Source organism: Brienomyrus brachyistius, chromosome 2, assembly GCF_023856365.1.
Source record: "Brienomyrus brachyistius isolate T26 chromosome 2, BBRACH_0.4, whole genome shotgun sequence".
NCBI classification, from domain to species: domain Eukaryota; kingdom Metazoa; phylum Chordata; class Actinopteri; order Osteoglossiformes; family Mormyridae; genus Brienomyrus; species Brienomyrus brachyistius.
The window spans coordinates 22,588,025-22,656,546 of NC_064534.1; the positions used below are offsets into that span (position 1 = coordinate 22,588,025).

The window sequence follows — 68,522 nt, forward strand, 5'->3', positions numbered from 1 at the left end:
AGCGGTTGTATCCGTATCAGTGACAGACTTGGGCACGGGCAGGTGAACACCGCGGTTTGGGGATGATTGTACGGGGGGGGGGGGTATAGAGAGTCCAGACCTCCATTAGTAACCGTTTCAGTACCAGCTTTATTTTTACGGAAGTTATAAAATGTGCTTGTGTGCTGTTGCTACTATGGGGATATGTAATCAGGTTGCTATTTTTACCAAACCTCACTGTTCAACAGTAAAATTTCCCTCAGACTTAAGTTGAATGACCAGTCAGTCATTGAGTAAATACTGTGCCAGTCAGTACGAAATCTAAAAAGCCATAACCAGACCAGGCAGAAGGCTGCAGGTACGAGAGCGTGAGCCAATCAGCGGCTGTCATAGCAGATGACGTAATGTTTACAGCCGGGTTCGGGGGCAACATAGCAGTACTTGTCTGTGCTGAGCGGTCGGATTCACCGCGTTTATAAAAACGGGACGTTTCAAGTGAAAACACAATGCAGGAAAATCAGAAGCGCTAAGTAACATTTTTATGGTGTTAAATATTAAAGCAACGAAATGACCCAGTTAGTCAGAACTGCGTGGGCTACGACCATAGGATACGATCAAGAAAAAGATACACATTTGTATTAAGAATATTTTCCGTATGAATTTATTTACCAACTTGTAGATGATTTCAGGCCCACCCACCTCGGCGGTGACATTTATTTCGGAAAAAACAGCATGAGTTAAAGTAAAATGAGAGGCGTCTTTCCGTGAACTTTATTTGCCTTAAATTCACCTGAATTAATTTTAATTTACAACCAGGAGACAGCGACCACCCGCCTGATCCTCCGCAAAGGGGGCGAACGGGCTGTCAGTGACGTATTCGGTGGGTGTTTATAAGGGCGTGGCTATGCCTATAAGGGGGCGGGATTGTGCGAAATGAATAGGTGACGTCAGATCCCAGCTCGCAGAGAGTGTGACAAACATGGCGACAGGCCGGATTGCTCAGGGGTATATTCTAACTTTATTGGTGTTTTTCTGGACTGTGGCAGCGGGACTGGCCGAGACGGCACCAGCCAGAGTTAGCGGCAGCCGGATCCTTGGTATGCGCCTGCAGTGGAGCAACAAGCCGGCGCTGACTACCGACGACGGGGTCATCCAGGTAACCGAGGAGAGCAATGTCACGCTCAGGTTTTACGGGGTGCATATGAACTCCGACACCTGGGAGCAGATTAAGTTTACGGAGCGCGGAGACGGCAGAGAGCTGGAGCGCGACTCCGACAGGAACTGTACCGACTTCACCAAGGACTTCAGCATCGAGAAGTTTATGAACGTTAGCAATCTGGACACCTCGGGGGTGCTGAACATGGTCATCAAGCCGCTCCGCAAAAGCGAGCCGCGGAAGGAGTATGCTTTGTGCGTCAAGCAGGGTACGGAGGACAGGTGGTCCCTGCTGGGTGAGAACGACGGCAAGCTGCTGGTGGTGGAGGAGAAGAAGTCACTGCTGCCTTTGTGGTTCCAGGTGATCCTCATCGCCTTCCTCCTGGTGCTGTCTGGCATGTTCAGTGGTCTCAACCTGGGGCTCATGGCCCTAGACCCGATGGAGCTCCGCATCGTGCAGAACTGCGGTACAGAAAAGGAGAAGAAATATGCTCGTAAAATCGAACCAATCCGCAGGAAAGGAAACTACCTGCTCTGCTCCCTTCTGCTGGGGAATGTGCTGGTGAACACTACACTCACCATCCTACTGGATGACCTGATTGGGTCGGGCTTGGGCGCTGTGGTGGCCTCCACTATTGGCATTGTCATCTTCGGCGAGATCGTGCCCCAGGCCCTCTGCTCTCGCCATGGCCTGGCTGTGGGCGCCAACACCATCTTGGTTACGAAACTGTTCATGCTGCTCACTTTCCCGCTCTCCTATCCCGTCAGCAAACTGCTGGATTATGCTCTGGGCCAGGAGATCGGGACCGTGTACAACCGGGAGAAGCTGGTGGAGATGCTGAAAGTGACGGAGCCTTACAACGACTTGGTGAAAGAGGAACTTAACATGATCCAGGGCGCTCTGGAGCTGCGGACCAAGACTGTGGAGGACATTATGACGCCGCTAAGCAACTGCTTCATGATCCACAGTGATGCCGTTCTGGACTTCAACACCATGTCTGAGATCATGGAGAGCGGCTACACCCGCATCCCAGTATTCGAGGACGAGCGGTCCAACATCGTGGACATCCTCTTTGTCAAGGACCTGGCCTTCGTTGACCCAGATGACTGCACGACCCTGAAGACCATAACCAAGTTCTACAATCACCCGGTCCACTTTGTTTTTCATGATACTAAACTAGACGCCATGTTGGAGGAGTTCAAGAAAGGTTAGTGTCCTGTTTGGTTCATGGTGGGAAGGGGGGAGTTGAAGAGGGGGCAGTCCTGTTTGTTCAGTGCTGTTTGTGCACATCCTGCGTACCTGAAATGAGCAGATCCTTCCATGGGGCTACATCGCCCCTGGGTGACCTACTCAGAACCATCGGTACCTCATTTTCTGGCTTCCTCTGAAACCAGAGAAGGCAGCATTTTTCCAGGTCATCTCCTCCTGCACTTCTCACACCCATGGCCTGTTGCTTTAAAGGTCATTGTAAATACCACATTTTTTCCGGTGGACCTCGTTGTCCTTTCTCTGAAGCAGCCCTGTTCTCAAAGTCTCTCAATCTATGTGTTGAGCATGTCACACATTTCTGAAGCTTCATGGTTTGAGGTTTTTTTTGTGGACTGTCATTCTTTTTTTTGTTTATTCTGTGGGTGTGAGATCTTGTGCTTGAATACAGTAGGCAGGGTGATGCTGCAATGTGTGGCTCTGTGGGTTAGGAATCTATGCCTTCTGTGTGGGTGGTTGTTGGTTTGAATCCCATCTCTGACAGAGTGATGTCACCGGCTGGGCCTTTGAGTGTGGACTGGCTGACCCTGTAAATACCACTACATAAACAAATGTATGTTTGGGTGCCGTGCTTTTTTTAGGCCGGTTGTCAGTCAGATCTCCGCAGAGGACAGCTGGTCTCTCTGTGTGAGCCCCTCCCAGCCTGGCTCGGTTCCTCACAGCCAGTTTGACCAGCATGTGGAGATCCACGGGCCTTTCTTCCAGCCCTGTAGACGACCCTCCCCACCACCACTCACACTCAGGAGCTGGCAGGTGTCGGTGAAAAGTTACCCCACTCACCGCTGGAATCTGAACCCCCACTCTCTTCAGCTGATCTGCTCTCCCTTTCCCTCCTTAACTAATTATTTACCGTGTGGCACTGTTGCTTGAGGGACTTTGTGCATTTCCTCTCTGAGGTCAAAGGGCATGTGACCGAGGCTTGTGGCTCCACCCTGGGCTGCTCTGAAGCGTCACACCCATGTGTTGTGACTGGCTGCGTTTGTCTACATGGAAGGATTCCCTGGGGCATGGCAGTCCCGGTTTCCACGTGACACGGACACCTCGTATCCGCCGGCACTGCTACACACTCATAAATAACGCGGTTTGGGCGGTTAGCCGGTGCGGTTTGACGCTGCTTCACACACTGGTGTTTGTTTGTTTGCACAAACTACATTTTGCCCATAATTCAATCTGTGTGTCTGGGACGGTGGTACGAATCTGTGCTTGAGCCCATTCGTCATTCATTAATAGTGCAGCAGTTGCCAGCAGTTTGGTAAAGTAAGCAGTTAAATAATTCATTATTACTATTTAGGATCGGGAAGTGGCCTGGATGCCATTAGAGTGCCCTCCATGTCTCGGCTGGGCCTGATTGGCTAATTAAGCAGTGCTGGCTGCGGTGGTCGCTGCTTCGCCTCATTTATGAGCAGTTTGGTCTGGTGACATGTGAGGCGTCCTGCCTTACAGTGATCCACACAAACCACCCCAGCCCCGCCTCCTCGCCTCCCTCCTTACCCACTTCCTGCTTTGTCTGTGTTAGTGCAGAGTGACTCTCTCTCGCTCTCTCTCTCTCTCTCTCTCTCCCTCCTTAGTCTGTTCCTCATGAGTCGGAGCAGTCTGTTGGGCGTTTACTTCGACCTCTCGAAGGGAGGAGGGGATCATTCCATTGTAACGCGACAAATTTCCAAAAGCACTTTACATTTTCCATTTTTGATTTTGATGGAATGTGGCACCTGATTTACAGGGGGCAGCGTGTGGCTCTGTGGGCTAAGCCTGCGTGCCAGTAATCAGCAGGTCACCGCTTCTAACCCAGCCTCAGCACGTCTGCGGGTCTTAACCCCCAACTTCCTGGGCAGGTGGCTACCCTTGGCAGGCAACTTACTCTACAAAGAGCAAGTTGAGGGAGGCGTAAAGACAATTTCCCTGTTATTATTTTAGTTATTTTTATTATTATTACATTCCCTTTGAGATATAGTACACTATTGTACACTACAGGTAGCAAAAAAGTTATTAAAAATTAGTGTTTTCTTAAGAGTTATGTCTTCACAATACAGCTACATGGTTCAGCTGTGGGTCCTATGAAACCTCAGAGTACTTTCTCATATTGGGGTCAATTTCATGGCAATAGTCAAATTCAGTTTTGTCTCGTTTTACTAAGTTTGTTTCTATAAAAATCGAAGGACTTGGAGTAACTGATTTTTTTATAATGAAATATATGTTCATCGGTGTACTACTCGTATATAAAACCTGTTCTATGATCCTCTTCATGAGAACTATAAATTCTTGTTATGCAAAGCGGGGTAGGAGTTTGGAGCCTCTGAATTTATAAAACAATCACTGAATCTACACACTAATCTCACTCTTTTTTAATCCACGTATATCATAAAAATTGCCCAACATGTACCTGAAGTGTAGCTGCAGTGTAGCTAGGAGTGTAGAAAGTGTTTTGGGAGATTTTTCAGAGAATTTCACCTTAGTCTTGTAGGATAAAGCCCTAACATTCCACTGATCAGGGTGGTATGTCTCAAGCTGTAGAAGGTATCTGTGATTCACATGAAAAATTTAATCGAAACCGGAAATGATTATGCAAAGGCCAGTTGTTGAATTAAAATGTAATTACCCAAGAATAATATCTTCCAAGCTGGACTGGGCCAGATTGGAATATAGTTACTGTGTGTGAGAGATTACCCCACAGAGCTGAGTACAGTTACTGTGTGTGAGAGATTACCCCACAGAGCTGAGTACAGTTACTGCGTGTGAGAGATTGTCCCACAGAGCTGAGTGTAGTCACTGCGTGTGTAAGAAAGAACCACCGTTTAACACAGCAAACTCTGAGTAGTTACTCAGCTGTGAGTTAGATAGGTGACAATGAACAGTCTGTCTGTCTGCCTGCTCGTGTGTCCTGCCTCAGCATGTGCCTGTATTGGTGTGTTTCGTGTGCTTATCTCTCTCTATCAGTGAGCATGTTTGTGTCCGTTTTCCTGCCACTATGTATTTTATCCTTCTATCTCTCCCCCCAGCCTCATTAATCTTTGACCTTCTCTCCCATCATGCCTTAGACACACCCACCCTGAGAATCCTGCTCCCTATGAGGTGATGCTGGAGCCACACCCCAGTTTATCACCTGGCAGAGGTTCTCCTATGGTTCCCATCAGGCTTCCGGTTCTAATGTTGCAGATGCTGTTTACAGAGAAGGGGGACGTGGCCTGATTTGGCCCGTGACGGTTTATGTGTTTGTGTCAATGCCTGCGGCTGGTGGTGCACAGTGTCCCTCCTGCTGACTCTGCCTTCTTTTCCACTAATCTTCCACTTTCCCTTCCCAATTTCAGTTTATTTCAGTCTATGAGGGAGGGGGGATCCAGACAGAGCTGGCTACCGGTGAGGTGGTCACATGACCCCTCCTGAACATGTCAGCGATTGCGTAATGTATGAAGTTGTGGCGTTTGGTCTGATAGGTTTGCGGTGTGCTGTGACCCCACCCTGAGCCCAGTTGGGTGGCAGCCCTGGATGTTCTGCACCACTTGTCTTAAGCTCGATACCCGTGTGATTTGCCGGGTCCAGGGAGCCCCGGGGCCAGACAGGGGACCTCCAGCTCTCGCCTCTCGTTTCCATCTGTGCAGCTCGGTTGTTGCCCGTGTGTCATGGGAAGTGAAGGGCTCACATGTTTAGTCTCTCACCTGCAAGGACGTGGCCCCTGAGGAAAGCGGGAGAGAGGTGGTAGGCGGGGGAGGCCATGTCCGTATTGTTTGGGCCACGATGCAGGTGACTAAGCAGAACTGGTTTGCTGAAATTCACCACAGTCATGCGAGATTGAGAGGCTTCCCCCTGATCATGTTTCTGTGTGTGTTTATGATTCTGTGTCTGAGATTGTGTGTTTATGACTTGTGTGGCTTAGTGCCCATCATTGTGTTTGTGACTCGGTGTCTGTTATCATTTCTCATGCGATTCTTCAGAAATAGCCATCTTTAGGTTGCCACGTGAGATGAAAATCAATTTTTAAATATCAGTTTAAACATAGGTTACTGTAACTATGCTGGTCACATTTGCTACTGCTGATATATTTGCCCAGTTGCTTTATGGCCTGACTGACACGCAGAAGTCTGGTATGGAGCTGTCATGAATGAGCAAGCATGCAGAGATCTTTCAAACACTGCCTCAATTTAAATTTTCTATGAAGTAGGAACAAGAACTCAAGCGCTTACGTACCTGAAAGTGTACTTCAATATTTGAAAGTGCTTGAAGTTGAAGACAGAGATGTATTTGTATATTGGTAGATCGAAATTTTAATCCCTTTTAATACATGCCAAAACCAGCATGCAGCTGAATACAGTGTGTTTTGTGCAGCATGCGGTACATTTTTTAATGGGCAAATCACAATGTAGTTATATTGCCGCCCAGTTGTATGTACTTGTTTTTCTGATTGGGTAAGAAATTTGGGGGTGGGTACCCAGTGTTCCCAGATTAGCTGCACATTACCCGAGTACTTGATTTTTTCCATGTCGGCTACTCGAGCACTAAAAATGACTGTCACATCTTTACTATAACGTGAACAGACAGCTGCACATGAATAAGGCAAGATTTACTGCGGTAAGACCACTAACATTCACGCTCATATTTTCTGACACCACGAGTTGAACGACCACACTCGCAGTAACATATGCAAGACAAAATCCCTTGACACGACGTTAAATAGTAGCTCAGTAAAGCCTCTGTAATGTAAGAAGATGCAGTCTTTGCTAGAGGTGTAATAATTCAGTGCATTTTCAGTACTGTGGTGAAACAATTTGTTTTGAAATTGTGTATTATTATTTAAACTGCAAATACAATAATGAACAGCTGCAACTAAATATAAAGCAATGTATCTGAAAAATGTCATTTGCACACTAAAAATAAATATGTAAAATTAAAAAATGAAAAGTAAGACTGCATTATAACATATAACAATTATAAAAAATCTCTGGTTCCCTACTTCCAAGTATTTTCGCATCAGAGGTGGATGGCTCAAGTTCAGTAAGTAAAAATCTAGACCAGGATTTTGTTTCATCCAAACAGTTGATTATAAAGAGTAACAGTCACATGGTTGTTTCAACTGGTTGGTTGAAACAAAATCTTGGTCTGGATTTTTGTTTTCTGAACTTGAGCCATCCACCTAGCCGTCGATATTTTTTAGCCCGGTCTGAATATCCTGACAAAAGCACCTTAAATGGCTCCGAGAGACTAATCTTCGGGTTCTGCCATGCTCCGGTCGTGTACACACTCAGACGATCTCGTCTCAAATGAGTTAGCATGTTGGGTGTGTTTCCAGCAACAAATCCGAGTGCGTTATGGCAGAGCCGACAAAATTCTTGGTCTTACTAACTGCTCTCCGTCCAATGTTGGTATAATTTATAGCGAAACCAAAATGTTCCCAAACCACTGACTATGACTGACTGTAACCATCTTTAGCCATAACCAGCTCCCACTGCCAGCATAATAGTTTTTTAGGTTGAACATCCACTTGTGAATTTAGATTCCATGTGTTAAGAAATGTATTTATTAGTTTCATTGTGAAACTCTCACCTGAAAAAGATGAATATGTGTACCATCATTTCCCTTATCCTCAGTAGATCTGCCGATAGATATCGAATCAGCAAATAAAAATTGATATAATATCAAACTGGGAGGTCTTTACCAATTCCCACTACTATCAATTAATTGGTGTGTGTGTGTGTGTGTGTGTGTGTGCGCGTGTGCATCTCAGGTAAATCACACCTGGCCATCGTGCAGAAGGTTAACAACGAGGGTGAGGGCGACCCCTTCTACGAGGTGCTGGGCCTGGTCACGCTGGAGGACGTCATCGAGGAGATCATCAAGTCTGAGATCCTGGACGAGTCTGACCTCTACAGTGAGCACCCCGTCTCCCTCCCCCACGCACGGGTCGCCCTGCTGCTTGCTCTGCATGCTGCTCCCTCCTCCAGGACCCCCCAGGTGGTCACTGCTCCTCAGTGGTCTCCTCAGGGACCTGGGTGCTCGTTTAACTACGCAAAACTCAGCTTTGTGATATAATGGGGCGGGAGTTTGGGGGGGGTGGGGGTCTGCAGTAGATTCTTACCGGCGGGGGGCGATCCAGGAGCGACATTCCCCAGCTTTTCCCCGGCAGATATTCCTGCTATTCCCACGCGAGTTGCAAGGTTGTCGTTTAATTGCCACAATGTCCCTCGTTCAGCCGATAACCGTAACAGGAAGAAGGTGACTCACAACAAAAACAAGCGCGACTTTTCGGCGTTCAAACACGAGAGCGAGTCCAAGGTGAAGATCTCCCCCCAGCTGCTTCTGGCCGCCCATCGCTTCCTGGCCACAGGTGGGGGGCCGTGTGCCAGCCGCTCCTGTTATGTACATCTATGTCTCAGTGTCTCATTTGACCCATTCATTCATCTCCTGGCCTCACTTCGCTGTCCTTAACCCCAACCCTCTGCAGAGGTGATCCTCTTCAGTCCGTCACAGATCACCGAGAAAGTCCTGCTGCGTATCCTGAAGCACCCCGACGTCATCCAGGAGATTAAGTTCAACGACAGCAACAAGCGCTCCCCCCACCACTACTTATACCAGCGGGGGAAGCCTGTGGACTACTTCACCCTCATCCTGCAGGTACTTTGACCCCCCCCAGGCTGGGTCGGATAGCAGAGAGTCAAGGCATATGCAAGGCATGATGGGACTTAAGGTCAAAGGTTAATGAGGTTAGGGGCAGAGATGGACAAAACCCATAGCAGCAGGTTTGGTGCGGAATCACCCAGCCATTCCCACAGTGCCTGGTGTTTATTGCACCTGCCTGCTTGCTGGGTGGTGTGAGACACTAATGTGTGAGGTCACTCCTGCTGCAGATCGTGTCTTAGGAACAGTTCTCCTGGTTACTGTTTCCATAGTTGCAGCCTGGACTCAAGGGTCCAACATCTTTGCCCTGTTGGGATCCTGTAATCGGTGGATTGGTTATAAAATATCCTGCTTTGCTGCATGCACACATGCACACGCACACACACACACACACACACACACACACACACACACGGGATCCCCCACCAGTCCTCCCTCTACGCTTCCTGTTGTCCCCCAAAATGCTCCTGTGTTTAGGAGGATGCCTGTGTGCAGTGCAGTCACTGCCCATGGCTGCGTTTGCATGGGCCTATTCTGTCATTTCTGTCCCTAAACAATATTTTGAGTGGTAGGGGGGGTCCCTAAAGCCCCCCCCATACTCCTCCACATGAGGCCCCCAGCCATATATGGACAGCCATGTCAGTCTGTGGGCACAGATTCCCCAGAGCCCTTGTGGAAGGCTGAGTTTCAGCTAATTGCATCATTTTCTTAAATGTCATAAATGTGGATGTTACTGTGTGCGAGACCTATCAGGTTGTAGGTCTGTGTGTGGGTCTGTGTTTATGTATGCGCATGTGTGCGTATGTGTTTGTGTATCTGTCTGTGCGCACTTTGTGTGTGTGTGTGTGTGTGTGTGTGTGTGTGTGTGTGTGTGTGTGTGTGTGTGTGTGTGTGTGTGTGTGTGCGCCTGTCTGTCTGTTTGTGTATCTGCGTGTGTGTATGTGTGTGTGTGTGTGTGTGTGTGTGTGTGTGTGTGTGTGTATGTGTGTGTGTGTTCGTGCTCGCGAGCATGTGCTGCGGTCGGATCCACAGGGATTGGGAAGGGATGACGGTTTATCCCGATGATGCACTGTCTGCTCTCCTTGTCCTTGTCCAATTATGGCCACATGCACTGACTTCCTACTAATTGCCGTTATTGTTAGACTTTATTTATTTTTTCGTCTTACTTACTGAGACAAAAATGTGGGGTAATGATGATGCGTTTGGGTTAAACATTAGAATGAATGTTAACTGTAATTTTCCCAAGCCAAAACACTGTCATCATCACACAAATATTTGTCCTTCCCTTGGGCGGGGGAGTGGGAATAGGGAGTGGGGGCTTGGGGGTATGGGGGGGGGGGGGGGGCATGATTGTAATCAGATGGCTTCCTCATGCTGGTAGCCCAAACCTGAGGTTGCATGTTAAACGGTCACTGGCATAACGCTTGTGTTATGCTGCATCACACTGTTATAAGGCTGTGTCGCACTGCAGCAGTCTGTGTTATGGCATATTACGCCGTGCCGCACGTCACGCCATGTTCTGCTGCGTCACGCAGTGTCAGGCCGTGTCGTGCCGCGTCACGCAGTGTCAGGCCGTGTCGTGCCGCGTCACGCAGTGTCAGGCCGTGTCGTGCCGCGTCACGCAGTGTCAGGCCGTGTCGTGCCGCGTCACGCAGTGTCAGGCCGTGTCGTGCTGCGTCACGCAGTGTCACGCTGTCACTCTTTCTCATGCTGTGTTACACCGCATTATACTGCATTTTAGATTTTCAGAGGGGAAGCAAAAATAATTTTTTTTTAAAAAAACTGTGTGAATTCGATAGCATTACCCATGCCATTTTTAACAGAATCCGCTTCCCTCTTGCTCTTGACAAACATGGTTTGTCTAATTACAAAACAAGACAGAAAAAGATAATGTATGTCCTCTATGAATTTCCAAGCGATGCAGAGATGTAGTGAAAAGATCCGAAGAGAGTGACTGTGTGAATGGGGACCCTCATTGGGCTGATCACTCTGTTCCTGTTTTAGATCCCCTCATTGGGCTGATCACTCTGTTCCTCTTTTAGATCCCCTCATTGGGCTGATCACTCTGTTCCTCTTTTAGATCCCCTCATTGGGCTGATCACTCTGTTCCTGTTTTAGATCCCCTCATTGGGCTGATCACTCTGTTCCTGTTTTAGATCCCCTCATTGGGCTGATCACTCTGCTCCTGTTTTAGATCCCCTCGGTGGGCTGATCACTCTGTTCCTGTTTTAGATCCCCTCATTGGACTGATCACTCTGTTCCTGTTTTAGATCCCCTCGGTTGGCTGATCACTCTGTTCCTGTTTTAGATCCCCTCATTGGGCTGATCACTCTGTTCCTGTTTTAGATCCCCCTCGGTGGGCTGATCACTCTGTTCCTGTTTTAGATCCCCTCGGTTGGCTGATCACTCTGTTCCTGTTTTAGATCCCCTCATTGGGCTGATCACTCTGTTCCTGTTTTAGATCCCCCTCGGTGGGCTGATCACTCTGTTCCTGTTTTAGATCCCCCTCGGTGGGCTGATCACTCTGTTCCTGTTTTAGATCCCCTCGGTGGGCTGACCTGATTAGCACTTCCCTGTGTTGTGTCAGTAATCTTACTCTGTTACACTGTTTCATTGTTGTCTTTTAAACTTTGTGGACTTAGCGGAAACTTTTGATGATGCTGGAACTGAGGTCGCAAAGGACAAATCTTTAGAACTTCACATGTATCTGAATTTTACCACAGGAACTGAACAGGAATGGCAGGATTTGACCCCCCCCCCCCCCCCCCCCCGGTGTCTTGTTATCTAGATCTCAAATGTTTATTTTATGTTTTATCTGTCACTGAAAACAATCCACTTTTTACTTCAACAATCCAACTTTGTTTCAGCTGTGTTTGTTGTGTAAAACCAGTTTCTGTACAGCTGAGATGTACACAGTACTCCAGTGTGCGTGCGCAGACAGAGCATAATACAAGGCTTTCATCATAAAGAAGGCAGAGGTTCTAAAGACAGTGAGCTTGTGAAGGAGGCCCTTTCTGACAGCTGTATGTACCATGGTGTACTGCCACCTGCTGGCAGGGCTTCAGGCTGCATGGAGGTGAGTGTGTTTCCTCTTTGTGAAACTGTGCTCTCTGTCACCAGGGCCGAGTCGAGGTGGAGGCTGGTAATGAAAACATGAAGTTTGAAACGGGTCCCTTCTCTTATTATGGAGTCATGGCTCTGAGCACTCCAGCTTTGGGTGAGTCTGTTCATCTGCCCCCCCCTCCTGAAACGAGTCTTTCTGAGCCGCACGAACCTACATGGCCATAGTAACCTCAGGCTCTGAAGCCCATTTGTGTACGTGTATGAGTTTGGTTTGTGCGCCCTCTGGTTAGGCAGAGCTTTGATTTCAGTGGGCAGAACGTAAGGAGTTTCAGTTGTGGTATCTGCAGGAATCCGTCACAGACCCACTCTCACCCATCCTGGGCCAGAGGCACTGAGTCACTTGGAACCCTCTGATTTCCTTTTGGGGAAGTTATTGTGCTTCACTGCTGGCATCTAGTGGCTAGACCTCAGTGTAGACTTTAAATGCCAATATTGTTGTGGTCTGCCAGACTAGTGCCCTGTCCCCTTCTCCCTGTTGCACACACACACACACACACACACACACACACACACACACACACACACACACACACACACACAGGCACTTGACTCCCTAATTGTGTGTCATGTCTGGTCCCTCATGCTGGTTTGTGCCTATCTGTGTTTGAGGTTGGACACGGGGTCTGCGGGGGGGTCAGGTGCAGGTTGGGGGAGGGTTTACTGTACGGTATGCTCCTCCTGTGATCTGAATTTCTCTCACTTTTACTCACACCATTCTTCACCACACTCTTTCTCTCTCAGGTCACACACAGACAGAACACGGCCCTTTCTTCTTCCTCCTCCTCCTCCTCCTCCTCGCTTTCTCCCCTTCTGTTTCGTTCTGACGACTTGCTCTCGCTGACCTTTCGTCCTCTAACTGACCTCATGAACACGTGTGTGAGTGATCTCACCCTATATGAGCACGTCTGTGTGAGTGTGTAACGCCCTCTTGGCTCTTGTAGCTGCCTGTCTGTATGTTTGCGCCGCCAAACTCCGCAGCCGTTTCACCCGCTCATGGGACGGCAGGAGCTCCTTTATCCTCAGTCCTCCACGTGAATCCTGCCCCCCTTTTCCTCAAAAGTAGAATCTGTTACTTTGCTTTTTCGTCTGCTTGTTTATTTATCTGTCTTCTCGTTTGTCTGTGGGTTTGCTCATCTGCGTTTTTGTTCATCTTCTTGTTTGTGTCATTGTTCATTTTTTACTTTTGTTTGTTTGTTAATTTGTTTGCTTGTTTGTTACTCAAGTCAATCACTCCTTATCATTAGAGACGACACAACATGTTTTTTTGTTTTTTTTAAACTGGGTTGTAATAGGTTTTTTTTATTTGTTCACAATATGTATGGATACATATTTTTTTTTAGAATTGTTTTATTAGAATTGATAAAATTAATTTATTCAATAAATCTGTTTGGATGTTAACAAGGAAGTAAAAATGAATGTGATGCTGATTGTGCAACCAGTAGAAATGCTGCTGGTCTTGGTGTGCGTGTGTGTGCGTGCACGTGTGCGTGTGTGTGTGCGTGCACGTGTGCGTGTGTGTGTGCGTGTGCACTTGGATGGTTTTGGTGAACCTGTTTAAATCGGTGCTTGGCTCTTTCCTCCCCTCTTTTTCTCTCCCCTTTGCTCCCTTATCCCTCATTCAATCCTCTCCAGTCATGGCCCTTTCAGATCTGTCTATCTATCTGTCTATCTGTATATCTGGCTCTGTATCTATCTATCTATCTCTATCTGTCTATCTCTCTGTCTCTGTCTATCTATCTATCTATCTATCTATCTATCTATCTATCTATCTATCTATCTATCTATCGATCTATCGATCTATCTATTTATCTATCTATCTCTCTATCTATCTATCTCTCTATCTCTCTATCTATCTCCCTTACCCCCTCACTCACTCCTCCCCAGTCCTGACTTTTCCCCTTTTGATCTTCCCCCTCCCCTCTCCCTCTCTCTCCCTCTCCCCCTCTCAGTGGCATCGCTCCATCCTCGTCACCTCTCTTTAAAGAGGTATTCTCTGTTCTCTCGGTTTCCAGGTAAATTCCGGCATGTCTGGGGCCCAGGGAGCCTAACTGGGGTTGGGAGGGCCGTAGCGGTAGCTAACCTTCACTAGGGGGTAGAATGACAGCTGCCTGTCTCCTGCCCGGGTTCCAAAGAGCCCCGATCCAGCACACTGTTCCCTGCAAGGGAGGCCTTCATGTGAAAACATATGGGATGGGGTGTGGGGGTGGAATCTTCTGGATCTGGGCTCAGGCAACCAACAGGCACTGCTGTTGAATGGGTGAACTGGTCTAACTGTAGCAGGCGCTGTGTCTCATAGCATTATCACCCTTAGCATTGTGTAATCAAACTGACAGTACTAACTGCCACCCTATCCTAAGCAGGCCCATCCCCTCCTCTGGGAACTCCGCCCTCTCTGGATGAGTCCCTCCCCTGGGAGCCACGCCCAGTCCCAAGCAGGCCCGCCCCCTGCTCTGGGAACCTTGTCGTGAGGGCCCCCCTCCGTTCAGGTCTCTGCCCTTCCCTGTACAGGTCTGGTTGGAGCTCCATCCACTCCTACACCGGCCTATCCCTTCCTGAGTCAGCTTCCTCACCCAAGCAGAAGGTCACCCTAGGGCATCTTGGGGACCGGGGGGGGGGAAATCATTGCTTCTTTCACCTTATTGAGGGTGTCTGCTTGACATGTGCACCCCGGACTGCTCACACAAGCACTGCATTTCCCTGGTAACAGGTCACAGACAGATATGATCTGGAGATGTATGTGCATTTTGTCGTGTTTAGTGCGCTCTACCTGGCCCTTTGTGCCCCCCCGTCCCCCCACCAAGTCCTGGTTTGTATCTTCTCAATCTCTGGCTCTAACTTATCAGTAGTTATTAATCTGAAAAAATTCCCCACACTAGCTGTTCCGCGTATTCCAGCACCGGTGATCTTCTCCCTCTCGCCCCCCTTGTGACGGTGTCTCCATGTGTTTCAGAGTTTCGCTCTCCCTCCCACCTCAGCGGCCTCAATCGCTCCGCCTCCCTCAGCTGCACAGATCGCTCCGAGTCACAGTCAGTCAGCGGCAGCAACAACCAGCTCAACTGCATCTCCTCGCCGCAGTACATCCCCGACTTCAATGTGCGAGCGCTGAGCGACCTGCAGTTTGTCAAGGTGAAGCTCTATCCTCCTCCTCTCCTGCACTTCTCCTGCTTACCATGAGGATCTCCTTCTCTCATCTTTTGCTCTCCTTTGAGGGTCTGCTCTCCTCTCTCCTACTCCTCCTTCTCTGCAGCTTTCCTCTTCTGCCCCTCTTTTGTCCTCCTGTAAGATTGTGATCTTTTCTCCTCCTCAACTCCTCTCCTGCTCTCCTCATGTACTCCTCTCCCACTCTCCTCCTTCTTTCCAGCTCCCCTCCCCCCTCGCTCTCCCCTCCTCTGCAATGCCCCATCCACATCCTGCTTCACCTGTCTGTCTGACAGTTGTCCTGTGGGACCTGATCATTGGCCCCCGGGATGTTCTGATCCCCTGCCTGTTCTCCATTTGCCCTGTGTGTCAGGTTACCCGCTGTCAGTACCAGAATGGGTTGATGACCTCGCGTCTGGACAGCACCCCCCAGTCCCCTGAGAGCTACCACACACGACTGGAGCCAGTCGCAGCCATGCTGCAGGAGAGCACCGACGGCGGGCCGGACGAGACCACGTCGCTTCTGAATGAGCAGAACTGCCAGCCCTGCCGGCAAGGCAACCTCAGCCCACACCGCGAAAACAACATCTGACTAGGGTCACGTACGTGTGCCGGTGGGCGTGCAGGTGGCCCCCCCGCCTTCTATACAACCCCAGCATCCTGTCCTGCAGTCCCAGATGTCTCAGGAAGAGGAGACAGGGCATGGATCCTTCTAGAATCCTCCATCCACTCCCAGTAGGATGAGACCAGTGGGGCATCGGCTGGGCAGGATGCGCTGGTGTCACGAGGACTGGCTCCGTGGCAGGATGGGGCGGGGGGGGTGACCTCGGGGGCTGGACCCGCATGCTTTACCGCAACTGTACAACAGACTGCACAAAGTTTTTATATAAACCATCATAGAGGTATATTTTCTGTTATAAAGGTTTATTTTTTTATTTTTATTTTTGCACTCGAATCCATTCTGGTGTGTTTGGCCCAACTCCTCGCCACGGAAGCCTTGTCCTGCCACCCATGCTGCCCCCCCCCCCCCGAACTCCTGACACTCGTCATGCTAAACAGAAGCACAGCCCCTGTTCTTCCCGGACCACTGAATGACCTGGAAGGGTTTAACCTTCATTCAAAGTGGAGTATCTGTGCGTTAGTGGAGAGCGCCCCCTAGTGTGCACACTGGTGACCAGAGAGCAAGCTCGGCCTTCCCACACAGCAACCAGCCGCTGCTCTCTGGGGGTTTGTGGGGCTTATTTGGATAATTACAGCCTCGCGTGTGAGACTGGAGTTCGGGGTGGTCGGATGGGTCTGAACAGGGCCTGTACGTTTAAGACACACGTGTGTATATGTACTTAGCATATTTATTTTGCCTGGGACATAAATTGTATATTTTGCTGACAATCTTGCATTGTGCATATCTGTAAATAAGCTGCTGCTTTCACTTTGACATGAATTCCCCCCCCTGCCTGTAGGACAGTGTTGCTTTATGGCCTTTTGGGTATTAAATGCTGATCTCATGCCTTTTTAGAGGGAGGGTGTTCTGAGAGGCTGGGGTCTCTGTCTGAAATGGCTGTTGTCGTCCCCCAGTGCAGTATGGGGGAGTAAAGCTTTGTGTTTATATGGATTTTAAAGCTTCTCTCACACTGTTACTTTCTGGAAAGGAAATTGAGAAATGCATTGTGATATAACGGTAAGTGGCTGTTAGGGGGGGGGGGGGGGGCGGGGTGACACTGCAGGGTTTCGCTTTGCCTGACCTGCTCTCCTCTAAATACTGTGGTTTTAAGTTTTTTGTCGTTTTTTTTTTACACTTAGACACCCTGTCCACACAGCAGCTCCGTGGAACCAGGCCCGGGTTGGTCTGTGCATCCCAGGTGGGAGTTGGCTGAGTCCTTGCTGGTGGTGAAATGCTAATTATTTATGACTGTGTTTGTGTCGTGGTGGGTGTAGAACATCCACGGTGTCTCCGCATTGCTGCTGGGTGCAGGGCGATCCCGTCTGCGCTGTGGAGTAGGACCGATGGTAAAAGGAGACCCAATGACCTCACATAAACGGTTACCTGTGGATGATGCAGAGGGGGAGATGCCGTGAGAAGGAATTTCCTCAGGAGCCCAACACGTGAAGAAGCCCTTTCCTGCTCATCTGGCAGCTTTTAACTGGCAGGGAGGTGGCAGGATTGGGACCCCTGGCTGACCACTGTCTCTCCCACCCCCCATGTCCTTCACAGGGCCTGTGCTTTACTTAAAAAAACAAAAAAAAAAAAAAACTAATTTTCAAGCCAGTTCAATCCACTCCACTCTTGTTTTTATATCCACTTAAAAAAAATCTTTAAAAACATGGAATTCTTCTTCAAAAAGCAGCAGCTTTTTTTGTATCATAAAGAGATTATTTAAGGTTTTGGGGGCCCATAGTGGGGCCAGGAGATAAGTTTGGCTCCCTTTTTACCTAAAAACACTGTCAGAAATTGTGCAAAGCTGTCTCTATATTCGTTGGTGTTTAGAGAATGGGGGGGCGCCGTGGACAGGCGCTCTGCTCATCTGCTGTCCCGTGCTTTACCTGAGAACATGTACATATGCTTTTATAATCACTGTCTAAAGTTTCGAAGGGAAGTTCTAAATAAATCTGATATATTTCTGTATTTTACCGTGTTATTGTCTTGACGATTTAATGTGGGCTGTATCTTTATCACCAAGTAAAGCACCCTAAGCCCCCCCCCCACAGGAAGGTGAACATGTGCCTGTGAGTTAGGAGGCTCGGATGTCATGCTGATTTTCCTAAACTGCTTTCTGGTTTGAGGGCTTTCCAGACACGTCTTTCACACATCTGCAAATGATCTACTTCTTCATATCTTCTAGTGTGGGGATGAGGCTGCACTTTTACAAACATGGTGAATAATGATGTTTGCACAATATGTTATGTTTCTGTTATCCATGCAACTGTAAAAGGGCCGTTTCCCGCCACCCGCCCTCTTCCGGGTGCGGCACGCGCGTACAGATGTGGTTTTTCCGCTGGAGGCTGTGACCATATGCTTGCTTCACCCGTGCCTTCCCAGTGTGTCCTCAGACTCCATTAGCACCCAGAAAACAAAAGATGTAAGCTGCACAAACCACCCCCCCCCCCAACGAAAACCCAAACCTGCACATGGGTTACTCTATAAACAGAGTTAGGCAAAGAGAGGGGCTGGTGTGACGGTAGCACCACACTTGCCTGGAGAATCCACTGTCTCCCATTATGAGATTATGTCATCCTGCTGGCCTTGTCTCAGTACACGATTTGGAAAGAGGAATTTTGTTAGGGAAGACGCCGACATGACATACACTACAGAAATGGAAGGCTAAAGTTCTCCAGAAAGTTATGAAATTTGGATATTCATTAATATAAACTATCCAGCGGTGGTGCTGTTCATGCGTCTGGCAGCCCGCATGCTCTTCTCTCCCTGCACGAAATTCTCATGCGCTTCAGACGGCAAACGCAATGTGATGCGTTCCGGAACCAAATGAATGGAACCAAAGGCCGTGTTGTATTTCCAAGAGCGACTGGCTGCAGAACTCCCCCAGGAGGATCTCCACTGTGTGGCCGGAAACTCCACTCCTGGCCCAGACATGACGCTTCTGAAGAGGACTCAGTGGGCTGGATTATTAAAGCTAGTTCCCTATGTGGCACTAACATCATATCTGCACGATTGTGGAGGTCGTGTGATTTCAAGCCTGCTGCTGGTGGTATATCCTCCATTATACAAAATAATACAATGTACTTCTAGTGGTGGTGATAATATCCTATCCTGTATTATTATAATACATTATTATGATTTATTATTAGTAATATTTATAATGCTATAATTCTCTATATAAAATGTAATAGGAGTTCATATTACCCACACACATATTTATATATACATATATTAAATTATACTAATTTATAATAATACTATAATAACTAACAATTATAATATTTCTGTCCTATACTTCACCTCCATTCCTGAAGTTTGCTTAAGGTCATGTGCGGCCCAGAAGTGGAGGGTCACCTAGTGGAGACCCCTGGTGTTCTGCAGCCAGACCCTTCTCTGCATTAATAAGTCGGCCCCTTTGCACTGTTCCCAGATTGCATTAGCCACCCAGGGGCTTTCCCTGATTTCTGGGCTTACGGTATAAAGGCCCATAGGAGCCTCTTCTCACCCAAGAAGACTCACAGCTACCGAATAGCTCAACTGCTGCATGAGCAGAATCGCTGACCTACTCTGCCAGGTATGCTTGCATTTCTTTATTTCTCCAGACTGCACTTGCTGTGAGCTACATCTGTCATTTACAATACAAACTTGGCTATTAATAATGCTTTCTGGCACAAATATCTATAATTCTAGTGTATTCTTGCTTGGCTTAACCTGGTATCCCACTTGCTGTCGAGATGTGCGCTGCATTCAACTGCCTAAAATGTTATTCAGAGTGATTTTATTTATATTATACCTGCATGTGTTACTTTTTTATGCATCAGTTTTTCTGTGTGAAGTCATATATTTGAGACTGTATTTCTGTAAATCACTGTGCAGCAGAACTGACTGAACGTTTGGTTTCTGATGAAATTCAATGCAGTTTGGCAAAGATTAAATTTATATTAGTAAGACTGGAGTCAGCAAATATTAAAATAAACATGTAATGCAATAGACAGAAGGGTAGGAAATGTTTACGTGACATGAAGTCGGTGGAGAGATCTCTGTCAGCCAGTCAGCTGATGTCTTTAACAGGTCGACTTGGAGTCTATGAAGACCAGTGGACATTAAACTGGCAGCCCGAGGATCCATGTCACACAGAGAAACTGCCAGACTCATCACTGCTCTTCAGAGGATGAAGGACAATGAAAAAATTTTAGCTACAGAGTTTGATGATACCGAGCTGATCTGCATGATGGTGGACAGCAGAGTGAATGGTATGCAGGTAGTTCCTGTGGATGTTCTAGTCTTGTTCAGGTGCTAGGTGTTGTTCTGTGGGTGATACAGAAAGCAGTCCTGACCTGGTTCTGTGTTCCAGAGGTGTCAGTGCTCAGAGAACCCTACCAAACCACAAAGATAGCGCCTGGATTCAGCCTATCTAGGACGGTGGAGTGCAGCATCAGTGACATAACCCAGAAGAGCCTGGTGCTGAACATGGAAAGTCAGGAGCTTCTTGCCATAGCGCTGCAAGGGGGACGCATGTACAACAGAGGTGAGTCCAGTGCAGACTTAGGAGGAGAAACACAATATCCAGCATCTCTCAGCAGATGTAGTGACTGATTTAAGGGTTAATCTGAGACTGAGCTTGATATTGTTGAACCACTATTGAAAATAAATTGTTGTTTGGTTATTTAAGAGATGTTTGGGTCACCATACCAATTGGATCATAAAAAAGTGGAGAGATCATATTATATTTCATGCATAGTAAGTAGTGACAGGACTAAAACATTCCGGATCCACTGCTGAATCTGCAGGTCATATCATTGTGATTTAGGAGGTCATCTTGTGAAAAATGCAAACAGACATAGTCAGGTGCACTTCAGTTAACCGAGACTCTCTCTCTGGCTCAGTGCAGCTGAGTCTGTCCACCTACCAAGCGCCCATGCTGACAGGGGACTCGGGGCTTCCTACGACTCTCAGAGTCTCTGGCAGCGATCTCTACCTTTGTTGCAGCGGCTCATTAATCAAGCCTTCCTTAAGCCTGAAGGTTAGAGGTGGATTTACGGGGAGCAGCTAAGCTGACATGCTAATCATTCCTGAGAGTGATATTTTTCAGAATCCTCACCAGTGTTTTCATAAGAAACTTTTTAGTGATTTAACTCCATATTGTGTGATTACATTTCCCACCTTTTGTCATCAAACAGATAACACAATTATCACTGAATTTAAAAAACAAGTTTTTATTCAGTATTATGACAAAGCCAATGCCACAAGATCATTAATTTAGTTGACTGAATGCATTCACAAACCGGTGATATGATCCCTTCATAATTAAATTAATTTAATAATTATTTATGAAGAACAGAGTTACAGTATATCTGACTCTTTTCCCAAGAAGTACAAGGAACACCCTGGAAGGGGTGCCAGTCTATCACAAGGCACAAAAATATACACTTTGGGAAGTTGGGGCTGTGGGGGGGTGGGACAATGTGTAAACTCCACACACAGGAGGGATTCAAACCTTAAACCCTGCAGAGGCGAAAGTGCAGTGCTTTCCAGTGAGCCTCAGCACCACCTGTTTGTGTTATTGAACAATCTTTCTTCACTGTTTACATTAAATTGTTATTTCACACTTAATGGTGAAGGATGTGATGTACGATAATATAGCTGCAACAGCTGAAGATTGTGGTTATTCTCTTTCAGGTGGTTAAAAACAAGGCAGTATTGTCGACGATTGAAGCAGAAAGTGACAACGTGTGCTTCCTGTTTTACAAGAAGAACACCGGCTTCTCCATGTCCAGTTTCGAGTCGGTCAGATTTCCCACATGGTTCATCGGCACCGCTTCAGCAGACAGGAAGGCCGTGGGAATGTGCCAGGCTACAGCCCAGGGCCACAACATACATTTCATAGTCAAAAAGATATAAGTGCACAGAGGACAGCACCTGTGTGTCAGGGCAACACAGCATGATGTAGACAAAACACAGCGCTTCAAATGACACCCTCTGCTTTAGAATTTACTTAAAAATAAGGAATGCAGGTATTTATTTTTAAGCTTAATTTATTCATGTATTTAAGATTAGATATTTTATTGTAAGCTAAATTTATGCATTTTTTTGTCTTTAGATTAAAAATAAACAGTTTAAGTAAAATATAACTCCTTGTATATAGATATTCATTTTATTCACTGGGCACTTGGTGGTGTCAGGTTTCTGATTCATCACAGCCATGAAAGGTATAGAACCAGACTGAACGGCAACGATTAGATTGGATGGGGGTACGAACATGTGTATACGAAAATGTATTAAGAACATAAGAAATTTACAAACGATAGCAGGCCATTCAGCCCATCAAGCTCGTTTGGGGAGAACTCAAGTAATAACTCAGAGTTGTTAAAATCTTATCTAGCTCTGATTTAAAGGAACCCAGGGTTTTAGCTTGCGCTACACTAACAGGAAGAAACACTGTTTGTCCATTTTAAAATGTTCCCCCACTAATTTCCACTTATGGCCATGAATTCTAGTATTTAAACTAATATTGAAGGAACTATGTGGCTGAACAGCAACCAGACCTGTTAGAATCTTATATACCTGGATCATGACCCCCTTTAATCTCCTTTGCATAAGGTTGAACAGATTCAGCTCAGCTAACCTCTCCTCATACGACATTCCTCTAAGACCAGGAATCATTCTTGTAGCTCTACGTTGAACCTTTTCTAAGGCAGTAATGTCCTTTTTAAGGTATAGTGACCAAACCTGCACATAATATTCTAGGTTAGGTCTTATCAATGAATTATATAATCACAGCATTACCTCCCTTGTCTTAAACTCCACACACCTAGAGATGTAACCCAACATCCTGTTGGCCTTTTTTTGTTTCCCCACACTGGTGAAAGTGGGACATGGAAGCATAAACATACACACTAAGGTCTTTCTCATTATCAGCTACCTTTATTTCAGTGGAACCCATAAAATATCTATACTTTATATTTCTGCTCCCTGCATGGATTACCTTACATTTATCTACACAAAATTTCATCTGCCAGGTATCAGCCCAGTCGCTAATTAAATCAAGATCCCGTTGTAACCCCTTTGTTGCTAGTTCAGTATCTGCCACGCCACTCATCTTGGTGTCATCTAAAGATGTAACCAGTTGACTGTATGTATTGGTGTCAATATTATTAAAGTAAATTAACAATAGTGGTCCTAAAATTGAATCCTGCGGTAGCCCACTATGGACGCAGGTCCACTGTGACCCTTTAATAACTACCCGCTGTTTCCTGTCTGTTAACCAGTTTTCAGTCCATCGAGCGATGCGGTACAAATCGGTTCAAAGCACGGCATTTTATTTTCAGTACGAGACGATCCCGTAATACAACGGACAGGTGGCAACTCTACTGGAGACCTAGAGGCGAGAAAAAGCATCGGCCTAGAGAAACTACAAGGTGTGCAAGTTAAAGACGTCCCGAACATGGCAACGGACGGTTTTAATACATATAACCCCGGGGGAAGACCCCGGCAAAATGTGTTTCCTGGTGTTGTCACGTAATGGCGTATAACCAATGAAAACGATGAGAGGCGGTCCAACCAAGAGCGTTCCCTCGGCAGCTGGCCTCTTATTGGCTAGTTTAAACGTCATAAACAGCCAATAAGCGGTAGGGAGCGTTATTTGGTTGTAAACGATTTCTGTAGCGCGTTAGCATAGTTTAGCTTGTCTTCCAATTCACGCTTGAATAGTGGACTGACAGTCGGACTTGTTTCAGTGCAAACCTTTTACCTTCATCTGTCGCTGCCGCTCAGTAAAGAGCAGGATGGAAAAAGATGAGGCTCCCACTAAGCTTTCTGGACGAGGTATTTCAGCCTGTACATTGGTGACGCGCTGCTGACCTGCTTTGTTGTGATGGTCGTAATGATGTTGCTATTATATTTATATAGATATATATTATAAGTGTGAGTATTATAACTCGCACAGAAAGCTGCCAGTTATGGCGTAAGCGTTTCTTAACTCGACTGACTGAATTAATAAGTCGAGGGGGTGCGTTTCCCAAGCAGCGACGAAAGTTAGCATTAACCATGCATAGTGCTGTGGTAGTTCAAACTAACCAGCATCCGAAGTACGACTGTTTACCAAAACCGTGGCACCACCGTAGTTTGAACCACGTTAGTTACCGTAGTTCGAACTACAATGGTTCTAGCGATGATTGGTCTGACTCACGGCGAGTCGTGCGCAAAAACTAACATTAACTTTATCATATCACTGGTCTAACTTTCACAGCCTGTTGTGTACAAAAACTCTGTAATATATAAATATATAATCATATCATCAATGTGTGTCAGTCACATACCAATAATATGGAAAAACTCAGAAATAGCAATAGCGGCAAAATGGGACGCTTCTTGGAGTGGTAAACAGAAGAACTTTTAGCTATGACACTGCATTTTGGGAAAGACGCTCCATCTGTAATTACGTTGATTTCAGTTCATTCTGTTTCAGTCACACTACGAACACTTACAAATTCCTGATCCGACGTTGTCGCTTACAGAATGTTAGTGGCTGGCTGGAATAGACAGATGCGTGTAATGTCCAAACATCACAGACGTCATTTCCCGAGTACAAAGGCATGGATTCATATCTGACCGCTGTAGTGTCATTCTGCTCTCCCATTATGGCACTGACACCTGTGAGTGATGGAGTACCTCATCAAAGTGCTGCACTCTTTTCTAAGGCGACTATTGTTCCTCTGAAGTTATGTATGCGATGAAGGAACTGCACAACACCCAATGGTCTGCATAGGGCCACAAATACACACATGTACACATACAAGGGATAATGATTTATTATTTTTGGGTTTTATTGTTTTATTAATGTTTTTCGTATTATTTCTCTATTTTTTTTACTATATGTGCCGAAGTGTAGCATATCGCACAATGACCACTGGGTACACAACATCCTTTACCGAGCAATACACACTAACTGCATATGGTACTACTCGGGCGGAAGCTGCATGTCTAATGGCCCTTTCTGGATAAAAGTAGCCACCCCTGTGCTAATACAATACTTTGCAGGCTGAGAGTTGCCGATTTGGTTGATCTAATGTACAATCATACTGTACTTATGACCATAGACCCACACAACAGTTACGTTTCAAACTACATTTTCAGACAACTTCACATTATATGTGATTGTAGAGCTAAATTATTCCTTATTAGGTATTAAAGCTTATTACATTTCTTTCTTACACAGTGACTATACCCTTCTTAGACTGCATTTTCCACAATCACTGATGTATTTACCCGGAACTAAGCTTCTAACTACAGCTTCAGAAGTGTAATTCGAACTTTAATTTTTTTTTCATTTTAGTACGGTAATGATTAGGTGTTTAACACATTGCTCTCATATAAATATATATAAAGTGTGTGTGTGTGTGTGTGTGTGTGTGTGTGTGTGTGTGTGTGTGTGTGTGTGTGTGTGTGTGTGTGTGTGTGTGTGCGCGCAAAAGGGTTATTGGCACCCTTCATGAAAGTTGGCTGAAATTAATTATATAGAGTCACACATGCAGTGAGTGATAATTTCGGCTTAAACGAATAGGAAAGCTACATGGTTATATTTTCAAACAGATCTTTGGAACAAAGTGGTTTTCCTTTGGTTGTAATTATTTTAATAAAAATACAGATTCCAAAAATATTGGCACCCCAAATTTCGGTATTGGGTGGAGCGTCACCTGGCTTTAATGACAGCACTCAGTCTCCTTTTATAGTGTCCAGCTGGATTGGAGAACACTTGGACCATTCTTTCATGCAGAACACTTCCAACTCATTGAGATTATTGGATTTTACAACTGGCAATAGACTCACCATCGATTTTTAGCTGGGTTCAGGTCTGTTGATTTTGATGTGTGCTTCAGGTGATGTTCTTGTTGGATGACCTGACTCAGGTTCAGCCTTCTCGCAGAGGCAAGCAGATTTTGGGCTAAAATCTTCTGGCATTGAATGGAATGCATTATGCCACTGACCTTAACATGGTGGTTCTCAATCCTGTTCCTGTCTCCCTCGTTTCACACCAGCCCTGCCTTAATCAGGCGTGGGTGGTCCTTTCTAGGCAGATAATGAATATGTCAGGTTGAAGCATTGTGGGCTGGAATGAAAAAGTTCTCAATGCTGTTTTTGGAATGATCAGCTTAACGAGAGCCCATGGACCACTGGCAGCAAAACATCTCAGAGCTGCCACCATGTCTTACTGTTGTATGCAGATCCTTTTTCACCAAACATGATGCCAAATCTCATCTAATGACAACACACAAGTCCAACTTTATCTACAAAGTTGCTTCAGATGCTGAGATTTGTGTCTGGAGGTGCTTTTCCACCGCACCAAGTTGATACTTTTGGTTCGGTACTTTCGCTTTTCCATTGATTCGACTGTTTCCCATTGGTCGAGTACCAGTACCGAAAGTTCCAAACCAGCCGGGGTACTTCGGTACTTTGAAGTGGGACTTTATTTGGTTATGAAAATGACAAGAAATTGAAGTATTCTGTTGAATATAGGATATGGTGTGCTGTCCTAGTGATGTGATTTACTTATAATAAATATTGGGGTATTTAAAAAAAAATCAAAAAAGGAGTTTATACATTTCTAGCAAACCCATCTTCGAGTGATTTAAATGGCAAGGATGAAAATGATTATGACTACACGTAAAAGCAGCAAAGGTAAAGAATAGATAATCTATAAAAGTAATAAAAAATAATATTGCAAAGTTGTTTTTTGTCTCCCCCCCCCCCATAACAGAGTAAGAATATTTTAGCAAGGTTAAAGTAAACTTAGCAGTTGTGAAGACTATGATCTTTGAGCTCCACTTTGCCTCTCTTGGCAAATTTTCAACAGTTCCCTGCATTTCAGATTTTTTTGTAGCCGTTCCCCAATCTATGCAGCTCAGTAACAACAGTTTCTTTTCCTCATTCGAATTGAGAGTTCTTGGTTTTACTTAAGTTGATGGATAAAAAAAGGATTGTATCTGCTTGTTGCCTCATTTATATCTCAGTGAAACAGGAAAAGCTCATAGACAATGCCAGTAATTTTGCCACATACATTTTTGACAGGATAAACTATTATTCCAGCAAAGGTTTTTATTACATGAATAGTCAGCAGTTTTACCATATTTAAATAAAATTATAAGTAGTATTCTGAATGTTTTTACTCACTCTCTTGAGGGGGTGCCGGTATTTCTTGTGTTGACTGTATAAGCAGCTCTGATCTTGTTTTTCCAGAAGCGCGCAAGCAGAAGCTGATGGAGTATCTCGCCAGAAAGGGCAGGCAGAATGCTCCTGATCCCAGGTAAATTAACAATAATTTCCCTTCTTGGGTTGTCCATTGCGTGGGGCTGACAGTTTCCCACATATGCCTGTAGCTGACCTATTTATCATTTGTGTGTCTCTTCAGATCATACCTTCAGCAGAGCTCCACTAACTCTAAAAAGCTCACTGACACTTTTGTGAAGCCTCCCACTGTGAGTACTTTGGAAATGCCTTTTTTTGACAGCCTATGAATGTCTTTGGCTGTCTGAGATGGGATGAACATTTCCATTTGGAATATACACATTGCTTACATTCCTCAGTATTTCCACAACACCTTGTGTGCTGTTGGGTACATTGTCAGGTATGTTGTCCATGTCTGTTGTACCTCTTAAAGGCATTTTCTACTCTTTGTACATTCCAGTCTATCAGGGGAAAGGAGAACCAATCTGACCCTCCCAGACCGAAGCCAGTTGTGACCTCAGCCCGGCCTGCTGGGGGAACCGGCAGGACTTCGCTTCAGGCTGCTGGGTCATCCTACGCTGCCTCCAGTACCAGGACATGCGCAACAGCACGTTGCTCACGGCATAGTGCAGCCGATCAGCTAACCACTCATCCTCACACAGTCAGAAGTCCCACTGCGTCCCACCCCAAGACTGCTAGCAACTCCACCGCCAATCCTGACATCAGCTGTCCTGCTAGAGACACCCGGCAGCCAGCGGGGCTCCAGAGCGCGACCCGGCAGCCAGCGGGGCGCCAGAGCGCGGCCCGGCAGCCAGCGGGGCTCCAGAGCGCGGCCCGGCAGCCAGCGGGGCTCCAGAGCGCGGCCCGGCAGCCAGCGGGGCTCCAGAGCGCGGCCCGGCAGCCAGCGGGGCTCCAGAGCGCGGCCCGGCAGCCAGCGGGGCTCCAGAGCGCGGCCCGGCAGCCAGCGGGGCTCCAGAGCGCGGCCCGGCAGCCAGCGGGGCTCCAGAGCGCGGCCCGGCAGCCAGCGGGGCGCCAGAGCGCGGCCCGGCAGCCAGCGGGGCGCCAGAGCGCGGCCCGGCAGCCAGCGGGGCGCCAGAGCGCGGGCCCCCTGGATAGAAGGACCCAAAATACTGCAGTTGGACAGCCAAACACCACAGTTATGGCCCCTACTGTCCCTGGCTCCAAACTAAGCAAACCTGACCTTGCTTTAGACATGACAAGGTTGAGACCTTTTAATGACAGAAAGGCTTTACCTAAACCCGCTCTGCCGCGAGTCCGGCAGCCAGCCGAATCAGGTCCAGGTGCCAAAACAGGTTCCAGGGCCAGAATCACGCCACTGGCAAGGGGACGGCAGTCCGGCCCGGCCGAGCCACGCTCTGAAGCCTCAGCTCTGCACAGAGTGGTGCAGCAGGCAGTGGCTGGGCTGGACAGGAAGGTAGGCTGCAGGGTTGTTCCCCCACATGTCGATGGGGCTAGAAACGGGACCCTGGCAGCGAGCAGAGTGGATCGAGTGCCTGTCACCTCTGCCCCAGGGCAGGGCCGGAGAAAGCTGACCACGGCACAGGAGGAGAGACTGTGAGTTGCCTTGTCATCTTCATGTGTTTGGTGTAAACCTTGTAATTTCAGTTAATTTTCTGGTATATGACTGTCTTTTAGCCCCTCCCCCCCATTATGAGGTGGTACATTCCATCACATTCTCTCACTTCTCCTCTGCCTGCTGCAGGCAAAAGCTTCAGGAGTGGCGAGAGGCAAAGGGCATCTCTTATAAGCGCCCCCCCATGCCCATGAGACCTTGCAGGAAGAAGGAGGTCGACCCTCCCTGCTACTGGCCCACCATGGAGAAGGAGGATGAGGTCCACCGCCTTGTCTCCAGCATCGACAGCTCGCTGACAGACTGCATGCAGCTGCTGGAGGAGGTAACCAGGGCTGCTGGCGGAGATGAAGCTGTAGCCCTGTCCTGCCCGGCGGCTCCTCTCTCTGCACGTGTGCTGTGTGTCTCCCCAGGGCTGTCCCACGGAGCGTGTGACCGAGCTGCTCTCTCGACTGCCAATGGCTCACAAGTTCGCCAAGTACTGGATGTGCCAGGCACGGATCCTTGAGCGGGAGGGGAACCTGGAGGTGCTGCCGCTGTTCGAGGAGGCTGTGCGCGTGGTGCTGGAGGTACAGGCGCCAGGCCCGTCCGGGGTCACCGCGGGTCAAGGGTGCCCCGATCGTGGGCTGGTAAAACTGCACTGACCCGTCTCTCTCTGCATGCAGCCCGTGGATGAGCTACGCACCATGATATACGAGATACTTAAGAAAAAAGAAGCTCAGAGTGAGTCACTTGGCAGTTTTGTTCTCTTACACCCCGCTGTGCTGTAATTTGTTAGCTGCCTATTTGGAAAAACTTTAGGGGAACATTTTAAGCATCATAATGGAAATTCTTACACAGTTATTCCTTCTCTCAGCTCTAGAAGCAGAAACTGGAGAACAGACAGATCTGCAGGACGGGGCCCAGGAGAAGTCAGGCGCCGTCCCTGTCACACCTCGAGCCACCAGTGTCCTTATTCGGGGGGCCAAAGGGGGCTCCTCTGTGGTGAAGTACAAGATCACAGCCACCCCAGGGTTTGTAGCTGACGGCTCGGCCATGATGGGTCGCGTTTCAGAGGAACATCTCTTCATTTCTTCAGCTGTGTTGTATTTTTGTGTCCCCAGAGCCCAAAAGTGTCAGCAGCAGGAGCCCATGCATTTGGATGGTCAAGAGCTGCGATTCTTCACCCCGGTACGGCGCTCCGTGCGTATCGAGAGGTCCGTCCGGCGGTATCCCTCAGCCCTGCGTGAGCACGACCCTTGTGTGACCTCCCTCAGGGACCTGCTAGCGGAGAAACTCCCTGAGGGCAGAGAGTCTCTCTACATCTACAGGGAGAATGAGGCCCTGGGCGATCAGGTTCAGCTTCAGTTCAGGTCACCGGACGCTCTGTGATCTCCATGCTGCCCCCGTGTGGTGATATGATTTTCTCAGCATCTGCATGCTGTCCACATGTACAGTACATGATCCAACTGAGAAGCAGTTTGGTTTTGTTTGGATGGCACTGTCTGCTCCAGCATTTTTATGTGCTCTCTGTGTGTAAGGAAAGAAAAATGTTGTTTTAGTTATTTATGTGTTGTGTGTAATCAGGGAGGGAGGGGGCTGGAGGACAAGGTAATGTATATTTTATGTAATAAAAAAAATTTCCTAAAAACTGTGTGTCACTGGGGAATATGTACAGTGACAGGCTACCGGCCTGGCGTCATCCTGTTTTCCCCGTCTTTCATTTACGTGGTGCTTGAGTCAGGATAGGTATTTCACTTTAATTTGGTTTGTTTTATGTACACGTCTTGAAATAGTAACTGCAGTGAGGATCTAAACGTTGTGTATACCGACCTCTTGTGGTCGGTCCAAATATCTTAACCCGAACACCACCGAGAAAAATATTTACTGAATTAAGTAAAAATGTAAGGAAACGGCATTAAGCGATTACTGAGGACCTAAAGTGTTACGTATGCTGGCCTTTGTTGGTTAGTTGTATGGTTTAGCGATATAACGTTCAATATGAAACACTTTCTTATGCAATGAAACTATCTGTCAAAAAGTCAGAAATGTTATTGCAAAAAAAGTTTATTACATATCAAAGCAATTGTAAACAATTGGTGTTCTCATTTTTTTCTCTGCCTGACGTTAAATCGTGCCAGGGGAATACGGGGATTATTTCAGTCTGAGCTTATTGGACAACTTTTAAAAAAAGCACCAGCTCTCCACCCCCATCACACCCTGATCTTTTTATAGCCCTGCTTATCACTCTACGCGAGCTCATCACACCAGGCATCGGCCCCAAACCATGGAAAGCGTTACTATTAATCACTGGATCGGAACCCCGCTACGGAACCAGCTTCTCTTCGAGGGGGTGAAACCGAGGGACAGCGTAGAGGACCACAGCCTTTTCGCCCTTCCCGGTCCTGCTTTTCCAGGTCTGGGTGAATGTGACGGGACGGCGCTCCGCAAAAAGAGGCAGGGAGCCGATCTCGGCTTTCAAGTGCTCCTGGACGTGGCGCAGTTCCGCCCCGAGGACATTCTTATCCAGGTGTTTGAAGGCTGGCTGCTTGTCAAAGGCCAGCACGGCCGCAGGATGGACGAGCATGGCTTTGTTTCTCGCAGCTTCACTCGGCAGTACCGGCTTCCCGAGCACCTTCGGCCAGAAGACTTGAGAGCCATGCTGTGTCATGATGGGATCCTGGTCGTGGAAACCAAAAGCTGCGGCCCCAGTTCTCCATGAACACTTGTAGTTACACATTGGCTGGTAACCGAATCACAAAGGCTGTGTATGTAATGTAGGCCGAACACTTATGTTTCACACTAGCAGTTAAAAACGGAAATGTGCGACGGCGAACGAGTTATATGTAGCACTTAATAAACTTTCATGACTGAGTCTCAGGATCATTTTATTTTCCGGGCATATGATTGCTTGTCTATGAATAGCACAATAGGACACCGCATTGAGAGCCAGATCGCCTTTCAAACAGTTTTGTTTAGGGCGTCTTTAGTTAAATGTTTTGAGTTTACGACGTTTTCGCAAAGTTAAGTCCAATTATAAGATACTTTAGCATTATGAGACAAAATAAAGCAAAATAAATATTTAAATTAGTGTTCACTAATTAGGTGAAGTGAACGCGATTGTTGACACACCAGAGTGCCCAACAACGCAATGTGTCCTCTGCATTTAATCCATCTATCCATTTTCCAAATCGCTTATACTGCGGGGGGGGTCCAGGTCCAGAGCCTATCCCAGAAACAATGGGCACGAGGCAGGGAACAACCCAGGATGGTGGGGCAGCCCATCGCAGGGCACACTCACACACCATTTACTCACACATGCACACCTACTGGCAATTTAGCAACTCCAATTAGCCTCTGCATGTTTTTGGACTGTGGGGGGAAACCGGAGTACCCGGAGGAAACCCCACGACGTGCAAAACCCACACACATGCAAACCCCGCAATTAATCCATATGTAACATATATGTACCAATAAAAAGCTATTGTCTAGCGCCCGGAGAGCAGTGCATGGGGGCGGTACTCCGCTGGTCGGGGATTCGAACCAACAACCTTTCAATCACACGCACGCTTCCCTAACCATCATTTAAATCATAGCTTTTCTTTATAATTACATTTCAATTCAAAGTTTTAGGGGTTACACAATTCTTAATCGGTAAATGGCCTGCTGTCATTCAGGGGCATAGGAACTCGGGGGAAAGGGGGGCATGTAACCTACTCTCCGTCCTAATTTCGCTTTATTCATGCCCCCCTCCCCAAGCAAACAAACAAACAAACAAACAAATAAAACTCTCTCCTACGTCGTTGCTGCTATTTGATAAAGTGTTTAACTGCAGAGCCACTCGCCGGCCGAATTTATGGTTAAAAAGGCTGCTACATTTCCAGAAACGTGAAAGCCGTGACCGACGAGGTACTAACTGGGACGAGTGTAACATAACGGGAGCAGCACGTACTAACTGGGAGCAGGGGGCAACGACAGTGACTCGCGTCGCTGCTTGACATGCAGCCACTACGGGCTCCTCCTCCCTGAGTTTCAAGCCGATCATGTGCGGCGCTGTTGGTTTCTCATACATGAGAGTGGGTTGCGGGAGGAGACAGGGGCAGGAACTGAAGCGGTATAATGCGCATTGGGCTGAGGTCTGGATTCATCTACAAACTCAGAGGACGGCAAATTAAGGAAGCTGCCCTACTAACGCCGGAAGAAGTCTTGTGGAAAGAGCTGAAAACATCACTTCAGAAGGAATTGCGAAGCTTGTCTCAGCTGGCCGGACAGGTCCTCCCTGAGAGGTGTTGCCACAAACGATGGCGCTGAGGGCGAAGGCTTTGTACGACTTCGATTCCGAGAACCCGGGGGAGATCTCCGTGAAGAAAAACGAAGACCTGACTTTACACAATGAACGAGACATAGAGGGCTGGTTTGAAGGTACGAACGCCAGAGGGGAACGGGGACTGTTCCCCGCTTCTTATGTGAAGATCCTGAAGACCAGCGCTGGTTCCGACAATCTGGGGGTGGCACACGGCGGTTTCGCAGCGGGAAGCTGCGGAGCTTCATCTACCAGCCAGACTCCAGTCGATCAGTCCGCCAAAACCACGGCACCCAAATCACCTGCTCATCTCACCTCATCTCATCAAAAGTATCAATCCAGCGACGACGACGACTGGGATGATGACTGGGATGAGAGTTCAGGCGGCAGAGGCGCTCCCGGTGTCGGAAGACACAGCGACGGCAATGGACCCTCAATATACAGTTTATCAACTTCAGCGGGCCGGGGTCCAAATGCCCAGCAAGCCAGGGGATCGGGAACAGTAAGCAGGAACCTCAACAGGTTCACAACCTTTGTGAAATCTGGTGGGGAAGCGTTTGTGCTGGGAGAGGCGTCGGGTTTTGTAAAGGATGGGGACAAGATCTGTGTCGTAATGGGACAGTACGGTCCAGAATGGCAGGAGAACCCTTACCCGTTTACCTGCGCTATTGATGATCCAACCAAGCAAACAAAATTCAAGGGGATTAAGAGTTATATCTCATACAAGCTTACACCTACCAACACGCAGAACCCAGTTTACAGGAGGTACAAACACTTTGACTGGCTTTATGCCAGGTTAGTGGAAAAATTCCCAGTTATCTCTGTCCCTCATATTCCCGAGAAACAAGCCACGGGGAGATTTGAAGAGGATTTTATTTCTAAAAGGAGAAAAGGACTTGTATGGTGGATGAACCATATGACTAGTCACCCCATATTGTCCAAATGCGACGTCTTCCAGCACTTTCTCACTTGTGACAGCTCCGATGAAAAGGCTTGGAAGCAGGGCAAAAGGAAAGCGGAGAAGGACGAGCTGGTGGGAGCCAGTTTCTTCCTAACGATCAGCACCCCCACAGCCCCACTCGACCTGCAAGAGGTGGAGGGGAAAATTGAGGGCTTCAAGGCTTTTACGAAAAAGATGGACGAAAGTCTGCTGCACGTCAACGGTGCGATTAATGAATTTGCGAGGAAGCATGTGACGGGTTTCAAGAAGGAGTACCTGAGAGTAGGACAGTCGTTCAAATCCCTTGCCCAGGCTTTTGAAATCGACCAGCAGCCCTTCTCTGCTGGCTTAAACCACGCCATCGCTTACACTGCCGAGACCTACGAGGCCATCGGAGATTATTTTGCCGAGCAACCGAAACACGACCTCGACCCCATAATTGATTTGATAACCGTCTACCAGGGACACCTGTCGAACTATCCAGACATCATCCACGTTCAGAAAGGTAAGGTAGCCTCTCTGCTTTTCATATAGCCCTAGGAGGGCGCAGCTCATTCAGCCTAATGTGCTGAGAGTAAAGTTGGCTAAGGCAGGGGAATTTAAAGTTAAAGTGAACTAAAAAAATAACTATGTATTTTATCATGTGTGACTGTTCTCATATTACGTAACTACATACTCGATAGCCTGCATAATAATAAAATTATAATAAAAATTATTATTATTATTGTTATTATTTTATGACAGCCTAACTAGTGGCTGTTGCAATTATCTGGTAGTTAATGAACATTTCATACTGTTACGATGGGAATATGTGTGTTTATAACTGCTTACTAAGAGATACTGTCAGTTTTATATGGGACAAGCCTCATTTAATGTTACAGCACTCATGTTCCCTTATTGGATTATGGGTTCGATCCAGGCATTACATTGGCACGCGCATCACCCATAAGAAACTATTTCTTTTTAGTAGTATGGTTTAGCAGTAAGCTTTTTAAAAGTAGTCTGCAGTTCTTCTTAGTTCAGGATGTTGACACAGGGGTATGTGGAACTCAAGAGAGTAATTTTGGATTGTGCATTGGAGGGGGCGGTGAGCTGAGGTCTCTACCCATTTAAGGGGGTCCAGGGGGTACATTGGCTGGGTTTGATTGCTGGGGGGGGTTGCAACCCCCAATTCCCCCATAATTTACGCCCATGTGTGGAGTATTTAAAGCGGGGTATACCTCAGCCGGGTAACAAGCTGTGGCACGTCGCATGACGCGCGCTTGGAACTGCAAACCGAACCGATGTTAGGGCGAGCGGGGGCGGCACCCTTTGGCATTGATGGCCCCCCCTGTCTCGATGTTACGCAGTCTGCACGAAATGCTGTTTCGTAATGCAACGGTGGATCTTACAGAATACAACACGTTTAATGTGAAACGACAAGCGACAGGTTGTGCTCATGAACCCGTGACAGTTTTGGGCTGCTCCTTAAAAGCAGCGTGCATTTCACCGGCGGTTAGTAACGCTGCAGCTTCCTCGGTATCTCACACCTTTTTTTCTCTCGATGTAACTAGCAATCTGTTTAGCGTCGTCTGCCAAATGTATTTCTGGTCCGCTCGGTTCCCTTAACGCCGAAGAACACTCCCGAATGATTACACTACACTACACTAAATGGTCCCTTTTTTATGCTTTCGGAGTGCAGGTCGAATAGATCTTACTATGCAGCACGGCTGACTCTCAGGATGACACAGACTTCATCACAGTCAGACACTGAACTGAAATCAGTGGTTTCTCACGTTTTGATAAATTTACTTTAGGAGTGGATAAGTAAACTCTTAGAGAAAACTTGCATTTTCGGTTGTTTTCCTAAGCTGCACTTCCAACTTATTATTATTATTTTTTTTGGCACAGATCTCTGTTATATTGTTTCGCTACGAAACCTTGGTATCTAAATTGACTCCCAATGTTGTTTTCGTATTTTGGACTTGCTGGTTGTGTTTTGTCTGTGTGTCTGGGTCAGTTTACCTTCTGTGCAACTGCAGCACTGCTGTTAGCGAGGTCATTGCAGAATTCCCCGTCATCAGATTATTAACTGTATGAGGTTGAATTAGCTCAAAGCCCCGTATTTATGGATGAGTCCCTGCACTGTTAGAGCAATGAAAGGGAACCAGCGTTGACTAGTATGTGGGTCTGTAAATTTCCTGCATTCGTATGTTGAATCCTGCTTCTCTAGTAGCATCTAAACCAAGTGCTATTATCAGTTTTTCATCACTTTTGTATGTTTATGAGGACATAAAATAGATTTAGCATAAATCTGACACTTCAAAGCAACTTACACTAGATAACTTGTGTGTGCATCTTGGGATATGAACCCACAGCCTTTGCATTGCCGGCACAACGCTATATTTGTTAAGCTACTTGAGACCAGATGGGTTTAAATCACTGCCATCCATGCTGCCAGTAGCCGTGCATCACCTCTGATGAGATTCACATGTATCCCAAGAGACCCATAAGTTGTTGATTCCATAAAAGTATGGGGCAAGTGACTGGGGATGTGGTCTGCGTTTGTCATAGGGTTAGGGTTCTGAGAAGATGCACAGGCCTCACACGGAACCACCGGACTTTGTCAGGGTCCATACCTCTTTGCCTAGTCCAGAGTTCAGTAATACGGGTCTAGAAACTAAAAGTCCCAAGATTTTCTTTCAACCAACCAGTTGAGTACTCTGTGACTGTGACTCTTTCTACTTAGTTGGTTGAAATAAAATCTTGGTTTGGACTTCTACAATCTGGACCTGAATTACCCAACTCTGACCTTGTCGGCTCAGCATGCTCTAATCTTATTTGACACTTCTACTCCGATATGGCAACGAAAACAAACAGCATGCCTTTTGTCCTAGTGTGTAAGGACTTGCAATATGAGATAATTTATGTGGAGTCATTGGGTGAGTGATGTGTGAATGACCCTAGTGGAGCCCAGCCTGGCTCAGCACAGCCCTCGCATAGCAGCTCTGATGGCGAAACTCTCCTGGAAAATGTGAGCTGTTGAAAAAAAAATGCTCTGGCTTGAATTATTCAGGTTCCGGTCATGTGAGTCATGCACTGTGTACAAAGTTATCTGGAGTTCCACTGCCTCTGTGCACCCCACAGATTTATTGCTAATGACTCTCATTGCTCTGTTCCTCTGTCGCTCCATCCATTCCTCCATTTTCCCACAATCACTTGTTCAATGAGCCTGAACTCAATAATAGGTAGCACAGGGCTATTAAACAAAGCAGGAGTACAATTCCATTTATAGCTCCAGCTGTGTTGTCAGCCCAGATAATGTGTCAGATAATCGAACACTCTGAGGCCATTTTAGCTTAATTCATTTCAGTTTCAACAACTTGTTACAAATAAGCAATACCTTTTTAACAGCCTCTTGCTGCTGACAGCCAGAGATAGATAGAGAGAAAGTTGGCTCTCTGTCTGCATTTAGGGAAGAATTTTTAAATGTATTTATTTATTTGTTCTCTAACCTCCCCCTAAGAAAAATGCACCAGTTTCTTTTGATTTGGTTTTAAATCTAGCACAACCTCACAAAAGGTGTTAAAGGACCATATTGGTGCCATACTAATCTGTACTCCTGATATCCTTCGCAGGAGCTCTGACCAAGGTGAAGGAGAGCCAGAAGCACATTGAGGACAGCAAGATGGACCGCTCACCCCTGGAGGGAATCAATGAGCGCTGCAACATCATCTCCTTCGCCACGCTCGCCGAGATCCACCACTTCCACCAGATCCGTGTCCGCGACTTCAAGGATCAGATGCAGCACTACCTGCAGCAGCAGATCTCCTTCTTCCAGAAGGTTACTGGCAGGCTACAAGAGACCCTGCAGAAGTTTGACACGGCTTAGGGCTGGAGCAGAAGACGACAGAAACAGGTGGGATCGGGAATCTCTGCTTTAGTGATGCGACAGAGACAGGAAAGGCTCCTCCCCTCCTGCCAAGATTATCCTTCTGTTTTATGGCCTGAGAAACTCTTTGGCGACTGTTGATGACTGTTGGATGATGACTTCTGAGATCTCCCTGAGCCACAGATGGAACATCTGTAGTGCTGTCCAGATGCCGTGTGTATTTTGAACAGAACGGCACTGTCTGCTGGATCCTGTCTGACCGAATCACTGCACCACTGATCACGGTGGATTATTGTGTGAACATTATTTTGCCAATTACTGAATTTTACCAAAGTAACTACAGAGAGAATAACAAGTTTCTTGTATGTTTAGTAACACTGCATCTTCTGAAGATCCCTAAAGCCTCGTGTCATTGGCTTGGATATGAAATACAGTGGAAGGTTATTTAAAACTGATCACTGTGGCTTCCTCACCATAGACCAGCTCCTTCACCAGCTCAGATGAAGTGTTTACAGTTTCACAACAGACCAGTGATGACCATGTGTGCCTCTTTCTCTGTCCAAAATAAGTTTCCACTTTGCAGATTAAATTTTGCCATTTGAGGACTCAGTGTCCCATTTCCTGGATGAAGGCGGCTTGTTTTTAGAATGAACTGCCTGGAAAGCACCGCACTGATGTCATGCACCAGTCCAGCAGGACTCACATTCCAGGGTGGGCCAAGCAGCCCGGCCTTAACTCTTTATGATTCCAAGGCTTGAACCAGGGACAGGGTCTGGGGCAGAGGAACGCAGGACTTGTTGAGGAAGGGGAAACGCTGAGCCCACTCCCCCCCCCCCCCCCCCAGTAAGACATTAACATGTCAGGGCACCCCTGCTGTGAAGACATGATTTAGAAGATAGAAATCTTATAGTCAGAAATGCCAGCTTCCCTTGAATGCAGCTGAAACCAATTTCAACTTTTACATAACTGGGTGGTGCTCTAAAAACAGCTAATACGATGTCACTGCTTTGCTAATGCTGCAGTCCGGAGAGACTGCAGGCCGTGGGGAGATGTGCCAGTGTTTCTGAGTGAAGCAGACTGGGCAATGCTTAAGATAACCCCCTGAGACATGGCATGGAGGAACCAAAAGTGTATGACTCTGAATGAGAGAGCAACGTGCTGGCAAGAAGGGTCGGTTTTTTCCGTTTTTTTTTTTTTTTTTTTTTAATTTAGCTCAACCCCTTTGAAGGCCTCTCAGCTCTTTGTACACAGATTTTCTATTCATAAAAAAACTTCTGGACCACTGGACAATGGCGCCTGGTGTAAAAGAAATGATCATTGTTGGCTTATGATTCTGATTTCACTGAAAATGTTTTGTAAGCATGAAAACGTCTTTCAGTCACTGGCTATAAAGAGACTCTGCTTTACCTGAATTTGTTTGTGGAGCGCCTGCTTCATTTTTTGATGAAATGTCGAGTATACAATAGTAAGATGCACAAAGAACAAAGGTAGAGTCTTGGGGTTCTTTGATAAGCCACATGCTAATTCTGAAGGAAATAATTTCTCTAATGTACCTGCACTCAGGAGTTATAATTATAATAACAAAAGGTATTAGACTTCATCAAACTACAGATACAAAGCACCAGGCCTTCCTCCTCCTGCCACATCGACATTTATTCATTTAGCAGCCCCTTTAGTTCCAAACGACAAGGCAAGCAGTGCATGAACAAGCATACAGCAGTCAAAGTGCCGACTGAGCGTAAGTGCAGCTAGGTTGAGCTTCCAGTGAATGACCAGTTCCAAGCGTAAGTGTAGCTAGGCTGAGCTTCCAGTGAATGACCAGTTCCAAGCGTAAGTGCAGCTAGGCTGAGCTTCCAGTGAATGACCAGTTCCAAGCGTAAGTGCAGCTAGGCTGAGCTTCCAGTGAATGACCAGTTCCAAGCGTAAGTGCAGCTAGGCTGAGCTTCCAGTGAATGACCAGTTCCAAGCGTAAGTGCAGCTAGGCTGAGCTTCCAGTGAATGACCAGTTCCAAGCGTAAGTGCAGCTAGGCTGAGCTTCCAGTGAATGACCAGTTCCAAGCGTAAGTGCAGCTAGGCTGAGCTTCCAGTGAATGACCAGTTCCAAGCGTAAGTGCAGCTAGGCTGAGCTTCCAGTGAATGACCAGTTCCAAGTGTAAGTGGCACTGGAGCAAGCGCTACACATTTTTCAAGTGCAACATTGAAAGCATTCAGGCAACATAAGAGACCAGCAATGGAATGTAAAGTAAAAAAAAAATGAAAAGCCTGTTTATCATGAATAAATGGTTACTGTAGTGGAGTAACTGCTCCCCCGGTGATGAAGCTGGGTCCATCTTCCCTTTCTGGCACCCAGTAAATATGGAGAAACAGCTGCTGGCTTCTCCTGCCTGGACGGCAGACACACACTCACCTCGACCAGCCTCTTCTGTCCTCACATGGCATGAAGAGCAGACGACAGACTCATTTGTAGAAATTACACAGGAAGTGGTCTAACACAGAAGCTGATCATTCTTCAGCATGACAGAACTCCTGCTTTATTCTCTCCCAAGCCCCTTTACCACCTCACACTGCTACTTCCCATCTTGATGCAAGTAAAGGAAACCACAGCGTTTTGAGCTTTGGCTTTATTTTCAGAGATTTCAAGTACTTCCAGTCAAACTGCCACATCCTTTGGTCAAAACTGTTTCCTAGTTCTGCATTTCTTTTATGATTAATTCAGTACATTAAAAACCTGCAAAATATACAGTGCACTAGTTTAAATTATAATAAAAAAAATTCTTTAGAAAGCATGGTGGTGCAGTGGTTAGCACTGTTGCCTCACACCTCTTAGACCCAGGTTCAAGTCTCCGTCTGGGTCACATGTGTGTGGAGTTTGCATATTCTCCCCATGTCGTCGTGGGGTTTCCTCCGGGTACTCCGGTTTCCCCCCACAGTCCAAAAACATGCTGAGGCTAATTGGAGTCACTAAATTGCCCATAGGTGTGCATGTGTGAGTGAATGGTGTGTGAGTGTGCCCTGCGATGGGCTGGCCCCCCATCCTGGGTTGTTCCCTGCCTCGTGCCCATTGCTTCTGGGATAGGCTCCGGACCCCCCACGACCCAATAGGATAAGCGGTTTGGAACATGGATGGATGGATGGATTCTTTAGAAAGCACATTGCATATTTGTGAGTCGTGACTGCACCCAGTCTGGACTAGTTTAACTAACTGACGTGCCAGAACCCTGTGACTGTGAGTGGCCAGTGGGTAAGTTTTCACAGAAAAAAATAACACGTTTGCCAAACAATGTAGCGATGATCTTAAGCTCAAATGTTCGTCACTGCACTGAAGGTGGAAAAGTTAGTCAAAGAGAGGTGAGTGTGAGGGAGTTGCAGAGGCGGGACGGAGAATGAGCTGACTGCCCACATCACCCGCAAGAAGTAAATGAAAATTGTGAGTCATAGTGGAATAAGTCATTGTTAACCATTGTTGTGCTGGTCATCACTCACTCACCTATATCCACTAGATCTCTGATCCTTTAATAAATGCCTAAGCTTTGAAATACTGCAGTGTGATGTTATGTGCTTCCCTTTGCTGTGCTTTGGGTTTCTTGGGGCTTCTCCAAGAAAAACTAATTTCTGTGTTCTGCTGAACTTTCACAGTTATGAGAGTCCTTCTCCCTTCAGTCTGACAAAACAGTTTTGGTTTGAAGTTAATAAAATGCTTCTGAGAAGTGTCAGGGAAACATCATGCTGGTTGATGATTCTAGGACAGCGACCCAAGTTCTGAAAGTGTCTCAAGGCAGAGATGGAGATGTAAGCATTTTAAAACTATCAAGTTCCTATGCTGATCAGATCTCCCAGCCCCAATCCTAGAATTAACCTGTATAAATGGGTCTTGGGACTGCAAATGCTTTGGGCAAAACTAATGAACACTCAACCAATCCAAGAAGCCAAATCACAGATGCTTAATTTAAAATTCACTGGCACATCCTAGAAGATTTGTGCGATAGGTCTTGATCAGCATAAATTGCAGAACGCACTGTGCACTTGATCACAGCGTTAATTTAAACCTATTCTTGATATAGGGTCACGACTGAGCTAGCTTGGTAAAAATTTGGTCGCAGTGAAAAAAAAAGTCAAGAACCACTATTCTTGGGTGACCGCTAGCCCTGTTGTGTCCTTTGAGGGACTGAATAAAAGTGCAGAGGTTTCCTGTCACCTTTTTCCACCATACATCTGATTAAAAATGTTTTCCTCCCTCCTTCAGCATGTGCTTAATGGTGACTTGTTTCCTCTTTGTTTATTGATTAACTTCTGCTGTGGTGTTCAAACTGTGTTTTGGATGTTCTGGGAGTTTCAGGCCTTACCCAGCTTTCAAGGTGCCACAGCATGGCATGCTGTCACTTAGATAAGGACTTCCTTCTGTATGGTCCCTGGTCAGAGTTGTGGCTTTGTTGTAGAGCTCTTCACACTCTCAGGGTATAGTCACAAATTTTTGTTTCACTTTTGCAGCTCATGGTACTTAAGGATGTATGAGGTTTGTGGATGGCTGACTCAAAGTGCAGAATCTTCTGTCAGGTTGAAGGTCATTTAAAAACTGCCGTGCTTTGAACTGCCGCCCCTACTGGTTGGAGGTCCATCTAGCTGCCTGATGCTCAGTTCACCCATATAAGTTCAAATGCTCCCCCTGACACTTGAGCCACTGGTTCTTGTAAGTGTGTCACTTAAAGGAAGCACATAAGAGGAAGTTTTGTCTCCAACCCTCTTTTCAGGGCATGTTAGCTCTATGCTGGTGAGATGATTCAAAAACTGACCATGATCCTGTGAATGAAGCGAGATCTTCACATCGAGCAGACTTCCAGTAATCAGCCGTTTTAGCACAGTCCCAAAAGAGCGATAGAAATTTCTTCCTCAATGAAAAGTATGTACTGTCATTAAAATACTTGCTTATACTTTTCTGAAACCTTTTATTCACTGTGTAAAATACACCAGGAGATAATCTGAGGGGATTACCCTATTCTTTATTCCTTGAAGGTGCTCAATTAATACCTGTTATACCTGTTAGCAAGGGTGCAACTTTTGCTGCTAGTTCAGTAAAAATGCCGTCTAAAGGGCATTTTTTTACTAGCCGGTGGGCTATTGTCCAGGTTTTTTGTACTTGCCCTTCCTCTAAATTAATCTCCTGCCTGTCAGAGACAGTTGCATTTCAAAATGAGCTGCATGAATGTGTCACCACTGCCAATCATGTGTCAGATCGGAGCTTGGGGATACAGTTAGGGAATATATGAGAGCAGCATGGTCCGCTGCATGTCCCACAGCACTGCACCAGCATCTGGACAGTCATGGGCAGTGTGATAATTTAACTGCAGAACCAGTAATCAGGGGGCCCTGAGATGCCTCGCGTCAGGCCAGCGTGACATACAGAGGTCACTTCATGCTGCAGTGAAATTTATACAGCCGTGTGTGACGTGTTTGGGTGGAGGACTGACATGTAGGAATGGCGTTTTTCACCAGAATGCAACAGCCAGTGTTAGATCAGCCTGAAAATATGACAACACTGACAAATCCTTCAAATGTACTTTATACTGGAGATGCCTTTAGAGTGAAAAGCTAGACACTGATACACACTAAGGCCCCCAGAGCAGCGGTGGCAGAGTTGGTAGCATAGCTGCCAGTTAAGTAATCGTATTGGGGGGGAATAGAGTATGATTAAGTTAGGACTCTGTAGACGTGATCGGAAGTCTGCTGGTTCAAATCCCAGAGCTGGTGGACTGATGCTGCAGTTGAGCCCCTGAGTAAGACCCTTAACCTCCAGTTGCTCCAGGGGCACTGCACACCAGTTAAATCTGTGCTGCGGCCCCCCAGCTGTCACTGCTTTGTGTGTCTCCTGGGCAACAAGATGGGCTAGACAACAGGCCAAATTCCCCACAGGCATCCAAAAAGTATCACTCTTCTGTTCCTGTCCATTTTTACCAATCAAAGAGGACGGCCTAATTGCAGGAGTGATTATCTTTCAGTGACAACTGTCCTTCAAGTCTATGCCTCAATTTTGGGTCTTCATAATGGATGGCATGTCAATGTACAACTTCTTTATTTATTCCTTTGTGTAATATTAACGCAAACAGACACCAATCTATTACCCAACAAACTCCCTTTGTATTAATAGCACTGTGCTGTAACATTATGATGCTCTAACTGCACAGGACGCTAGTGTCATGTGGCTGCACGAGTGGGGAAGGTAAGTGGTTAGTAATGAGATTAACTCACAAAGAGGTTACTGTGATCTCTATCAGCTGTTCGGTTGCATTAGAGTAGCCCTAAACACCAAAGCGCATTCCCCAGGAACCCGTAATGAGATAAACGATCCAAGCAAGCATCTAGCGTTTGTAACCACTTCTCAGTTCTCCTGAATGTGCTCTCACCCCTTCCTGCCTGTTATAAGCAGACACGGCCTTTCTCCATAGACCTATTACCCTTTTGACCTCCATAACGCTATTGGTCGAATAAAATGTACCGCTTTAGCAAATCAGTCTGAAGGGCCTCTTTCAATGCTATTTTCAATACTATTATCAATACCATCTTTCACTTCCTGTTTCTCTATAAGCACACACACACATATATATATAGAAGAGTACATATATATTGAAACCCAGACAGTGATATCTATTCTGGTTGGGGATCTTCCTTTAATTAGTCTTAAACCTGTTTTTCCAAATAAAGGGGAGATTATTTTGAAGCAGAATTGGGAACAGACATGGCTGATTCAGCTGCCGGTCACACGGTCAGCTCTGAAAGCGTCATTACATCCACTGTCTAGAATGCTGCCCTCAGCTTTAGGCTGGCAGTTTGTGCAAGGGGCGCACAGCGTCGTTACCTTCTACTATCTGCCTGGGCTGAGAATGTGCACCAAGGGAGCTGTTCATTAGATACCCAGCCTATTCATTCATTAGCCATAGTCGTCATAAATATTGACGTGATTTTTTAATTTTGATGGTTAAGGGTTTTATATTGCGTAGTGAGTGTGATTGTATCAGCTTACAGTTCACTGGCAGGGAGGCATTTAGGCAATGGCTGTGTTTCATCTCCGAAACAAATTTGCAACAAGAAGTTTTGTGGGGAAAAGACTAGATCCTGGCACTCGAGACAGGAATCCTGATAAAGGATGTTAGTGATCAGAATCGTTCTCCAACTTTATACTGGAAGAATCTGTGCTAATATTCTGTTGATAGCTTCAGTAAACAGGCTCGCCTGAGACTGCTCACGCCAAGAGCCTGTGAGTCTTGCATGTTTTCCTGAAAGTCAGCAGTGCTTGAGCAACGCGTGACCTTCTGCTTTTCACATATCGCTGGACACGCTCTCACAGACCGTCTCCGCAGCAGCGGCCACGATAAGATCACCATCATTAATGGACAAAAGTAGCAGCAATAGCAGTCTATGCGGCAGCTGCCCAATCAGAAGCGATTTAAAAGCAGCTCTTTGGAACTGTACAGTCACTACCTGTTACTTCTATTTCAGTCACTACTTCTGAAAATTCTTCCATTTTAACCGATGTGTATTTAGCTGCTGACACGCTGCATATTTGGCCACAAGATGGGAAAATTAATCTGTGGCATGTTGCAATCACTGAGAAATATGTGTTTGTGACATTCATGGCTCCATAAGTGAAGAGCTAATGAAAACAGCAGGGAATGAAGAAATGACTGGCTGCCTTCAAGCACATGCTGCTTTCGTTTGCCTTCCGACAGAGCAAAGAGGGACGCCGTGGGTTTAGGAGCATCTGTAGGACAAATATGTGCGAGATCCCAGATTAGGCTTCCTCTCATTACAAAGGAGATGTTACTGCAGGAAATAATTAATGCCGGGGGGGAATTGAAAACGGTGGCTGTAAACAGACAGCACTTGAGATGTTATCGCTGTTTTGGCTGCTGGTTAGCGCTGTTGCCTCACACTTCGGGGCTGGAAATTCACATCTCACCCCTGTGCAGCTTCCATGTTCTTTTTTTGTGCTGTGTGGGGTTCCTTCCACATATAGGCTGATTCACCCATTGTGTGTGTGGAGTGGCTTAGTGTAGCCCCTACACCCCCCCCCCCCTGCACACAACGCTGACCACGATACAGGGTTATAAGTTGTACGTTATCCTTTCTGTTACGGTTACCTCAATAGCATTAGAGTTTGTTGCCGAAAATGTTCATTCATGAAACCAAAGCAAAATTTTTTGCACGTGCCCATCGTGAAGCTGTCATCCCTACGCATGCCGTTATCTGCTGGAATTAATGATTTAGAGACATTTCATTTTGTGCTGCTATCTAAATCACCATTGAATAATATCACTCATAATTCACAGGACAAAACTTGGGCCTCTACTGAACATCTTTTGGGTCTTTTTATGTCAGAATAGGTTTGTCAGTTTTATTTAAGCATAATCAAGAAAGAAACGAAAAATCAGTAGCAGTCTGAGCACAAATAGAAAGATATAACGAGACAATGGTAGGAAATGGCTGGTTATTATGATTAATGGTGATCCTTTATTGATCCTCATGGCGAAATTCTCTTTACACCTCCCCCATCTTGCTTTCTGTAAGTGAGAGCAAGCTCACCACAAAAAATGGCCAACCATAGCAGAGGTCAGGAAGGTGGGGGTTAAGGGCCATGCTCAAGGACCCACAGACGTACCGAGGCTGGGCTTGAATCGACAACCTTCCAATCACAAGCAGAGAGGCTTAGCGCACTGAGACACACACAGGTCACACAAATAAAGCATAATGATGTGGAATTGAAGACACACAAAAAATGAACAACCAACAGAGTGTGACAGTGGCCTAGGAGCTCAGTCAATAGTTTCAGGCGATATGAGTGTGGCTTTCTGGTGAGAGTGTGAGCGCCAGGGTCACAAACAGGACGCTACAGGATGAGGAAGACATCAAGAAAATGGACTCAGCCTGTCATACAGGAACGACCGGAGTAGCTGCTATTTTGGGAGGTGAACCATTTTTAATCGGCTGCACTGAAACCTCACAACCTCACTGTTCACACAGAAGGTAACATGGTGGCTCCATGGAGTGAGTCTGTCTCATAATGCCCATAATGTGTGATTAGTTGTGTGACTGTGTACATGCGTTTGCCCTGTGATGAACTGGCACATCATCCTGAGTGTTCGCTTGCCACGTGCCCTATACTTCATGGAATAAGCTCCAAGCTGATTAAATGTTTGTGAAGAAAGAAGCATGGATGAATATTTATATACACTTTAAATAGCAGACATGAACAACGCTGAAAACGTGATGCGTTGTCTCCACCTACTGTATAAAACGTGAATTACAGCATAGTATGACTACGAGAACACCGCTAATTTTATTATCACAGTCATCTGCAGGGCTCGCTCCACGGACCAATTAAAGAGTAAATGTCTTCTGTTAGTTTTATTACGTCATATTTCTGGGACAGAAGCGCAGGTTCTACCTATGTAAAGATGTGGTCGCAGGTGCAGCGGGTACGGGGAAGAGTGCAACTCACTTAAAATGTCAAATGTGTAATCTAAAAGCTACATGGCAACAGTTTCTGAGGAATGACATGAAGCCTGAACAAGGTGGGACATTAAAGGTTTTGTATAAAGTTTGAAATGATGTGTCTCCATAATTTGCAAATGATGTACGGGTGTATTGTTACCAGTATGTTAAGTGAAAATCGGAAATAGTGTAAAATATATAGTATAATAATAGTGTAACATGATGCTGGATGGATGATGATTATTATCTTCGATACTCACCTTATATGACATGACATTTCGTTTTATTTATATTCCACATAGATTGTTTACCAATGTTATTTCGCATGTTGTGCAGGTGAATGAATCCTGCATTGCGAAGTAATATTTCCATTAACTGGATTGTGAACTGAATCAGTTAACGGTGTATTTGAAATGTTCCTGTATGACTATTAATGACTGACGTTCTCAAGATATTTCAGCTTCGCCTTTTCTGAGAATTGCCTTGCAGTAGATCCGGGTATCACGTAAATCTCCTGTTAAAATGTAAGCATAATCATGACCAAATTGGATGAGCAAAGTAAGATTACTCACCAGGAAGGAGTACAAATTAATGCGTCATTTTTTTTTTTACCTTTAGGACTGTTGTAAAGTGCGACGTGACTTTGGCCGTAGCTGCTGGTGCCGCGTTTATCGTTGTTCCTTAGTACGTTGACGGTCCAGTGGTTGTACGGCTGGCCCGGGTACCCGAGACCCCGGAAATACGTAGAAGCGCTAAGGCCTGGGTGGGTTGGATCACATTCCGGCATGCTGTTTTAAGATGACAGATTCAGTGAAAGTTAATGTTTGATGTGTCTTCCCATGGCGGATATACTCTTTAACCAGAGCCGTGCTGGAAACCGTGAAGTACCTGAAATATGACTGTACTGTCGGTGGAAACTGTACTACAAGAATATCGATAATCATAAATAATATGAACAAGTAAATATCCACGCCCAATACATACCTAAAAGTTCAGATAAATAATAATGTGCCACTAACATTCTCATTACTTTATCGGCCAGCAGATGGCCTTATTTAACCGGCCAAAGGTTATGACAGGAATACGCAAGTCATTGTACAGTGTAAAACTGGTACACTTTTAATGGTCGTATTATCATTCTGATATTTTCTTATACAGGGGATCGTTTTTGGCTCCCATGGCGAGATGCAGATGACCAGGGAGCTCAGCGCAGTGGTGATCTGCCTGGATTATTCCACTTTTCCCAAGGTGTGTCACCATTCAGGTCATAGAAGGGCAGGAATGTGACATACAGCCCATAACTAGTCTCTGGTCTGAAGCAGTGCATGTGCAGTGTACTCAGCGATGTAGGACAGAGTCTGATATTGGGGTAGGGGGACAACGTCATAATGTAAATGTAAAGTTTTTTTTTTTTTGGAGGGACAAATGAAACCAATTTAAATATTGCAGCTATATCCCCCCCATCCCCCAGATTTCTCTGCCCCTGACTGTATGTATGTTGAGTCTGTATACAGGGGAATGTCTCCCATATGGTTCAAGATATCGCTGAGTGTCTGCTGTGGTTGAAAGAAAATGGACAGAAGTGGAACATTGCCACCGTAAGTGGGAATGATTTCATTTCACGGTACACTGCAGTTTTCCAGGGTTTGTGGTGGTATGACGTGAAGGGTGCCCCCCCTTTTGACTTCCACCTGCTCCACTCTCCTTCTGGTCAGTGTTCCTTGTTGCCCATTCGGCTGGGGCTCACCTATGTGCTCTGAGCACGCCTTGCCTGGCTGAGGGCTCGCACGTGTTGGGCATTCAGGAGGAGACCCAAAGGCAGATGTACTCCTCCATCATACTGTGACTCATAGGTGAGCAACCTCCTGAGTTGTGTGGCGTTCAGGTCCCAGGGGATAGTGGTCTGAGATCTCCACGGCATTTTGTGGAACTCTGCCGTAGGTCTGAGTAGCATCTACCATATTGTGGACCACTATGAGCACGAACGGACATGGGGGGTGGAGTTTTTGTCGTCGATGCGCATTGCCATGGGAGGGGTGTAAAACTTTAATCTTTTATTCACCTGGAAGGTTCTTGCAGAGGCTTCCCCGAGACAAACTGGGGAGGTAGGTACCGAGTCTGGGTTAGCGTTTCTGATCCACAGCACAGGCCCGCTGTCTCAGCATAAATCACCCCTGCTCTTCCCCGGCGTGCAGGCATCCCCCATTCTGCCTGATCCACGGCACCAGTGACGTCGTGGTCCCCGTGGAATCCTCCGTCCGCTTCTTGGAGGCCCTGGCCGCACTCTCGCTGAAGGTGTCCCTCTATCTTCTCCCCGACGTGCAGCACGCCGACGTCGTCACCGACCTGATGGCCCCCGAGGGATGCTGCCACCACACAGCGCTTGGCTGTGCGAAGCAGAGCTGTTTGGCCCTTGCAGGAAGACCCCTCCCCTGCTGCTGCCCCCTGATGGCCATTGGGGTGTTTAGGCCTGTTATTCCCTCTGTGGTATTAAATCTTACCCAGACTCCTCTCTGTTGTTTGGTGTGTCACACATGCATGTGTGTATGAGCCGCAGTCTCCAGCCTGGGACTCCATCCATCCATCCATCCGTCCGTCCGACCATCCATCTAACCGCTTCTCCCGGTCGGGGTCAGAGAGGCCCGGAGCCCATCCCAGGCAGCACAGGGCTGGGGGACAGCGGATGGGATAACTGTCCATCGCAGAGCTCATACACTACAGGCCATTTAGAGATAAGGTTAGTCTTTCATTTCCTAGAAATAAAGTTTTCATTTGTTTTCCTAGATCAATTCCATCCGTGTTTGACATCCTATGCTCTTCTGTTAACACCCCAGTACCATAACTGAGTACAAATAAGCCGCACTGTGTGTGTTGTCACAATTCAGACACAGCAGAGCAATTACAGTAAGTGAAAATGGGGGGGAGTCTCACAGTAATGACATCATCAAGGCTGAAGGTCCTGACCGCACAGTAAGGTGCAAAGGGCTGCTCACACTGGGGTCACCGGATGCAGCAGACGTCACTGTCTTCTCTGATCCCACTCGCAGTCTGCACTGCAGATTGTCTGGTGATCAGAAGGACTGCAGGAATTTTCTGTCATACGCCCTGTAAGTTCACCTTAGTACAGGCGTCTGTACCCTGACCCACGCAGTAACCAGTCCTGCCAAGAGGAAGCAGACCCTGTCTGCTTATGGATCACGCTCCTCTCCACAGGACAGACGGATCCTAAGCGTTTAACAGCTCCCGGCAGGTACACTGAGGAGCTGCCTGCGCGGCTTGAGACCTGCAGGACACCATCCGGGGTTACAGCCTGCCTGGAGATGCCACTAAACCATAACTACCAGTTTTACTAGCTGCTGAATGGAATAGAATTGCTGAATAGAATCCTTGAGGAAAATGTAGGTAGTTTGGGCACATTCTATGCTGCTTCCTGAGAGAGACCGGTACACACAAGGGGAGGTGAGTTTTAGGGTCAGCCAGGGTGCAGCCCCCCCCCAGGACAGGGCGTAAGACCTTCTGAACCAGCTGAGATGAATAAGCTTATGTTGCATGGGCGTATGATCTCTGGCAAGGTAAAGGTTAAAGTCAAAGGTGAACCATTGTGGATGGACCTGTCTTCATCTGAATTGTAGGATTAAACCGGTCTGGCCAGTTAATCTCAACATAACTACTCTAAATATTTGTAGCACTTCAGAATGCTCCTCAAGAAAAATAAAAAATTCTGTCAGTCTTTTGTAACCTATAGTTAAATATCAGCACATTTTAATTATTTGCCATCAAATTAATTAAACGGTCTGATTAAAACTGGTATATAATTAACTTGTGGCGAAAAGATGACGAAAATGGTGACTGTTTGTGCACATTCCATTATCTAAAAAACTGATTGACAGAGAGGCTCCAATGAGTGCGGCGCTATCCGACCGCAGTGTGAAAAACAAACCGAAAGAAAGTGCTGACATCAGGTAAGGTAAGGCGGGGGTGAGAGCCGCCCTCCGTGCCGGAGTGTCGCTGTGGGCCGACAGAGGGCTTCCTGCTGGGACAGTCCGCTGGGGTGAGAGGACGCAGGAGCCGAGTCACTTCGGAACTGGGGGGAAGACCGTAAAACGGCAGAAATGACGGAGCTGAGGAGGCGAGGTGGCGGGGAGCCGGCCAGTGCGGAGAAGGTAAGGAGGAAAGCGGCGTGGCTCTGCTCATCAGCCCGGGACAGATTGGCGCTTGAGCGAACCATCATCCCGGCTTCATCCGCATTGCCCCCCCACCCCCCCGACCAGCTGCGTCCAGCCGTACCCGGGCACTGCGTTATGGGACACGGGTTAGTTTAGCGTGTTGAGTAAATAGACGTAGCCGCAGTACAGAAGGCGGTGGGAAAGCTCTGCTGAACGCTACACTGTAGCAGTGATTCGTAGGATATGTAAACACGCACCGGCAGGTGTTAAGTCAGCGAACTAGCTTCTAATACCTGCACTGATTGATAGAGGTGTTTGACTCCTGGCGATTAACTGGGATTTTGTAGGTCCTTCTCACCATGGGGTAATACAGGACTTGATGAAAGTGTTTGACTCCTGATTACTGTGATTTTGCAGTATTATTCTCATCCTGGGGCCAGACTTGATTTGATGAAGCTGTTTGGTACCAGTCCTCTTACTAGGGATCAATCTCCAATTGAACGTTGTTTTTACAGGCTCTTACTTTGCCAGCAGGCTGATTAGCTTTGCTGACTATGTAAAGAAAAGCACAAAGGCTGTTCTCACCTGTGTGGGTTATGTCAAAACAGTGATAGATGATGATTATATTCACAAAATGTTAACGTCCGTCCATCTTCCAGCTGCTTATCTAGTACAGTACAGGTTTTCAGGGGGATCTGGAGCCTGTCGCAGGCAGTAACCTGAATGGGCTGCTTCTCCATCTCAGGGTAAATGCCTGCATACACCTACAATCATAACTGTACAGCGGCAGTTTAGAGAAGAATGTTTGCCTATGTATCTGTTTTTGTACTACCAGAGGAAACCAAAGTACGAAGAGAAAGCCGACAAGCTGCAAACCCCATATCCAAACCCCCAACCTGGGGGGGGGGGGGGGGTGTGTATCTGTTACCCACTGACCCACTGTGCTAATTCTAATGTTTTAACATATTTGTACATTGCTGATTTGAGTTCAGCTATGGAAGTTCTTTGGGTGTCGTTTTGTCTTCAGACGCTGGGATCAAAAGCTTACTCGCTTTGTAATGCTGTAGTAATTCTTGCAGTAAATGTGATCTCTTGTGAGACGTGTCTCGGATGTTGTGTAACACGTACGCAAGAGATTTATTTGCAGTTTAGTTTTTTTCATAATGGATTATAAATAATCTCTGGGATACATACTCTAGTTGTGTCTGCTAGCTCTGCCTCATTCTTAACAGTGGATGGCCAGAGTATGTAGCATTGTTAGGGTTGTATACCTGAAGCCCCCCGGCCCATTAATGCTGAGGGTATCACGTAAAAGCTGATCTTGGTCTTGGGAGAGCTTATCGTCAGCATAAACTATAGTCATGCTTTAGTAATAAAGCTGTAGGTCTTTGGGTCTGAAACTCGCCAAGTCACATTCCTGGCTTCAGACTCATTAAGTCCAGATAATGAGCCTTTGACTGAAGATGCTCCATCTGTTTAAATCTAGCCATGGGCCTTTCTCGGTGCAGCTGGACTTTATTTGGGTTTGTTTATGTGCACCAAAATAGCACAAGTAAAATTAATAGTGTACATAAATGTATTAATACCATCCGAATTTAAATGATAGTGAAGTATGTGCTGTTTATTTGCAATCTTACCATTTAAACACAGGACAGAAATACATCCTCACTTTCTACATGATTCATAACCCTTTAAGTCATAACCTCATGGTATGAGAAGTGTGGAGTGAAGTTGTAGCTGCTGACAGAGAGATTATAAAATATGGAAGCAGAAGGACATTTTCACGCCACTCAGATATCGCCGGTTGAACTTTCCTGATCTTCGTATTCATCACTGACATGGCCAACGGAAGCAAAGCAACAGTAACCAAATATGGGGCCGTTAACTCGAGACTCAGGTTTGGCATGTTTGCGAAGGAGCACTGTTAGTCATGGGGGAGGCGTGGGACCCTCGTTTCTCATGTTACATCTTCTGGGGTTTTGGTTAAACACTCTTTGGCAGAGCACCAGTTCTAATGGTGCAAATCATAGGAGAGAGGACTCTGACGATATAGGATAAGGAGTAGAGGTTCTCAAGTACAACTCATTCTGCGGAGGACTCTGTTGATACACCTCGCACTGCAGGGGACTTTGTCAGTGCAGCTTGCCCTGCATGTGACTAGGATGCTACAGTTTGCACTGCAGAGTGCTCTGTGGTTATAGCTCGAACTGCAGAGGGCTCCATCTGTACAGTTCGCACTGCAGAGAACTCTGTCAATACAGTTCACACTAAGAAGGACTCTGTTGGCACAGTTTGCACTGCAGGGGGTTTTGTCAGTATGGTTTGCATTGCAGAGGACTCTGTCGATACAGGTCACACTGTGGAGGACTCTGGTGGTTCAGTTTGCATTGCAGAGGACTCTGTGGTTGTAGCTCACACTGCAGAGGGCTCTGTCAGTACAGCACACACTGCAGAAGACTCAGTTTGCACTGCAAAGAACTCTGACGGTACAGTATGCACTGCAGAGGGCTCTGTTGATTTGTCTCACACTGCAGAGGGGTCTGTCCATTTATCTTGCACTGCAGAGGACTCTCTCAATTCAACTAGTACCGCGGAGGGCTCCATCCATACAGCTCACAGTGCAGAGGATTCTGTCTGTACAGCTTACACTGCACCGTTTGTACAGATCACTCTGCAGATCCACAACCCAGATCTGGGTCCTGCTGCTCAAAGCAGGTGTTCTGCAGTCAACCTAAGTAGTCTGTTTCTGTTGTCGGCTGCGGATAGGTTTTTGTTTGCTGTGCCAATGAGCATTTCTGATGGGGTCTCCCTTTGACACCTTGCAGGGGTTTTAAAGGGCCAGGACAGTCATGGCACCTTCCCCTTCAATGGCTGGAAGGAATGTGAAGTATGAATGAGTCTTTAGAACCCTCAAATTTAGCATGACTGGCTGTCCCTGGAACAGATGTAAATGACATGACCTCTGTAGGTTTTACAGTATCAATGATCAGGAGTAACTGACCTGAGAACAGGTGATCGACATTCAGGTTGTATGATGACATGCATCAGATGCTATGCTTTGATTCATCGAACATTTTCTTTCAATGATCAATAATCAGAGTTCACATCTTATTCATGGAATGGCTGTATGAGACTGTTAAACTTGTGTAATGGATCATTCTCATTTTATCTTTACTCCAATCAAGAAATAAAAAGTTCACAAAAATGAAATATAGACAAGCAGAACTAGCCTCCAGACTTTCGGGTATATGGATATTGGTTTCCCTTCTGCTTGCCAGTCAGCTTGGACCTTTTCCGTTCAGAAGTATAAATCTGTCTCAAAGGATCATTGATGGAAATGGTGTCGCAGTTATTGCCACGTTGGTCCCATAGAGAGCTGGGCAGTCAAAGCTTTAATGTTTTTAGACACTGGTTTCTTTGTTTGTCTGAAGCTTATTTAGCACATTTTTTTTTTTACTGACAGGACCCCTTAAAGGGGCAGGCTGCCTTTTATAGCCTGGCTTGCCGGCAGTCCTTGTGTGTTTGTGTGTGAATGTGTGTGTGTGTGTGTGTGTGCGTACATGCACCATGCCAGCCCTTCTGTTGTCATACTGTACTGCATTATATCGCAAAAGGGGGGCCCAGGCTACTTGAGGCCCCGCTGTAGGTATCTGGGCCCTTGCGGCAGGTGGATGTGATTGTCCCGCTGGCCATCACTCCCTCTCTCTGTTCTGTTTTGGTCTCTACAGCATGGTCCCACTCAAATCTTGTTTTATGGGCCTTGCTGCTCGTATATCACCTATTATCTTCAAAATAATGGTAGCGAGGCAGCTGCAGGCTCATGCCACGCCCTCCGCAGGACGAGCTGCTTCTGAGGATTTTGTTCCTGCTTTTACGGTTCAGATGTTAGACTTGTGTGTTTTTTCAGAGCTCAAATAGGCGAAACTGAAACGGTGATTCTATGGACACCAGGCAAAACACTCCATTGGAGCCTCCAGCTCCCCCTCCCCTTGTATGGAAAAACACACATTACCTTTATTTTACTGTGAAGTGTAAATGAATAAAATCAGCAAAGAGAATTTAATAAACGCAACACCTTTATTTTCACTTTACTGTGGAAAAACAGAATACACAAAAAAGCAGATTTGTCGTTGCAATGTACTATGAAATCGGTGGCCCACAAGGGGGGGCCCTCCCAGCTCGGGGCCCCAGGCCATTGCCTACCTTGCCTGTCCTGTCCAGTCTCTACACCTCTGCAAATAGGGACCTGGAAGCAGACAGGGAGGGAGAAACACCTCTGAAATTCATCGCTAATTCTAAACAGAAGGGGCTGCATCTATTACCAGACCTCTCTGATACCAATGAAATGCTTTATGCTTCAGGGATCTGCTGATCTGACGCGGCATGTTAAATTTTCCTAATGTAGATCATTTAGTTTAATATTACCTATATTCCACCTGGTTCAGAACATAATGGTTTGTGCCAGACCCTCCCTCCCAGGGAGTGAAATTCATAGTTTCAAAATGTCTGATTAGGCTCCATGAGTAGATTGCCACCTGGCCAGCTTTTATAAATACCGCGGAGACGCCCCGGGACATGGATCCACCATCACTTCTTCTTGCTGTGCTGCTGTGCAGGAAGCAGATGGAGAAGAACGACTGGCTCTGGGTCTGGGTCTGGCTGGAGAACCTGATGGGGAAGCAGAGGGAGACTCCAAAGCAGACACTCCTGAGGCACCGCCATCTGTGGACAACACCCCGCAGTGTCTCAGCAAGGCCCTGGAAGGACTCTCCTCTAGGTAGGCCGGCCACCCACTTAATCAGTATCTACAGGATGCCCTTTAGCTCGCGGTGGATGTGATGTCATGGATCAGTGTCTGTAGGATGCCCGTCAGCTTGCGGTGGATGTGATGTCATGGATCAGTGTCTGCAGGATGCCCTTTAGCTCGCGGTGGATGTGATGTCATGGATCAGTGTCTGCAGGATGCCCGTCAGCTTGCGGTGGATGTGATGTCATGGATCAGTGTCTGCAGGATGCCTGTCAGCTGGCGGTGGATGTGATGTCATGGATCAGTGTCTGTAGGATGCCCGTTAGCTCGCGGTGGATGTGATGTCATGGATCAGTGTCTGTAGGATGCCCGTTAGCTCGCGGTGGATGTGATGTCATGGATCAGTGTCTGCAGGATGCCCGTCAGCTGGCGGTGGAAGTGATGTCATGGATCAGTGTCTGTAGGATGCCTGTTAGTTGGCGGTGGATGTGATGTCATGGATCAGTGTCTGTAGGATGCCCGTCAGCTGGCGGTGGATGTGATGTCATGGATCAGTGTCTGCAGGATGCCCGTCAGCTGGCGGTGGAAGTGATGTCATGGATCAGTGTCTGTAGGATGCCTGTTAGCTGGCGGTGGATGTGATGTCATGGATCAGTGTCTGTAGGATGCCTGTCAGCTGGCGGTGGAAGTGATGTCATGGATCAGTGTCTGTAGGATGCCTGTTAGTTGGCGGTGGATGTGATGTCATGGATCAGTGTCTGTAGGATGCCCGTCAGCTCGCGGTGGATGTGATGTCATGGATCAGTGTCTGCAGGATGCCCGTCAGCTGGCGGTGGATGTGATGTCATGGATCAGTGTCTGCAGGATGCCCGTCAGCTGGCGGTGGATGTGATGTCATGGATCAGTGTCTGCAGGATGCCCGTTAGCTCGCGGTGGATGTGATTCCCGTTAGCTCGCGGTGGATGTGATGTCATGGATCAGTGTCTACAGGATGCCCGTTAGCTCGCGGTGGATGTGATGTCATGGATCAGTGTCTGCAGGATGCCCTTTAGCTCGCGGTGGATGTGATGTCATGGATCAGTGTCTACAGGATGCCCGTCAGCTGGCGGTGGATGTGATGTCATGGATCAGTGTCTGCAGGATGCCCTTTAGCTCGCGGTGGATGTGATGTCATGGATCAGTGTCTGTAGGATGCCCGTTAGCTCGCGGTGGATGTGATGTCATGGATGAGTGTCTGCAGGATGCCCGTTAGCTCGCGGTGGATGTGATGTCATGGATCAGTGTCTGCAGGATGCCCTTTAGCTCGCGGTGGATGTGATGTCATGGATCAGTGTCTGTAGGATGCCCGTTAGCTCGCGGTGGATGTGATGTCATGGATCAGTGTCTGCAGGATGCCCTTTAGCTCGCGGTGGATGTGATGTCATGGATCAGTGTCTGCAGGATGCCCTTTAGCTCGCGGTGGATGTGATGTCATGGATCAGTGTCTTTAGGATGCCCGTCAGCTCGCGGTGGATGTGATGTCATGGATCAGTGTCTGTAGGATGCCCGTTAGCTCGCGGTGAATGTGATGTCATGTATCAGTGTCTACAGGATGCCCGTTAGCTCGCGGTGGATGTGATGTCATGGATCAGTGTCTACAGGATGCCCGTTAGCTCGTGGTGGATGTGATGTCATGGATCAGTGTCTACAGGATGCCCGTTAGCTTGCGGTGGATGTGATGTCATGGATCAGTGTCTACAGGATGCCCGTTAGCTCGCGGTGGATGTGATGTCATGGATCAGTGTCTGCAGGATGCCCGTTAGCTCGCGGTGGATGTGATGTCATGGATCAGTGTCTGCAGGATGCCCGTCAGCTGGCGGTGGATGTGATGTCATGGATCAGTGTCTGCAGGATGCCCGTTAGCTCGCGGTGGATGTGATGTCATGGCGCCGGTGATTATGCCTGGCAGCTTTCACTGCTGTGTCGGATGTCCTGTGGACAGACTGTTAGTTTAGTTCATTTCTTCCCTAAACGAGCAGTAAGGAGATGCAGAGGGCACGTGATGCTGAGACCATATGAGCACAAGTGGAGATAGCATCGTGAGAATGTGAGCTTGAGGGCGGCTGGCTTGACCTTACTCCTGTTGACCTTTCCAGCTGTACTTGCTAATCGTGATCATTTCACTGTGACAGGAAGTGATTTAACAGGAAGCTGTGGCCTCTTCGCTCCAGAGCTCAACTTCAGGCCGCAATAGTCTTGTGAATGGCAGGGAATCATAATCGTAACGTCTCTAAATGAACCCTCTCACCAGATTTTCCGCCGTTTAAAAATTTATTTCCTTCCCTAATTGGTGACATTTCTTGTTGCAGTTTGACTGGTTATGCAGAAGTTGGTCAGCCAAGTGACACTTTATCAGTAACGCCTGCTGTTTTAGACAAGCAGCCACCGTCTGATTCCTGCATAGAGCGCCAAGCATGCATGCTGCTACAGGGGAGACGATGACTGCTGATATCTTCATGTTCCTCACCTTTACAGATGGAGGAACTGGTGGATAAGGGGCATTTTATCATTAACGATGATTTGTCTCTTCTTCCTGATCATCTACCTGGGACCCATCATGTTAATAATTGGGGTGAGTTCGGTCAGAGTTTAAACTTCGGAATAGAAACCCTGCAGAGACCCAGCAGAAGCCCACCTCATGTTCCTCATCTATATGTTGGCTTCACACAGCTTTTTAATAAATCAGTTGAATTTATTCTTTTATGGGTAACTGTGTACAGCAGGAGTAGGGAACCTGATCCATGGAGAGCCAATGTGAGTGCGGGTTTTTGGGATGACCTCTCAGTCAGCCAATAATAAAACAGCGATTCTCAACTCCAGTCCTTGGAATCCACTGTTATTGGCTGATTGAGAGGCCATCCCAAAAACCCGCACCGGCTCTCCATGGATCAGGTTCCCTACCCCTGGTGTAGAGCATCGAGAGGTGGAAAGTTAAGGCTAATGTTTTGTTACAACCGACCCGCTGAGTACTCTGTGACTGTGTCTCTTTAAACTCAACTGGTTGATTGAAACAAAACCTTGGTCTGGATTTGTACTTTCTGGAACTGAAATTATTACCTTTGGGAGCATCCAGACTGGGAACGACAATTGTTGTGTTTTAATAACAAGGGTCTGGTGGTTCACTGACCCTCCAGTTAAAGCAGCTCTGCTGAAGTTGATATGGAGGTGATATGAGCCAACCCCATATATTAAGAAAAATGCAACGCTGCCAGAAGATCATATTTTCATAACATCTATTTGTACTAACTGTTTGCACATCATGATACTACAACGGCATTAATAGTCTGGAGTTTTCACAGCTGTGATTAAACACTGTTGTTATGTTGAGCTTATTGAATGTCTTCATATCACCTCAGGTCATGGTGGTTCAGATCAAGTGTTTCCAGGAGATCATAACCATTGGGTACAGAGTCTACCATTCCTATGAACTGCCGTGGTTCAGGACACTCAGCTGGTAAGAATCCTTGTGTTGTGATGTAAAAACTGAGCAGTGACTTTCTGGGAAGCACTAATATTGTCACCAAGCTCCTCGTAAGCTTGGAAATTCGGATGATGAAGTTGCAAAGCTCTTGGCTGTTTTATCGCGTGTACCTGGAGTAGGTAGAGAAGCAGTGGGAATTCTGACCAGGCTGTCTATCTGTATGATCCTGAAGCTCCCACATGGGGAGTTGTGTTCAGGCAGCCGTAGATGCAGCGTTTCTCACTGCTGTGCAGGTACTTCCTGATTTGCGCAAACTACTTCTTCTATGGGGAGACGGTGGCCGACTATTTCGGCGTCCTGGTCCAAAAGGAGGAGCCTTTGCAGTTCCTTGTGCGATATCACCGCTTCATTTCATTCACTCTCTACCTGACAGGTGAGTAGGTGGGACTGTCATGACCTGGAGTCAAAGCTGTGATTGAGCGGTTGCTTCTGATTGGAAGAATAATGTCTAGTTCACTCAACTGACTGCTGTAATTATGCAGTGAGGGAATTTACACCAGACCTTATAGTAAATCACCACGTACAGGTTCTATACTTCATTGTAGGCAGAGAAGTCTCACTTTGCATATCGAAGTGCTATAAAACTTATCAGACTAAACTTTGCCCCTAGACCAACTCTGTGAGGCTTCTTTATGGAGGTTCTCTGCTTGCATCATTTCATATTCAGCTGTATAATGTGGTCTCTGAAGAGAGAACCTCATTTTAAAATCACTTAAGATGCTTGATAAGTGTACAGAGAAATTGAACAGCATGCTGTGAAGATGAGTCTCCTTCGCAAGATTGATGCAAGGCATTTACAGAGGAACACTAGCGCCCCCTGCTGTTCAGTGGTCTGGCCTAGATGACTGAGGCTGTGTCTTCCCTGACAGGAGTTCAGGGGACTGTCTTGATAGGTCTGTCATGGTGTTTGTAAGTAATTCTCATGGCATCTTCCTCTCTTTGGTAGGTTTCTGCATGTTTGTCCTGAGTTTAGTGAAGAAGCACTATCGGCTGCAGTTCTACATGGTTTGTACTGAAGCTTAGCCGCGCGTACTGATCCCATACCAATTAGAGAAGCAGAGCTAGTCGCCCCAATGTCCCAAAGGCAGAAATTGGTTCAGGAATGTTTGTCACACATTTGTCATTTGCCACCTGAGATGGAGAGAGTAACATATCTTACATTGCACTAAGGGTGTAGGCCTTGGGTCCCCGGATATGGGTGTGTGGGATTGCTGGCGTGTCCTCATTTAGGGAGACCCCTGGTGGACGTACAGCCATCCTGCAGTTTTGGGGAATTTTAAAAAGTACAGGTCCGGGATTGTTAAGCTGCCCTGTTGTGTCTGTCCTGGCCGCTAACAGGCCTCCCTGCTTGTCTCTGCCATTTCAGTTTGCTTGGACCCATGTGACTCTACTGATTGTGGTCACCCAGTCACACCTTGTGATTCAGAATCTGTTTGAAGGGATGATCTGGTAAGCAGAATCACAGCTGCCCATTAAACTGGCTGTGAGTGAGTGTAAATCGCTTGTTTGGATGCCATGTTTGCATGCAATTTACGGTGGAAAAACGTGCCCGGTGAGTAAGGTCCTGTCACATTCTGTTATCATTTTCCTGTTCAGTTCTGATCCGTACAGACTGTTAAGACCATTAACTAATGAATGACAAAGTGCAGTGAAATTTTATTAATCTGCCTGTACAGAGTAAATGTGATCAATTCTCAGTCCATCTCCCTCTAGCTGGACCCTTATTGGCTTCTCTGAATAATGAAGATCTCTATTATTCTGTCCAATCACATCATCATAACCAACATTAAGCTCCAATGGGCTGTTTGATTGTTAATATTCAGTACATTTCTCATTTCTTTATAGGTTTATCGTTCCCATATCCATCGTGATCTGTAATGACATAACTGCATATCTGTTTGGATTCTTTTTTGGAAGGACGCCTTTGATTAAGGTATGGAGAGAGTATCCGATTTCCACTGCTCTCCTCAATACTCCTGTCTTTCAAACTACATTACGACTGTGAGAATCAGCACAACAATATATGGGAGGTTTAGAGTCAAACAGGTGTGTTTGAAGAGTTTTGTGGGGTAGAACTTGCTTGACCAGTTATCAGTTTAGCTGAGTTTTTCTGAACCATTTCCCAGTACACCATACCCAAACAATCAAGCCAACAAGAACCCAGAATACCTCTGACAGGTGTGTTGGCAGCTGGGAGGGAGCAAAAATGTAGAGTGTCTGTAGGTCCCCGAGGACTCTGCTGACATTCATTGGTCTAGCTGAACCTGCTAGTTTTAGCCAGTTTTAGCCAAAACTGTTAAAGGAAGAGTCATTCATTTACAGAGCTGTCATATGACCCCTTAGCTCTCTCCAAAGAAGACGTGGGAAGGTTTCATCGGAGGGTTTGTCTCCACGGTGATCTTCGGATTCATTGTAAGTGGCTGTTGTTCTTATCTGGAGACCCTGCCGGCCCCCTCCTGGGTTCGGGTCATGTGACCGCTTTGTCTCTGCCCTCCCCATGTGCAGTTAGCCTACCTCCTGGCTCATTATCAGTACTTCGTCTGCCCGGTGGAGTATGACAGTGAAACAAACCGCTTCGCAGTGGACTGCCAGCCCTCGGAGCTCTTCCTGCTGCATGAATACCGGCCCCCCAAGCTGCTGCAGCAGTTCCTGCGACAGGTGGGATCCCGAGGCTGTGGCATGTCTGCATCTAACTGCTTGGACGCATGTGACACACTGCAGCTCCCTACTGGGACCTGGGAGGGAGCAAAAACGTGGACCATCTGGGGGTCCCCGAGGACTGGGATGAGAAACCAGGCTGTACACTATAATGACTGCCCTCCCTCCCCCGCGCAGGAGACGGTGACCCTCTTCCCCTTCCAGATCCACAGCGTCGCCCTCTCCACCTTTGCCTCCCTCATAGGGCCGTTTGGGGGCTTCTTTGCCAGTGGATTCAAGAGAGCTTTCAAGATCAAAGTAAGAGGCTGCGAGCCGAGCCGAGCTGAGCCCAATTGGCTTCTCACACGCCATTGTCTGTGAGTGTCCCCCACCGCACTCTCGTTTGCCCTCTAGGATTTCGCGGACACTATTCCGGGCCACGGTGGCATCATGGACCGCTTCGACTGTCAGTATCTGATGGCAACGTTTGTTCACGTTTACATAGCGAGTTTTATCAGGTAATCAGGCACCAGACAGAAAAACAGACACACACAGGTCTTCACATTATGGCTTCTGTTAAAGGCACAAGGCCTGGGGTTTGTCTGCAGGTTGATTCCTGGGGCCCTATGGCTGTTCGGGGCCCATGTGTGTTTTCCTGGTCCCTGTGAGTGTTCATGGCCCCTGTAGCTGTTCGGGGTCCGTATGTGTGTTTGTGACTCCTGTGGCTGTTCGGGGCCCATGTGCATGCTTATGTCCCCTGTGGGTGTTCTGGGTCCGTGTGTGTGTTTGTGGCCCCTCTAGCTTTTCGGAGCCCATGTGTGTTTTCGGAGCCCATGTGTGTTTTCGTGGCCCATGTGTGTGTTCGTGGCCCCTGTAGATGTTCTGGGTCCGTGTGCGTGTTTGTGGCCCATGTGTGTGTTCGTGGACCCTGTGGGTGTTCGTGGCCCCTGTAGCTGTTCGGGGTCCGTGTGCGTGTTTGTGGCCCATGTGTGTGTTCGTGGACCCTGTGGGTGTTCGTGGCTCTGTAGCTGTTCGGGGTCCGTGTGTGTGTTCGGAGCCCATGTGTGTTTTCGTGGTCCCTGTGTGTGTTCGTGGCCCCTGTAGATGTTCTGGGTCCGTGTGCGTGTTTGTGGCCCATGTGTGTGTTCGTGGACCCTGTGGGTGTTCGTGGCCCCTGTAGCTGTTCGGGGTCCGTGTGCGTGTTTGTGGCCCATGTGTGTGTTCGTGGACCCTGTGGGTGTTCGTGGCCCCTGTAGCTGTTCGGGGTCCGTGTGTGTGTTCGTGGACCCTGTGGGTGTTCGTGGCCCCTGTAGCTGTTCGGGGTCCGTGTGTGTGTTTGTGGACTCTGTGGGTGTTCGTGGCCCTGTGGGTGTTCGTGGCCCCTGTAGCTGGCTGGCTTGTAACCCTCCTGCCTCTTTTCCAGGGGCCCCAACCCCAGCAAAGTATTACAACAGCTGCTGCTCCTGCAGCCGGAGCAGCAGCGCAGTATCTTCAACCTGCTTCGCTCCCACCTGCGGGAAAGGGGCATGTTGCCCCCGACAGGAAGCCAGGCCTAGTGAAGGCCGGAGATGGACTGCTGGCCCCGCCCAGCCCGCAGTGGAGCCGCCTGGAGCATCTTAGCATCTATACCTACCAAAAACATGCTAGTAATTACAGACAATTAATGCCGAGCGGTCACCCCAGCAACGGGTTGCCATGGGGTTTGCATGACGACTTGAAGAGGTGGCAGTGGGCTGAAGATGCTGCTGCCCGTTTTCTTGCACTGATACTAATGGGTCTTTCGAGACGGAGGGGGATGTGCAGACTTTGCCCCTATTACTGTTGATGTATGGGGAACATGGATGTAATCTCTACTTTCAAATGGTCCCAATGAGCTGGCCTAGTGCAGTCTTTATCTTTGGGGTCTTTGTGGTCTTGGTCTCTTTCGAGGACTGAAACCTCTCAGATGTCTCTGAGAAGCTGTGACCCCTCCCTTCCCCCACATATGTCCGGATTGACTCTCATTGGCATGGCAATACGTTAATGCAGATCTATAATAACAATGCACAGAATGTAGAGACATACTTTCACACGTATATACAAAAGACGAAACTTAATAGTATATGACTTTTCGACTCCTATTTAAGAGTTAGTTGTTATGCAGAAATGATATCTCTTTTGTTAGTGTTTAGACGCTAACTTACTTCAGGTTTTACAGACTCCCATTACGGCGGAGTGGCTTGCTAACCGGAGACGCTGTGTTTGCTCAAACTGCAGCCACTCTGAGTTGCACTGGTTTCGCGAGGCTGAGCCATGGCGCTGCTACGAATGTCTGGACCCTCCTTGCGTCGGCATCTTACTTTTTATTAGCTCTGCACTTCCTGACTCTTTTCTGGCTTGAAAAGGAGCATTTTTAATTTTTGAATGATACAATGAGCTGTTTAACTTTTGTTTTTAACTGGTTAAGATTGAAACTTGATGAAAGTCCTTTTCGTAACCTTAGCGCCGAGGGCTTTAATGTTTATTTACATGGGGGGGGGGTACACAAAGCAATAGCAAGGCAGTGTGGTTGAATCACATGATGCATTCCCCATGAGAACATCAGTTCAGTGCATTTGATCTGCAACAAAAGGCCTCGTGCACGTTTGGATTGGCTACGAGGAAATAGCTGTTTACTTTAGCAACGGCGGTACTTGAATGGGTTTGCGTTGTCTTTAACATAGATTTACTCCTCTGTTATATATTTGTCCTGTTTCATTTTCCCATCTTATCACTTTAGCTCCTTTCGGTTGTGTCACCTCTGACAAGTTTTTCTCAGAAGTATATTTAGAGAGTTAGTGGGATTTGTGGACCAGCTAATTGTCCAATAGCATGAACTGCACACGGTAAGTCTGGGGAAGACTGTCTTTCCACTGACTAGTCATGTACTTTTACCTGAAAAACAGAACTCTGTAAAGTACGACATTAGAAAGTGAGGTCCGTGTCATGTTAAGTTATTTTGTTGTTTTATGGTACCGTTGGTTTATTACATGTGTAATTGCTGCTGCAAAGAATGGCCTAAAATTTTATTTAATTATCTGCATTGGCAGATAGGTGTTGATTTTTTATTTTTTTGGAAAATGTTTGAATAATTTGATCATTGTTTTTAACTCTGTTTTGGGTTAGATTTTATTCACAGTCCGTGTAAAGGATTATATGATGTAGACCTTATATAGTTTGAAGGTGGTTTGATTTAATAGTTCTGTTAAAAAAAACACAGGACAGTGGAGAATTGTCTCACAAGAAGAAAGGTAGCAGTGTTTGCTTTATAAAAAGATTTAATTATCATTACTACTATTATTGTTATTACAGAATATGACTGTATAGAGTGGAGAAAAAAAATAAAGGCTGTATTATTTCTTTGTGATAACTTTTATTTTGATATTATTGCCTGGGTGTCCCTGGAAACAGATTCTGTCCTGTGTGGAAAATTACCAGTAACATGTGACTATTAAGGTGATGTCATCAGCTAAGAATTGGATACCTCCTGAGGTAGTTTAGCTTTATGACTATGGTGACCTTGGAATTGAGTTCCGCCCTGATCTAGTATAACTGGTAATCGCTTGTAAATTTGAAGGATTAAATTCCTCACCTGACTGGTATGACTGGTAATCTCTTGAGAGCGTGAAGAGTTGACATGCCTACATGGCCATCGTTGTAACCTTTATTCAAAAAGGTGAGGTTTGTTCTGAGTTAGGCTGTCGTCAGTTTGTCTGTGAAGACTCTGTAGTGTTTACCTGGATGGCCTGAGGAAAGCATTCACTGAGATCAGCTGTAGGATATTTATCTTCACCCTAAACTTGAAGATGCAGCCCATCTCGTTCCACTTGACGGCTAACAGGTTCTTTTTGCTCACAGTCAGCCCGAGGCACAGTGGCTCGTCTCCAAGACTTTCTCAGTATCGTTTATTACACGCTGCACGTTTAGTCTGGAATAGTGATCCATCCATCCGTTTTCCAAACCGCTTATTCTACTGGGTCACGGGGGATCCGGAGCCTATCCCGGAAGCAATGGGCACGAGGCAGGGAACAACCCAGGATGGGGGGCCAGCCCAATGAATAGTGAGCCAGTGCGAGGCAAAGTAGCTTAGAGCTCTGGGTGCCAAAGGTCCTCCAACCTCAGACTGGTATCTGGCCTGTGGAGAACAGCTACTGGACGGTCGCTACTTGAGGAGGTCAGGCTGGTGTCCAGGACATTTTTTTTTTGTAAGGTAACAACCAGCCTTCCCCAAAGACTGAGGCGACTTTCTGCTTGCGGCATGAGGAGCTCCGGTGTGGTCAGTGCGGCTCTTCTGGTGCAGCCTTATCTGTCTGCGATCATTGAACTGCCATTATGGAATCGCCTCCCCAGTCGTGAGGAGCACCTTCGTGGAGGGTCAGTGATGGCCTGTTTTCTGCTGTGAAAAGTTCACCGATGAGGTGCTGGATGGTCTGTGATGTCTTCAGTGGAGTCTGCCTTCCTTCCACCGGCCGTCACCATGTTATGGATTAGCGCACATGTGCGGTGTTCCTCCATTCCCAATGGTTTGTTTTCTCCGAGAGCGCAGACTGTGTAGAGTGATAAATGTCCAGAGGTGGCTGGAGCAGCAAACGGGATGTTAGCGTCTGCACCCTGCGATGGACTGGCACCCCACCCACTGCCCCGGACTTGTTTCCTGGGTTTTTGGGTGGGTTTCAGCCCCCAGTCCTGCATAATTGGCTATTTGTTGTGAAGATGGACGGATTTAACTTTCCCATTATTTTTCATTATGAATAAAAGTGATCGATTCAAATATGAAAAATAGCTAAACCATCATAAATCGTTTTCACAAAATACATGTCACAGATAAATATGCGTATTGTACTAAGAAACAGTGTTCAATAAAATTCAGTTCCAAGTATTTTGCAATTTATTACATTTCTAATCAACCTTTTGTACATATGGCATGCTATTTCATATTTTTCCATGATCGTTAAGTTGTGACTGAAAAAAGTTGTTGGTTTAGGGGGAGACTGGGGGTAAAAGTAGCCTATTATTTTTTTTAAATCACACACACCACGACACACCAGTTGAGAAACACTGATTTCATATCATGAATACATACAGCTAATTGTCATGTGACCCTGAATACAGAGCAAAGGTCCAACAGATCCACCTCGTCACTGCTCCTTTTCTGAGTGTTTCTATCCTTATATGACTGCTTCCTGTTAAGTTGCCCCAGTGATGGGATAGGGGGTGGGGCTTTCCCATAGTGGCCCCTCCCATTTGGACCGCAGGAGTCTTAGCAGAGCCAGCCAGGCTTGTACAGCGTACCGCAGCACCAGGAAAGCTAAAGGCACAGTGACTCCCATCAGGTGGAAGACAAAGGCGCTGGAGCAGCCAGGAGCAGAAGCCAGGCAGAAGGTGCCCAGGGCCGCGCTGGGGTACAGCGCCAGCTTGGCGAGCATGAAGGCGTGGCTGCGTCCACGGTAACGCACGTAGACGTGCAGGTCCCCGCCCCCGGCCACCAATGCCACCACCCAGATGGCAAGCTGGAAGAAGCCGGCCAAGAAGAGGATGACGCAGCTGATCTGCACGGCCTCCCGCTCGTTCAGCGAGCTCTGCGGCAGCTCGTGGGTCAGCTGGTAGCAGAGGGGCAGGCCGCCGACGAAAGCCAGGGAGAAGGTGTTGAGGAGCCCCATAGTGCGGGTGGGCCGGACCACATGCAGGAAGAGGGAGTGGTGCACACACCAGAGCAGGCCAACTGTGGCGAAAGAACCGAAGTAGGCCAGGAAGTTGGGGCCGTACTCCTGCAGAGCTACAGTCAAGCTGCCATTGAACCTGTCCTTCAGCTCGCTGGGCTCTGGGATGTTGTCTTCACTGCCCCCACATCCAGGAGAGAGAAGTGTGGTTAGAGGATGACAGGAGGGACAACAGGGGGAATAGCACAGGAAGTCACAGAGGACAGTACAGCCTGATGAGTGACGGAGTAGTTCAGTCAGTATTGATTTACTGCTAATTATCAACTGCCGTTATGGCTGTGTGTGTGTGTGTGTGTGTGTGTGTAGATCATGGGTTCCCAAAGTGGGGATTGTGACGGCCAGAAGAGAAACTGGAAAATGATCAGTAAAATGTTCCACCCCGATCGGCAAAATCTAGTGAC

At 47.0% G+C, this 68,522-nt stretch overlaps 8 protein-coding genes across 13 annotated transcripts in view; 7 read left to right on the top strand and 1 right to left on the bottom strand.

Moving 5' to 3' along the window:
- Window positions 1-397: 397 nt before the first annotated feature.
- Window positions 398-17,891, top strand: LOC125714918 (metal transporter CNNM4). Of its 5 annotated transcripts, XM_048986015.1 has the most exons (9): window positions 398-2,342; window positions 8,118-8,261; window positions 8,583-8,717; window positions 8,835-9,004; window positions 12,128-12,224; window positions 14,080-14,142; window positions 14,491-14,616; window positions 15,081-15,256; window positions 15,642-17,891. In XM_048986015.1, exons 1-9 carry the CDS (start codon window positions 959-961, stop codon window positions 15,858-15,860), a joined length of 2,514 nt encoding a protein of 837 aa, XP_048841972.1. In that variant the 5' UTR covers window positions 398-958; the 3' UTR covers window positions 15,861-17,891. The 5 variants fall into 5 exon arrangements, with proteins under 5 accessions (XP_048841972.1, XP_048842006.1, XP_048841988.1 ...); XM_048986031.1 differs by lacking the exon at window positions 14,491-14,616 and having other exon boundaries at window positions 399-2,342; XM_048986023.1 differs by lacking the exon at window positions 14,080-14,142 and having other exon boundaries at window positions 399-2,342.
- A 1,506-nt stretch (window positions 17,892-19,397) lies between these two features.
- Window positions 19,398-21,932, top strand: LOC125718747 (interleukin-1 beta-like). The gene is made up of 5 exons (XM_048992781.1): window positions 19,398-19,497; window positions 19,995-20,176; window positions 20,278-20,451; window positions 20,762-20,946; window positions 21,603-21,932. The coding sequence occupies exons 2-5, from the start codon at window positions 20,050-20,052 to the stop codon at window positions 21,822-21,824; spliced, it is 708 nt and encodes a 235-aa protein (XP_048848738.1). The 5' UTR covers window positions 19,398-19,497; window positions 19,995-20,049; the 3' UTR covers window positions 21,825-21,932.
- Window positions 21,933-23,560: 1,628 nt separating this feature from the next.
- On the top strand, window positions 23,561-30,300 carry ckap2l (cytoskeleton associated protein 2-like). 2 transcript variants are annotated; one of them, XM_048986072.1, is made up of 9 exons: window positions 23,561-23,747; window positions 27,162-27,225; window positions 27,331-27,397; window positions 27,607-28,721; window positions 28,870-29,062; window positions 29,151-29,306; window positions 29,403-29,460; window positions 29,594-29,750; window positions 29,841-30,300. In XM_048986072.1, exons 1-9 carry the CDS (start codon window positions 23,708-23,710, stop codon window positions 30,106-30,108), a joined length of 2,118 nt encoding a protein of 705 aa, XP_048842029.1. In that variant the 5' UTR covers window positions 23,561-23,707; the 3' UTR covers window positions 30,109-30,300. The 2 variants fall into 2 exon arrangements, with proteins under 2 accessions (XP_048842029.1, XP_048842019.1); XM_048986062.1 differs by having other exon boundaries at window positions 27,159-27,225; window positions 29,841-30,299.
- Window positions 30,301-30,862: 562 nt separating this feature from the next.
- Window positions 30,863-31,591, top strand: hspb3 (heat shock protein, alpha-crystallin-related, b3). The gene has a single exon (XM_048986119.1). It carries the CDS (start codon window positions 31,004-31,006, stop codon window positions 31,436-31,438), a length of 435 nt encoding a protein of 144 aa, XP_048842076.1. The 5' UTR covers window positions 30,863-31,003; the 3' UTR covers window positions 31,439-31,591.
- Window positions 31,592-32,767: 1,176 nt separating this feature from the next.
- On the top strand, window positions 32,768-39,242 carry LOC125726400 (sorting nexin-18-like). Its single transcript, XM_049002737.1, has 2 exons — window positions 32,768-34,464; window positions 37,577-39,242. Exons 1-2 carry the CDS (start codon window positions 33,018-33,020, stop codon window positions 37,828-37,830), a joined length of 1,701 nt encoding a protein of 566 aa, XP_048858694.1. The 5' UTR covers window positions 32,768-33,017; the 3' UTR covers window positions 37,831-39,242.
- An 8,029-nt stretch (window positions 39,243-47,271) lies between these two features.
- si:dkey-193c22.1 (uncharacterized protein LOC567837 homolog) lies at window positions 47,272-50,033 on the top strand. The gene is given in 10 exon segments (XM_048992792.1): window positions 47,272-47,837; window positions 47,932-47,994; window positions 47,996-48,075; window positions 48,155-48,208; window positions 48,211-48,254; window positions 48,472-48,561; window positions 48,828-48,915; window positions 49,222-49,364; window positions 49,366-49,418; window positions 49,509-50,033. Coding segments are annotated over 10 exon segments (972 nt in total). The 5' UTR covers window positions 47,272-47,835; the 3' UTR covers window positions 49,864-50,033.
- A 1,008-nt stretch (window positions 50,034-51,041) lies between these two features.
- cds1 (CDP-diacylglycerol synthase (phosphatidate cytidylyltransferase) 1) lies at window positions 51,042-65,771 on the top strand. The gene is made up of 13 exons (XM_049001131.1): window positions 51,042-51,476; window positions 56,096-56,256; window positions 58,741-58,837; window positions 59,622-59,719; window positions 59,980-60,119; window positions 60,693-60,751; window positions 61,113-61,195; window positions 61,592-61,679; window positions 62,090-62,158; window positions 62,252-62,404; window positions 62,582-62,701; window positions 62,798-62,901; window positions 63,807-65,771. Exons 1-13 carry the CDS (start codon window positions 51,426-51,428, stop codon window positions 63,937-63,939), a joined length of 1,356 nt encoding a protein of 451 aa, XP_048857088.1. The 5' UTR covers window positions 51,042-51,425; the 3' UTR covers window positions 63,940-65,771.
- A 1,444-nt stretch (window positions 65,772-67,215) lies between these two features.
- LOC125724420 (endosomal/lysosomal potassium channel TMEM175-like) overlaps window positions 67,216-68,522 on the bottom strand; it is a 4,431-nt gene continuing 3,124 nt past the window's right edge. Inside the window, exon 10 of the mRNA XM_049001130.1 lies at window positions 67,216-68,239. Coding sequence (XP_048857087.1) covers window positions 67,588-68,239 — 652 coding nt within the window. The 3' untranslated portion in view covers window positions 67,216-67,587. The remainder of the gene's footprint in view (window positions 68,240-68,522) is intronic.

Bases quoted from the DNA above. Each gene is read 5' to 3' on its own strand.
- ckap2l (XM_048986062.1), top strand. From the start codon at position 23,708: ATGGAAAAAGATGAGGCTCCCACTAAGCTTTCTGGACGAG. The intron at 29,063-29,150 runs GTAACCAGGGCT...GTGTCTCCCCAG, and splicing joins GCATGCAGCTGCTGGAGGAG to GGCTGTCCCACGGAGCGTGT. The intron at 29,307-29,402 runs GTACAGGCGCCA...CTCTGCATGCAG, and splicing joins CTGTGCGCGTGGTGCTGGAG to CCCGTGGATGAGCTACGCAC.
- LOC125714918 (XM_048986015.1), top strand. From the start codon at position 959: ATGGCGACAGGCCGGATTGCTCAGGGGTATATTCTAACTTTATTGGTG. The intron at 8,262-8,582 runs GTGAGCACCCCG...TCCCTCGTTCAG, and splicing joins GGACGAGTCTGACCTCTACA to CCGATAACCGTAACAGGAAG. The intron at 14,617-15,080 runs GTCTCTGCCCTT...CATGTGTTTCAG, and splicing joins GAGGGCCCCCCTCCGTTCAG to AGTTTCGCTCTCCCTCCCAC.
- LOC125718747 (XM_048992781.1), top strand. From the start codon at position 20,050: ATGTCACACAGAGAAACTGCCAGACTCATCACTGCTCTTCAGAGGATG. The intron at 20,177-20,277 runs GTATGCAGGTAG...TCTGTGTTCCAG, and splicing joins GGTGGACAGCAGAGTGAATG to AGGTGTCAGTGCTCAGAGAA. The intron at 20,452-20,761 runs GTGAGTCCAGTG...AAATGCAAACAG, and splicing joins GGGACGCATGTACAACAGAG to ACATAGTCAGGTGCACTTCA.
- cds1 (XM_049001131.1), top strand. From the start codon at position 51,426: ATGACGGAGCTGAGGAGGCGAGGTGGCGGGGAGCCGGCCAGTGCGGAG. The intron at 51,477-56,095 runs GTAAGGAGGAAA...GCTGCTGTGCAG, and splicing joins AGCCGGCCAGTGCGGAGAAG to GAAGCAGATGGAGAAGAACG. The intron at 60,752-61,112 runs GTTTGTACTGAA...CTGCCATTTCAG, and splicing joins ATCGGCTGCAGTTCTACATG to TTTGCTTGGACCCATGTGAC.
- LOC125726400 (XM_049002737.1), top strand. From the start codon at position 33,018: ATGGCGCTGAGGGCGAAGGCTTTGTACGACTTCGATTCCGAGAACCCG. The intron at 34,465-37,576 runs GTAAGGTAGCCT...TATCCTTCGCAG, and splicing joins CATCATCCACGTTCAGAAAG to GAGCTCTGACCAAGGTGAAG.
- hspb3 (XM_048986119.1), top strand. From the start codon at position 31,004: ATGGAAAGCGTTACTATTAATCACTGGATCGGAACCCCGCTACGGAAC.